The sequence below is a fragment of the Pseudophryne corroboree genome, chromosome 1 (assembly GCF_028390025.1).
Source record: "Pseudophryne corroboree isolate aPseCor3 chromosome 1, aPseCor3.hap2, whole genome shotgun sequence".
NCBI lineage: Eukaryota > Metazoa > Chordata > Amphibia > Anura > Myobatrachidae > Pseudophryne > Pseudophryne corroboree.
The window spans coordinates 429762485-429834573 of NC_086444.1; the positions used below are offsets into that span (position 1 = coordinate 429762485).

The following is a 72089-nucleotide window of genomic DNA, read 5'->3' on the forward strand; positions in this document are numbered from 1 at the left end:
TATTGGCACATCGCTTTGTGTGTATGGGCGATCAGCCGACCACCCGTACACATGCTGCGGCAGCCGGCGGAGATTGATAGCTGTACTGGGCATGTGTGTACATACCCGCCCAGTTCATGACATCAATCCCTGATGGGTCGGGCAGTGTGTATGCACAGCAGCACACTTCCCGATCGGTCCATAGATATATCTGTAGATCAATTGATCTGCAGATATATCAGTGTGTGTGTACCCACCTTTTCACAGATATTGCATCTGCTGTGCAACACAGATATATTGGTGCATCTTTCTGTGTGTATGAACAACCCCCATCTGCATACAGATGGGTCCACATTTATCTTAACCTTTAATAGGATTAACTGAGTCTGGCCAGTCGGACTTAATCCCCTCCTTTAATGACTTAATCCCCTGCTGTATTGTTCTCTGTATTGTATTGCAGTTGAGAACAATAGATGAAAAGTTTATGCTAATAAATCTTGTTGTGACTAGGCACAGAAAACTAGTTAGTTTGGACAACGGTGGACCCATCTGTATATAGCTGCAGATAGATTGAACAGCAGATACATGTTTAAGATATATTGGTGCATCCTTCTGTGTGTATGAACAACCACCATCAGCAGATATAGCTGCAGATCGATTAAACTGCATATATACTGTATCTGCCAGCGTGTACCCAGCTTAAGCTGGTGAATGAGCTCATTACACTCCATTCATAGCCTTGCCCCTTCCCATCCCCTACTACCTGTAAAGAAAGGTCATGTTTTCTTGATAAGAATCTGTACAACCCTTTTACTATTCTTTTAATTAGAATTTTTTTTACTGGTAACACCTTCCTGCTTGTAATAGCTGTAATACATCTTTGATTAGATACTGTTTTAAACACTCATTTCTGCTCTCTGTCCAATCTCACTTGCCTCAATGAATTGTTGTGTATACTATACTGTACATCCTACTATATGATGTCACACATTTTTTTTTTTTTTGTGGTTGGGAGATTAAGTTAAATATCAAATAATCACTTGATATATATTTACAATAATAACATTCATATTTTAATTATTAGCTTAACAATTAGTAGTTTACTATACTGTAAGTTTGCCAAAAAAAAAAGATCATTTTTATATACCCTTAAAGGTGTATGTACATGATATACTTTTATTCTGAATTTAGTAGTGGATTTCTCTTTCACGCCTTAGTAATATGTTTTATCATTAAGTATTGGATTAGATACTTACTTCAGATGAAGCAAAAGCAGAGACTGGAACACATTGTGTTGTGATTATTGTATACAGGTGCATGATCTTAAGATCGTAGTAGTACTTGCTATATTTATAGAATGTCATGTGCACATTATAATGCATCACATATTTAAATAATATACCCAAGAGCATAATGTGCACAGCTAGGTCTTAATTAATTACAATGATAGTTCTGTATGTACGCTAATTGCATCCCTAAAGTAATTAAACTTAGGGGGAAAAAACAAGAATACATGTTAGGGCTGATAGACATGTGCACACAGTAGTTTGCTGGCCATTGTATCATAAGCATAAGGGGCTGGATGTAATGCAGTGTGAGACGGCCGAAGCTCCGAGATTCGACAGAACTCATACTTTTTTTAAAGTAGCATATATTTATTACAAGGCAACATCATCTTGGTTTTGCCTTGGAAATGATTGCCTCTTTAAAAAAAAACATTTGGCTGAAATCTCAGAGCTCCGGCCGCCTCGTGCTGCATGACATCCGGCACAAAATATCACACAAAGGGGTTCCTGTCTATAGACATACAGTTAAAAGGTAGATAGTCATTAGTTAAACACTATATGGTCGACAGTCAAAAGTCAGACAGGGTCAAAAGTCAGACACAAAAAAATGTTTTTTGTTTTTCTGTGTTTTTTACAACTGTTGCCTCATTTACTATCCATGTCACAAACTATTACCTTATAATAAAGTTGTGTCGAGCGAAGCGAGACACCTAGCCCGAAGTGTGGCAAGCGTAGCGAGCTCGCGAGGGGCCAAATTTCACCAAATTTGGGTTAAAAATGTTTAAAAATACCACAAAAAAAAACCAATTGTTCTTTTTTTGTGTCTGAGTTATGACCCTGTCTGACTTTTGACCCTGTCGGACTTTTGACTGCCTGACATTTGACTGTCTGACATTTGACTGTCTGACTTTTGATCCTGTCTGACTGTTGACCCTGTCTGACTTTTGACTGTCGACCATATAGTGTCTAACTAATGACTGTCTATCTTTTAACTGTCTATGAGCTACACCAAACCAGCATCCAGAGTAGTACGCAAACCATCTTGCATATTACTCCGGAGGCACAGGCCCCTTTCTACCCATTTGCAGAATGAATCTTGCATTGTCGCTCGCAGTGCCACGAGCTGCACTATGTTCAGCATGTGGCAACAGGAATCATTCTCCAATATGGGGAGCGTGTTGCCCCCCATTTGCAGGCATGCTTTGGCCAGGGTATGCACCTTCTGACACAGATTTTCTGGACCTAGCAGAGTGAAAGTACCAGCTATCATGTGTAACCTAAGGGTTACTCAGATGGGTGGTGTTTTCAAGGAGTGATGCGATGGTGTAACCTTGGACACATCATCTGACAGAAGCTTGTAGGAGACGTCTATTAACACAAGACACCATCTGCAGTGTTAGCATATTTAAACACAGCAGCTGCATCCAAAGACATCACTGCTGTGAGTCCATCTCTGAATCAGACCATTGTCAAGTTAAAAGTCACTTCACTGTACTGATTTCTAAAATTACTATTTATTTACTGATCTTTTGTTCATTATACAGTAATATAGTATGGAGATTCACTAACCTGTGGTTGTTTGCTCAAGTCACAGGCTAGCAGGCACTTGTTTCACAAAAATGCATTGTTTTTACACTGCAAGATTTAAAACCACCATTCCAACTCTTACACATGGGAAGAATGAAAAACATTGCATGCTAAGAAGTGGTTGGCAACAGTCATATATTAGTTAAAAAAAATATATAAACAAACATGGTTCATTCAGTGAGATTGCTGTTTGAGCTATCTCACCTGTGAGACGGCTAAAAATAAAACAAAACTTGCAGAATATGAGTGTATTTTATATTTTTGCATTTTCTGTATTTATGTCAATACAGCTGACAATAACGTTACATACATAATGTATAACCTTTTCGATGACCCAGTTTTGGGTTGTGCTTAAATTTGTGTTGGTAGATATCCACCAAAGCATATGTGGTTATGCAAAGTAAGATGTCGGCAATGTGTAAAGGAGTGGAAGATTGCCCAGGCCAAGAGGAGTGTGAGGGAATGAAGTAATTTTCCCCAGTGCATCCACTTTTGCAGAGCAGTGAAAAAAACATGATTTCAGTTACTGGTTCAAGATTATTGAAATGAAACAAAGGAATTGGAAGAATGCATGTCTCTGTTGGCTTTGATTTACCACTAAAGTCAAGTGCCCTGCCAAAACTGCAGCCTGCCTCCAGAGACTAAACAAACTCAACCCTCAAACTAAACTGTAAAGCAAGCTAACAACTCTTTAAAAAAATGATAAAAACAGCTAAAATCATGTAATTTTGACATATTTTTAAAATTAACATTAATTTTCACTAATTTCTAGTCACTTTGACCACCTCACAACATTGCTTTCAACAATAATGGGCACAGGCTGGAGTTAGCTGTCTAGCTACACTAAGCCACAGAGCAAAAGCACAAACACAGTTTAACATTTGTTTAGCACATCTATGAAACATAGTGGAAAACCAGTGGCAAACAGGATGGCAGTTTAATAAACTCTACAATTCTATAGAATGTTTTCATTAATCAAGAACTAGATTAGAGGCCTGAGACTACCAATAGAATGTTTTCATAAATGAAGAACTAGATCAGAGGCCCGAGGTCAGTACTGGTAAATGAAGATAGAGTATTTATGTAGTGGAAGTGAGGTAAAGCATTGATTGTTTGATTGTTTGATTGATTGATTGATTGATTGATTGATTGATTACTAACAGTAATAATTATAAATATAAGTAAACTAGAGACAAGAAACAAACTATTAAAAAACAATCCTCTAAAATTACTATGAGATTTTTAAATGGAAACTGAATCCAAACAATACATCACATGCCTTGGGATAATGCAAGAGAATCAAGGCAGAGTCACAGCCTAGTTGAACTGAAACTTGATAGAGGTTAATTTAATAGCAAAATTATCCAATCAGTAAATCACAGGCCTCAGGACAGTACAATAGATTCAAGGCACAGTTGCAGCCTAGTCAAAAATAGTATGAAGATATGATAAAATGATAAAATAAGATGATTATATGATTTAAAAATGTTATGAATATTATATGATTTGATGATATGATTTGAAGTTTATATGCTTTGATGATACCACTCTATGAGGGTTATTCAGAGATGGATGCAGATCTTGCTTACTGCAGCAAGATCTGCATCCATCTACTCAAATGATGGTCTCTGCCCAGCACAGGGCAGGGCCATCCATCATGTGGGTGGTGCCACCCCACAATTTAATTGCAGATGCATTGATTAGAGGTTGACACTTGCCTGCACATCCTGGCTGTGCTGAGTTGCGTTCTGCTCCCATTTTTTTCTCAGAGCGGCCGCATGTTATGTCACGTAGCTGACACAGAAATGCTCCCAACACACCCCTGTTTTGCCTGCCATGCCCCACAACACCAAAATGTCGCCCCCTGATCACCCCTGTCGCTGTCAATAATCTTTCAGCCACATTCTTCCAGAATATGGCTGCAAGGAGAAGAGTTGCGCACAAGCACTGCACATGTGTAAACCCTCTGGATGCCGCTGCTGCATAGAGATGCATGGCTGCATCTGGGTCTATATAGGCCCCTATATCTGTGGAGAAGATGCAGGAAAAGGGGCCTATATGCCTGGATGGAATGCTTGTGATAGATGGCCTTGCAGATACAGAAGAACAACAAAGCCTGAGTAAAGTAATATACAAATATATCCTGCCTAACAAACATACACTATAAAGGATTATATGGAGTATGAGCTGCTGATGGATGATCTTGCAAGATACAGTAACCATTAACACCACAGTAAAGTACAGTAATAAATGCTGTCTGTCAAACGCACACAATAAAGCATGATAAGGAGAATGAGTTGGCAATGAATGTCCTTGCAAAATACAGAAGTACAGTATATCAATGCTCCATTAAAGTACAGTAATAAGTTATATATGCTGCCTGTCAAATGCACACAATCTTGGAAAAGCCAATAATGAAGTGTGGTGCATGATGGAATTGTTCTTGTTCATTCTCATCCAACCTTATGATGCATATTTAAAAGGACATGGACATTTTAACAAACCAATCATTTCAGTGACAGGGACTGTCATTTTGTGGCTGAAGTGCTTGGTTTGATTGGGCCCCCACAAAGAAAACATCTTGGTAATTTGTATAAATCAAGATACCAATGGACTTAAGGCAGCTTACAGTGTTTTCAGTCATCACATTGTTGTTAATATCTTCATCACGCAATATTAGTCATCCCCACTGGAATAAATTATTGTTGTTTCTGTTTGTTGTTGTAATTGGTGGCACCAGTCTTCCTCATATAATTTGTAGTTTATTTTAATGAACATCAGTTTTTCTTGGAGGTAGCCCCCTATGACATATTCTAACAAGGTCCCAGCTGTGCTAACCACTCTGAGTACACACAGGAGGGTGGGCACCTTAAGAACACCACACTGAGTTTGTACAAGGGGCTCAAAATATTTTTTTTTCCCCCTACTAATATCTAAAGTGACTGTGTGAGATGCTAATTTATACATAATCATGAAAGTAATCCTTCTCCATTCTATTTATGTTTACTGTATCAGATTGAGTTGTGGCAGAAGTGACAATATATATGGTCAATTCATGTAAGCCTGGCCAGATATCATAATATTTTTCTCTGGGTGTCTTGGTAGCAGCATTTTCAGGAGAAGCTAAAGCAGGAGACGTTGTCATGTCATGTGCCACCTGAGCTTACAACTTATTTGGGAGTAGCTCTTTGTGTCTCTTAAGTTCTGTGTCAGTTGGAAAGAAAGACGTCACATAGTACTTCTTCTGAGGAAGCCAAATCTTGTCTAAATATCCACTGGGTTTACAGTCTTCTGCCTCTGTCAACACCCTGTAAATCATCAGATACCTTTTATTAGCTGGGGACTCCACATACAGTATAGCTGTCCTTTGTAAGGCTATTCTCTCCTTGAAAGGCTTAGTATTCTTTTCCTGACATACATTATTCACACGGGCACTTAATAAGATAAATGACAAATACACTGGAACATGTGAGTGGATACTTAATTGAATATTTATATCCAGAATCTTAATTAAGAATACTTACTTGAATATTTATATCCAGAATCCAGTACCAGCGGACCTATGCTGGTGATACATATTTTTCTCTTTCCAGCATGTTACCATTATGATATTGTGGTACTACTCTTTTCCTATATTTTATTTGTGGATTTACAGTACAAGCAGAATTTTACTAGTTACTGTAGATTGGTATAGAGTTAATATCTATCTTTTGGGCTTCTGTCTATTTTATAATATTATGGATTCTGTATGCTTCTTTTGGCCATAGTGATGCTTTTTTAGGCTGTTATCTGTCCACTATGTATATTCACTGCTCATTAAGTATTTTCAGGTCACTCTATTCCTGTTTTGTGTATATGTAATACTAGGGACATTTATTCTTCTTGTAAACATTTGAATTGTTAATGCTTGCTCTATACTGTTTCTGTGGGTATTATTGTAGCCCACAGCAGCTGCCATGGGTACGGTTGCCATAGCCTTACGTGCAGGGCCGGTTCAAGCCCACTCTGCGCCCCGGGCAGGAAACGGGGTGTGGCCTAATACAGGGGGCGTGGTCAGTTACGCCCCCTGTACATTACTAGCGCCGCTTGACTGCTGAGCGGTGCGCGATGACGTCATTGCGCACCGCTCAGCAAAGGTACACTCCACGAAGGGAAACCAGACGCGTAGCGTCTAGTTCCCTTCACAGGAGGCGGGGACACAGCGGGCAGCGGGCAGCGGAGGCGGACGGGGGACACAGCGGGCAGCAGTGGCGGATTTTGCCACGGTGCGGCGCCCTCCGGATGGCGCCAGCACCCTCCGGAAGGCGGCGCCCCGGGCAAAAGTCCTGCTTGCCCGTGGCAAGATCCGCTACTGCTTACGTGCTTCCTTAACCAGATGTGATGCAGCTTCAGGAAGTGAACCAGATGTAATGCGGCTTCAGGAAGTGTTACGGCAGCTGCCTTCGGACCTGGTGTGTTGGGATGTTTTCTGTACTTGGGGAAGCACTAATTGGGTGAGTGTATTTGTTCATGTCTGTTTATATTCTTCCTGATGATGTAGTAAAATCCCAAATGTTGAAGCAGATGACCTGTGTGTTGTGTAGTCTCTAAGCCCACTGGAGTGCCGCTTTGTATGTTATATACAGTATATATATATATACAAAAACAGAAAGTTCAGCACTCACCAAAGCAAGCTCACTTATTTGTAAGTAGGTGGCCATGGGCTACATGCACCCCACCCTATGAGTGGTGAGTGCAGACACTGCACCCCGCTTCTGGAGTGGAGAGTGCTGTGGTTTTATATTTGTTGGTATATTGTAGGGTTAATCTTTGGTTAACTTATATTAACTGTGGCCACAAGCTTTGTTCATGCACCCCTATGCAAGCCCAATTATCTTAAACCTGAGTCAGCTGTTCTTTAGTAATTTATCAGCCAGTGTCAGGTGACTAGCGTACCTTTAAAAGCCATGGAGTATTTGGCAGATACACAGTAAACCAAGTGGACATATTTGCAGTTACATTATGTGATACAGTTGCTAGGTTTTAATTTTTGAGACTCTGTGATAGTGTAGGACCTGCATGAAGATGGGGTACCTTGGCGAGCGGTTTGCAGGCTTCCGTGCATTGGCCAATTCACTAACTAAACCCCCATCATTTGTTTATTGATGTTGTGAACATAAGTGAGCTTGCTTTGGTGAGTGCTGAACTTTCTGTTTTTATATTTGTAAGTAGGTGGCCATGGGCTACATGCAGCCCCACCCTATGAGTGGTGAGTGCAGACACTGCACCCCGCTTCTGGGGTGGTGAGTGCTGTGGTTTTATATTTGTTGGTATATTGTAGGGTTAATCTTTGGTTAACTCATATTAACTGTGGCCACAAGCTTTGTTCATGCACCCCTATGCAAGCCCAATTGTCTTAAACCTGAGTCAGCTGTTCTTTAGTAATTTATCAGCCAGTGTCAGGTGACTAGTGTACCTTTAAAAGCCATGGAGTATTTGGCAGATACACAGTAAACCAAGTGGACATATTTGCAGTTATATTATGTGATACAGTTGCTAGGTTTTAATTTTTGAGACTCTGTGATAGTGTATGACCTGCATGAAGATGGGGTACCTTGGCGAGCAGTTTGCAGGCTTCCGTGCATTGGCCAATTCACTAACTAAACCCCCATCATTTGTTTATTGATGTTGTGAAAATAAGTGAGCTTGCTTTGGTGAGTGCTGAACTTTCTGTTTGTATATTTGTAAGTAGGTGGCCATGGGCTACATGCACCCCACCCTATGAGTGGTGAGTGCAGACACTGCACCCTGCTTCTGGGGTGGTGAGTGCTGTGGTTTTATATTTGTTGGTATATATATATATATATATATATATATATATACATACTGTTTATAATACAATTTATTTATGAATTTTACAGGTTTTTACACCTGCTGCATAAATTGTTACATATGTAATATAGATTGTTTATATTTAAAATATTTTATAATAAATATTTAGTGCTGACAGCACTTCTACTGTATTGTCTTTCTTCTTTCTTCTTGATTGTTTTGGGGTTCATGTATAGTTGTGGGATGAAGATTTTCCCGATGTGTGAAGCTGCAGTCGCTCTGCATATTAAGTACACAATTAATTTCCATATTGATCTACATAGATGGTTAGCTCTAGAATTTTTGATTTTGTGTTATGTGTAGGAGAAGCTGAAACAGGAAACAAAGTTGTGTCATGCCACTTTAGCCGACAAAATGCTAACCAGGAGCTTTTTGCATCTCTTAAGATCTGTGTCAGTAGAAAAAAAAGATGTTACATGGGACTTAAACCTAGTATCAAGCATGGTTGGCAAAATGTACTGATCAAATAGCAAGATGTTACAAACCCTAGGGTCCCACCAAAGTAAAAAAATATCTTGATCCAGCATGCTTAAAGTAATCAGTTTCATCTTTTCCTTATCTGGTGGCATTTTCAGAAGTTTATTTAAGGGTATGAACTGTCTCAGGCTGCAGTGTCTGAACTCACTTAATTGGATACATTTTCAAATGATTGCCATAGGTTGCATAAAACAGAGAGTACAGTATTCTCAAGTGTACTAGAGTGAGGTAAGATGCACCACCCAATCACATGGCTTGATGTGTACAATTTAATGGCTTGTTGACATTACTCTAGTTACCGGGTGTAGTATGGTATGCCGGCGGCCGGGCTCCCAGTGACCAGCATACCGGCGCCGGGTGCCCAACCGCCGGCATACCGACAGCATGGCGAGTGAAAATGAGCCCCTTGCGGGCTCGCTGCAGGCATTGGCTATTTATTCTCCCTCCAGGGAGAAGAAGAGGGAGAAAAAGTGTCGGTATGCCGGCTGTCGGGATTCCGGCGCCGGTATACTGTGCGCCGGGATCCCGACAGCCAGCAAACTGAAGACCACCCCTAGTTACCACATCTTGCTTCAGTTGATGGCATGGTAATTGTTCTTACAACTCTTGCAATGTTTTACATGCTGTTGTTTAAGCTTGAAAATACCCACAAACTTTTACAGGCCACATTCAGCATCTCCTACATGGTCCTAGAATTTTTTAAGAAATTTTGCACCACCAAGTGTATTGTGTGTGCAAAATAAGGCACCTGTTGACATTTACCCATTTGTAATGCTTGCACAATGTTACTTACATTATAGGAAATCACAAATACTAAGGAGAGTTGTAGGTTATGCCATTTTGTAATCATATCCCTGAGTTTTCCCAATAAATTAAAACTTGTTTGCCCTTTAGTGAAGCTGTGATAGAGAGTAGCCCAGTAACCCAATAGGCTGTCAAAGTCATATAATATTTAGTTTGATCAGAACCTTTGTCCTGGTAGTTAAGCAATAGTTAAGTGGATAGTTGATAAAATGGCATTTTGTAGGCAAATAAAAATTATTATTATTATTATTATTACTACCAGTTATTTATATAGTGTACACATATTACTCAGCGCTTTATAGAGAATACTTTGGCCATTCACATCAGTCACTGTCCCAGTGAAGCTTACAATCTTTATTCCCTACCACATGTATACGTATATACATTCATGCTAGGGTTATTTTTTTTCTCCTTTGGAGCCAATTAAACTACCAATATAGTTTTGGATTGTGGGAGGAAACCGGAGTATCCGGAGGAAATTCATGCAAGCATGGGGAGAATATACAAACTCCACACAGTTAGGCAATGGTTGGAATTGAACCCATGACCGCAGTGCTGCCATAACTTTTTCTTTAACGTTCTGGTACAGGTGAGGAATTGCTGTTCTGGTAGAATGGAATCAAGATGGAATTTTTGCAGCATGGACACATGAACTCACCTAATCATCTAAAACTGGTTGCATTTATGGCAGATATTGGACGCAGAGCTAAAGCTATAACAGCCATCATGGTTTCTGTGATCCACAGCACAAAAAAATGGAGGTTGTCATACTTGGTTCCTCTAGCAAATGATAGTCTTCAAAACAATTATTGTGTGAAACTACAAATCCTCTTCTTGGTCCCCTTCTATGATTTAGATTAACCCTCAACAGCATCAGCCCTAGCTCACAAAGTTTTGGGGGAGATTTTTGGATAGGGGGTGAATCACTTTTCTTTTGAAAATTGGATCCAGGACTATCTCCATTTGCTAATGAGAAATTTGCTGATGAAGGTGTTTGCAGGGAAGAGTCCATGTGCTGGCATATATCCATGCTGCTGGTGTTGTTTTATATAACTTTCCAGATTTTGATAAATTATTTTAATGAACTTGCTGCCAATGACATAACAGAAAGTATGTGCCTAAATGCCTGAATGATTAATGTACCAACCTCTACTTACTACAAAGGGAACAAAGTCTTTACAAATGTCAGGATTTTTGGTAAAATTTTTTCACATGGAATAGGTGACATTTTTGGTCTGTTGCACATGCACGACAATGTTCTTATTCTAAACTCTGGCAAGACCTTTTGCCTTTGGTGGCTGACTTACAGTACTTCGACATAAACAACATCATCCTCCTGAAATTTATCAACTTTTTTGTCCAGCACATTCATTATCAACATCCCCATTAGCTTCAAATACATAATTATCCTCTGCATCCTATTACACTTCCAAAGTAGCATCCTCAATTTCTATGTCTAAATATATTTAAGAAAGGACTGGAGATTTTGTTGACACCAGAAAAACAATGTCTTTTTGGCATTTCTTATTTTTGGGGTGCAGATCAAGGGGACATGTCCTAGGATGTCACTAAGTCACTAAGTCACATGTCACTAAGGATAGTAATATACACTGGCTATATGAAACATAAACCCTTGAAAATCTGTTATTTAAATTATTTAAATCTCCAGTATGTTAGTTTCTCTCTGGACATATTTGCAGTTATATTATGTGATACAGTTGCTAGGTTTTAATTTTTGAGACTCTGTGATAGTGTAGGACCTGCATGAAGATGGGGTACCTTGGCGAGCAGTTTGCAGGCTTCCGTGCATTGGCCAATTCACTAACTAAACCCTCATCATTTGTTTATTGATGTTGTGTACATAAGTGAGCTTGCTTTGGTGAGTGCTGAACTTTCTGTTTGTATATTTGTTAGTAGGTGGCCATGGGCTACATGCAGCCCCACCCTATGAGTGGTGAGTGCAGACACTGCACCCCGCTTCTGGGGTGGTGAGTGCTGTGGTTTTATATTTGTTGGTATATTGTAGGGTTAATCTTTGGTTAACTCATATTAACTGTGGCCACAAGCTTTGTTCATGCACCCCTATGCAAGCCCAATTGTCTTAAACCTGAGTCAGCTGTTCTTTAGTAATTTATCAGCCAGTGTCAGGTGACTAGTGTACCTTTAAAAGCCATGGAGTATTTGGCAGATACACAGTAAACCAAGTGGACATATTTGCAGTTATATTATGTGATACAGTTGCTAGGTTTTAATTTTTGAGACTCTGTGATAGTGTAGGACCTGCATGAAGATGGGGTACCTTGGCGAGCAGTTTGCAGGCTTCCGTGCATTGGCCAATTCACTAACTAAACCCCCATCATTTGTTTATTGATGTTGTGAAAATAAGTGAGCTTGCTTTGGTGAGTGCTGAACTTTCTGTTTGTATATTTGTAAGTAGGCGGCCATGGGCTACATGCACCCCACCCTATGAGTGGTGAGTGCAGACACTGCACCCTGCTTCTGGGGTGGTGAGTGCTGTGGTTTTATATTTGTTGGTATATATATATATATATATATATATATATACTGTTTATAATACAATTTATTTATGAATTTTACAGGTTTTTACACCTGCTGCATAAATTGTTACATATGTAATATAGATTGTTTATATATAAAATATTTTATAATAAATATTTAGTGCTGACAGCACTTCTACTGTATTGTCTTTCTTCTTTCTTCTTGATTGTTTTGGGGTTCATGTATAGTTGTGGGATGAAGATTTTCCCGATGTGTGAAGCTGCAGTCGCTCTGTATATTAAGTACACAATTAATTTCCATATTGATCTACATAGATGGTTAGCTCTAGAATTTTTGATTTTGTGTTATGTGTAGGAGAAGCTGAAACAGGAAACAAAGTTGTGTCATGCCACTTTAGCCGACAAAATGCTAACCAGGAGCTCTTTGCATCTCTTAAGATCTGTGTCAGTAGAAAAAAAAGATGTTACATGGGACTTAAACCTAGTATCAAGCATGGTTGGGAAAATGTACTGATCCAATAGCAAGATGTTACAAACCCTAGGGTCCCACCAAAGTAAAAAAATATCTTGATCCAGCATGCTTAAAGTAATCAGTTTCATCTTTTCCTTATCTGGTGGCATTTTCAGAAGTTTATGTAAGGGTATGAACTGTCTCAGGCTGCAGTGTCTGAACTCACTTAATTGGATACATTTTCAAATGGTTGCCATAGGTTGCATTAAACAGAGAGTACAGTATTCTCAAGTGTACTAGAGTGAGGTAAGATGCACCACCCAATCACATGGCTTGATGTGTACAATTCAATGGCTTGTTGACATTACTCTAGTTACCGGGTGTAGTATGGTATGCCGGCGGCCGGGCTCCCAGTGACCAGCATACCGGCTCCGGGTGCCTAACCGCCGGCATACCGACAGCATGGCGAGTGAAAATGAGCCCCTTGCGGGCTCGCTGCGGGCATTGGCTATTTATTCTCCCTCCAGGGAGAAAAAGAGGGAGAAAAAGTGTCGGTATGCCGGCTGTCGGGATTCCGGCGCCGGTATACTGTGCGCCGGGATCCCGACAGCCAGCAAACTGAAGACCACCCCTAGTTACCACATCTTGCTTCAGTTGATGGCATGGTAATTGTTCTTACAACTCTTGCAATGTTCTACATGCTGTTGTTTAATCTTGAAAATACCCACAAACTTTTACAGGCCACATTCAGCATCTCCTACATGGTCCTAGAATTTTTTAAGAAATTTTGCACCACAAAGTGTATTGTGTGTGCAAAATAAGGCACCTGTTGACATTTACCCATTTGTAATGCTTGCACAATGTTACTTACATTATAGGAAATCACAAATACTAAGGAGAGTTGTAGGTTATGCCATTTTGTAATCATATCCCTGAGTTTTCCCAATAAATTAAAACTTGTTTGCCCTTTAGTGAAGCTGTGATAGAGAGTAGCCCAGTAACCCAATAGGCTGTCAAAGTCATATAATATTTAGTTTGATCAGAACCTTTGTCCTGGTAGTTAAGCAATAGTTAAGTGGATAGTTGATAAAATGGCATTTTGTAGGCAAATAAAAATTATTATTATTATTATTATTATTATTACTACCAGTTATTTATATAGTGTACACATATTACTCAGCGCTTTATAGAGAATACTTTGGCCATTCACATCAGTCACTGTCCCAGTGAAGCTTACAATCTTTATTCCCTACCACATGTACACGTATATACATTCATGCTAGGGTTATTTTTTTTTCCTTTGGAGCCAATTAAACTACCAATATAGTTTTGGATTGTGGGAAGAAACCGGAGTATCCGGAGGAAATTCATGCAAGCATGGGGAGAATATACAAACTCCACACAGTTAGGCAATGGTGGGAATTGAACCCATGACCGCAGTGCTGCCATAACTTTTTCTTTAACGTTCTGGTACAGGTGAGGAATTGCTGTTCAGGTAGAATGGAATCAAGATGGAATTTGGCAGCATGGACGCATGAACTCAGCTAATCATCTAAAACTGGTTGCATTTATGGCAGATATTGGATGCAGAGCTAAAGCTATAACAGCCATCATGGTTTCTGTGATCCACAGCACAAAAAAATGGAGGTTGTCATACTTGGTTCCTCTAGCAAATGATAGTCTCCCAAACAATTATTGTGTGAAACTACAAATCCTCTTCTTGGTCCCCTTCTATGATTAAGATTAACCCTCAACAGCATCAGCCCTAGCTCACAAAGTTTTGGGGGAGATTTTTGGATAGGGGGTGAATCACTTTTCTTTTGAAAATTGGATCCAGGACTATCTCCATTTGCTAATGAGAAATTTGCTGATGAAGGTGTTGGCAGGGAAGAGTCCATGTGCTGGCATATATCCATGCTGCTGGTGTTGTTTTATATAACTTTCCAGATTTTGATAAATTATTTTAATGAACTTGCTGCCAATGACATAACAGAAAGTATGTGCCTAAATGCCTGAATGATTAATGTACCAACCTCTACTTACTACAAAGGGAACAAAGTCTTTACAAATGTCAGGATTTTTGGTAAAATTTTTTCACATGGAATAGGTGACATTTTTGGTCTGTTGCACATGCACGACAATGTTCTTATTCTAAACTCTGGCAAGACTTTTTGCCTTTAGTGGCTGACTTACAGTACTTCGACATAAACAACATCATCCTCCTGAAATTTATCAACTTTTTTGTCCAGCACATTCATTATCAACATCCCCATTAGCTTCAAATACATAATTATCCTCTGCATCCTATTACACTTCCAAAGTAGCATCCTCAATTTCTATGTCTAAATATATTTAAGAAAGGACTGGAGATTTTGTTGACACCAGAAAAACAATGTCTTTTTGGCATTTCTTATTTTTGGGGTGCAGATCAAGGGGACATGTCCTAGGATGTCACTAAGTCATTAAGTCACATATCACTAAGGATAGTAATATACACTGGCTATATGAAACATAAACCCTTGAAAATCTGTTATTTAAATTATTTAAATCTCCAGTATGTTAGTTTCTCTCTGTGTACAAACAGCTGCATCAACATGTTACAGAGTGCACTCTTTACTCAAGAAATCTGTATATACTGTATGCTTTGTCTCAAAAAAAGGAACCATTGGTAAGAGGCCAAAGTATCACAAGAATAATTTTGTGGGGCACTCTTTTAGGTGATAAGGTTAATAACCTATTAAACCATAGCTTTTATTTTAATACATCGGGACATATAGACGATTCTTAACAATCCATGATTAGTTCACCTGATCAAATGTTTCTTTTAGAAAATATGTAAATATGATTAAACACAATATGTTAAGCACATAAGTAACTGAAATGGTCCTGTGGCGAAAATGTATTAGCATCTATAAATCCAAATGACAACAGCAGAGGGAATATAATTTAAACCATATAGCCCCTATACTGTAGGTGCATCAGGTTCCGTGCAGCTTAAACATCCTGTTGACTTTATATATGTGTCTTATTCACACTGCTAAAACAACCAGGGTCAGCAAAATTACATTGCTACACTGACCACAGGTGATTGTGGTACTTGCAGATCTACAGTATGTGCAACTGAGTATCAAATCTGTGTAAAAATGGTTTATAACTGTATATGAGCGGCTGCTCCTACTCCTCCTGTTATGTTCCGTTAAGCTTCATCTGCAACTTTGTGTTATACCACTTACTGGGTAACAAAAGTAGCATCCTAGCATCTCTGGCTCACTATGAGCGGCATTGTCTGTGGCTGCTATGTGACTAGGATACAATATCTGAAAACAGATTTGCTACGTGTATTGGAGCAGCTCAATCATGCTGGGCATTTTTTGTCATATGGTGCAGAGACACTTACTATAAGAGTACACATCTGTGTGAAAGAAAATTAAAATCACAATAGAGAAGTATAGGACCAGTGGAGTACCTGTCACAGAAATAGTTAATTCATATACTGTGAGACTCCATAATAGTTGGACAGCCAATAAGGTACCATCTCTCATCTATGAACCCTCATGTCAACTGTGAGGCATGACTCCTTATTGGCAGCAAATTGCTTGTTCCTATTTTTATACAGTAGCTGCCACAAAAAACTTTCTGTACTCCCTCTGTGCCGACCTCCTGCAGTTTCCCTTCCTAGTTCAGGAGCCAGCAGCATCACTATATCCTCTATATCCCTCCCTTTCATTAAAAAAAAATCTCACCTCAGTAGTAAAAGCAACCTTGATAAATTCATTTGCATCTCTCCCACAAATTCATATTTCCTATCCTGTGACCTCTGGAATGTAAGATTTTTTTTAATACAAACTGGTCCCCATCCATGACCTTTTTTCATCTCCAACTCCCTGCATCTCCTATCCATTACTGAAACCTGGATTACCCCCCTGATACCACCTCTCCTGATGCTCTCTCAGCTATGGGCCTCACATTCTCACACACTCTGACCCAGGGGTTGCCATAGAGGTGGTGTTGGGGTCCTTTTACCCACTAGCTACTCCTACCAACTCCTTCTCAGAGAACCATCCCTTACATTCTTACATTTGAGGTCCATGCTAGATGTCTCATCCAGCCTGTTTATCTTTGAGTAGCTGCCATTTACTGTTCCCCTGGTATTCCCTCTATATTCCTTGACAACTTGCTTCCTGGCTTCCTCACTTTCTCTTTTCCCTCAATTATCTTAGGCGATTTCAACATCCCAATCGATATCCCCACAAAATCACCTGCCTCTAAACTCCTTAACCTTACATCTTCACGTGGTCTCTCCCAGTGGACCTCCCCACACCCCTCCCTCCCATGTGAATTGGAGCTCACATGATCTGGTTTTCACTCACCATTGTGATATTTCTGATTTCTCCAACTCCCCTTTTACCCTCTCTGACCACCACCTGATCTTTTAACTTATTAATCTCTGTTTCTCCATTTCTACCTCCTAAGGCGACCATCATTAAGCGTAACATTGAGGCTATTGTCAACACTTGTCTATCCTACCTGTTCGACTCACTTCTATCTCTTATTCTCTCTCTCATGTCCTGAACAAGCCACTTTACTATATAATGCATCCCTTACTTCTGTTCTTGACTCTGTCACTCCATCGACCACTATTCCCCTCGCAGATCAACACCTCAACCCTGGCCCACCAAATGCACCAGATATCTGCAAAAATTCTTATGTACTACAGAGGGACAGTGGAAGAAATCACACAAAATAAGGCAGACTTCCTCCATTTCAAACATATGCTCTCATGCTTCAGTACTGACCTTTCCCTCGAAAATGTCACGATATTGCCATTTTGGTTCATGGTTGCAATACCTCTGTGCTGCTAGAGGTGCTGCTGTTCTCTCCTCTCATGCAGTACCTCTGGGCTTCCAGAAGGGCTGCTGTCATAGAGAAATGGTTTTGTTAGTGTTCCAGCTGTGGCTAATTAGCTTGAACACACTCTACTGCTTTTTATGTGCAGCACCTCACAGTGCCGTAACTACACATTTTAGCGCTGTGTGCAAGAAACAGCATTTGCGCCCCCCCCAAAAAAAAATGTAAAACAGGGCCGGTGCATGCTGTAGGCACAAACCAAAAGTATAGGGGCGTGGTTTATGGGGAAAGAGCGTGTCTACAAAATAAATCCAATTCATATTACGCTGCACAGTAGTCTCCATTATTCAAATTATGCCGCACAGTAGCACCATTTACACACATTACACCAGGTAGAGCCCCTTTTACATATTATGCCAGGTAGATCCCCTGTCAAACATTTAACCAGGTAGAGCCCTCTTTAACACATTACACCAGGTAGAGTCCCCTTTTTTACATTACATCAGGTAGAGTTCCTTTTTACACATTACGGCAAGTAGAGCTTCCTTTTACACAGTATGGCAGGCAGAGCTCCCTTTTACAAATTACGGCAGGCAGAGTCCCCTTTTACACATTACGGCACGTAGAGTCCCCTTTAACACATTACGCCAGGCAGAGTCCCCTTTAACACATAACGCCAGGCAGAGTCCCCTTTTACACATTACGGCAGGTAGAGCCCCTTTTACACATTATGTCAGGCAGAGCTCCCTATTACACATTATGGCAGGTAGAGTCCCCTTTAACAAATTACAGCAGGCACAGCTGCCTTTTACACATTATGGCAGGTAGAGTTCCTTTTTACACATTACGGCAAGTAGAGCTTCCTTTTACACAGTATGGCAGGCAGAGCTCCCTTTTACAAATTACGGCAGGCAGAGTCCCCTTTTACACATTACGGCACGTAGAGTCCCCTTTAACACATTACGCCAGGCAGAGTCCCCTTTAACACATAACGCCAGGCAGAGTCCCCTTTTACACATTACGGCAGGTAGGGTCCCCTTTTACAAATTACGGCATGTAGAGCCCCTTTTACACATTATGTCAGGCAGAGCTCCCTATTACACATTATGGCAGGTAGAGTCCCCTTTAACAAATTACGGCAGGCACAGCTACCTTTTACACATTACATCAGGTAGAGTTCCTTTTTACACATTACGGCAAGTAGAGCTTCCTTTTACACAGTATGGCAGGCAGAGCTCCCTTTTACAAATTACGGCAGGCAGAGTCCCCTTTTACACATTACGGCACGTAGAGTCTCCTTTAACACATTACGCCAGGCAGAATCCCCTTTAACACATAACGCCAGGCAGAGTACCCTTTTACACATTACGGCAGGTAGGGTCCCCTTTTACAAATTACGGCACGTAGAGCCCCCTTCACACATTATGTCAGGCAGAGCTCCCTATTACACATTATGGCAGGTAGAGTCCCCTTTTACAAATTACGGCAGGCACAGCTACCTTTTACACATTATGGCAGGTAGAGTCCCCTATTACACATTACAGCAGGTAGAGTCCCCTTTTACACATTGCGGTAGGCAGAGCTCCCTTTTACACATTACAGCAGGTAGAGTCCCCTTTTATACATTACGGCATGTAGAATCTCCTTTTACACATTATGGCAGCTAGAGTCCCCTTTTACACATTAAGGCAGGTAGAGTCCCTGTCACACATTACTCCAGGTAGAGTCCCCTTTTACACATTACACCAGATAGAGTCCCCTTTTATACATTACAGCAGGTAGAGCCCCTTTTGCACAGTATGGCAGGCAGCACTCCCTTTTACACATTACAGCAGGTAGAGTCCCCTTTTACACATTATGGCAGGCAGAGCTCCCTTTTACACATTACAGCAGGTAGAGTCCCCTTTTACACATTATGTGAGGTAGAGTCCCCTTTTACACATTCCAGCTGGTTTAGTCCCCTTTTACACATAACGGCAGATAGAGTCCCCTTTTACACATCACGGCAGGCAGAGCTCCTTTTTACATATTACGGCAGGTAGAGCCCCCTTCTACACATTACGGAAGGCAGAGTCCTCTTTTACACTTTATAGCACAAAGAGTCTCCTTTTAATTAATATGGCAGGTAGAGTCCCCTTTTACACATTATAGCAGGTAGAGTCACCTTCTATACATTACCCCAGGTAGATTCCCTTTTTACACATTATGGCAGATGGAGTCTCTTTTTAGACATTATGGCATGTAGAGTCCCCATTTACACATTACGGCAGGTAGAGTCCCCTTTTGCACAGTAAGGCAGGAAGAGTCCCCTTTTACGCATTACAGCAGGAAGAGTCCCCTTTTACTCATTACAGCAGGAAGAGTCCCCTTTTACACATTGCGGCAGGTAGGGTCCCCTTTTACACATTACGGCAGGAAGAGTCCAAGTAGAGTTATAAGAGAGAGAGAGAATGGAGGGACAGAGAGATAGCAGATTCTCTTCCTCTGTTTTTTAATCCCCAGTCCCCACTGTAATCACTATCTACCCTTACCTTACTCTTTCTTTCTTTTTTTTTCTTTCTGTCATTTTCATTTTATCTGATTTCTTTCTCTTTTTATTCTGTTGTGCAGAGAGGCAGAAGAGATCTGGCAGGATTGACCCTGCGGACCGGGGGTATTGGGCAGTATGCAGTTCAGTCAGAAAGCTGTCTGAAGGATCTGTAAGTGATCTTTCACTTGCAGCAGCAGATATGTGACTCTGGAGGGGAGGAGCCACATGGCTATGAGGAACTGCTGTTTTACCTAAGTACAGCCCAGGCTCATAATCTGCAGAGGTCATATGGCATAGTTTTGGACCGCACCATGTATCACTGATCACGTCTCCGAGGTCTCAGAGGACAGTCATTTAACTGCTGAAACACGCCATGCAAGCGCGCCGCAGCCTGACAGCGATGGCATTTCAAATATGGTGCCTGAATTTGTGGTCTGGGAGCCAATCAGGAGTAGCCACTGTGGTTGCCCCTGATTGGCTGCCGGTTCGTAAGCTCCAATTGGCTTGCGGCCAGTGCCACATTTCAGATGCTGCCAGTGCGGTCTCAGTCTCCATGGCGGCCCACCAGCTAAGTGCTGCCCTCCTCACAGGTGGTGGTGCTGTCGGCAGGTCCAAGCAGGCAGCCAGTGGGTCCAAAAGGCTGTCAGTATGGGTGGCAGGAGGTGGGTGTGGGCATTCCAGGACAGTAACGAGGCTTGCGCTGTGCTGCACAGTGTGACCTCTAACACCATGTCACACTGCGCATTGCACACATCTGCACAGCTGGGGGCAGGGGGAGCAGGGCTGCGTCTGAGCCATATGCTGAACCGGCTCAGATGCTGCACGGCATTAAAAAAAAGCATTGGCCCGATTACCAGGATTAAAAGCTCAAATCCCGGGATTCAATCCCGGATAATTGTAGGCTAAAATCCCAGAATCCCGCCGATCCCGATCCCATATAAGCAGCCTATACTCTATTGCCAGTACAACACACACCACACAAAATGCTCCTCTATAAAATAGAGATGTATATAATATGTGTGACATGCTGTTCCAAATGGGTGTAGTACGGCTGACCGGCGGTCAGGAGACCGCCGGTCATCTTACCGACACCGGGATCCCGGCAGCATACCGACGCCAGGATCCCGGCGGGGAGGGGCGAGTGCAGCAAGCCCCTTGCGGGCTCGGTGGTGACCTGCGGTCGCCACGGGTTCTATTCCCACTCTATGGGTGTCGTGGACACCCACGAGTGGAAATAGTCCCTGTTGGTCGGCATGCCGACCATCGGGATAGCGAGCCGTCGGGATGGTGGAGGAGGTCATGTGACTGTCGGTCAGCTGACCGGTGGTCACATGAATACCACCCATTCCAAATTTCACTATACACTAATTAATAACAGGTGTTACACCATACCACACACTAAACAAACATAATCCATTGTGTACATTTTACTATGGTAATCAGTGAATTTGGTGGACGAGCTTATTATACTAATCAATTTGCTATGAGAAATGTTCATCATACAACTTGCACATTACAAGAGTTAATCCACAATATGTGAGAGATGAACAAATTGTAACTTATTTGCATGAGGGGTTTTGATTTTATTTGCTAAAATATTCTGCAAGGTCACATCTTAAATCTCTCAACTAATTGAATTCCTTCCTTAATGTATTTTATGTTCCTTTGCATTTATCAAGTTGTGTGAAAGATGTCTCTGTCAGTCAACAACAGTTAGAGAACATCCTATCACACCGGTATTGTACACCGTACCAAAAATGTATAAAAATCCAATGCATCCACCAGAAAACCTATCATTGCAGCCCGTGGCTCCCTTATCTACAAAATCTCTCAACTTCCTGATTATTATTATCTTCAGCCTTTGGTGCAGGCATATGTTACACCTTAACCAGTGTTCATTTTGACAAGGATTTTCAATGTAGTTTTAGTCTTAGATGCTTACGTAAAACTTTTTAGTTATTTTCAAGTCACATTTTAGTCTTTTCTTTTGCTTCTTATTAGTCAAGATTTAGTCAGTGGATCTCAGTTTTCATTTTAGTCTAATTTTAGTCAATCTTTTAGTCATAACTACTGTATTGCAAACAGTTTAATGATACTGAAATGGATTTTGCTAAAGAACATTTCTTTAAAATTCCCTTGAGAAGTTTAATTACCTTTAACTATCTGTTCAGTAATCTAGGCTCAGTAGGCTGAGAATGTGTTACATACTGAGTCTGACTTACCGGAGCACTCCCATACAGCATATTCAAACTAATGCCTTAAGTTTGTTAGAAAAAAACTAGTGCAATGCACAATACAACTTTATTTCCTTCACAGCAGGTCATATATATTTTCTGCAAATATCTAGAACTAATTGTTCTTTAAAACTGTAAAATCCTACTCCCAGTGTTAATTTTGATAAGGATTCTGAATTTAGTTTTAGTCTCTTTTAGTAGTTGATGAATACTTTTAGTCAAAATATTTCCGTTGACAAAATTAACACTGCCACCAGTCTTATTTTGAAATTGCTAGTGCTACCTATGTTACCTGAATCTTGATGGCTTTACAATATAGATGTAGCTACAGTAGCTTGAATACGAGTATCCCCCACCAGAGGTGTTTGGAATCTATCAAAAGGCATTTGTGTGACAGCTCTAAGTATTCTAGTCCTGACATTGACTTTTATTTAACCCTTTAGGAGTTAACTCTTACACGTAATTATTTTCTGTTTGATGGTCATTTTTATTTACAGATACAAGGATGCACTATGGGATTATGTGATGCTCCATCATAGGCAAAATCTTTGGGTGTCAATCATGGGTTTGACCTGGAAAAGGGTGAAAGTGTCTAGGTTGACCCCAAAAAGGTAGACATGAACATGGTCAACATGGCAAAAAGGTTGACATGGAAAAGGTAGACACAGAGAAAGGTTGACATGAGTTTTTTATGTTTTTTGGTGTTATTTTCACAATCACAGCACAAGGAACTCCATTTAGTGTGATATGTCCGCCCGCATGGCTCGCTTTGCTCGCCTTACTTTGAGTAAGGAGACTCACTGTAGTCAGCACAGGTTACTATTCCCAATCATAGTCCACATGGATGGTAAAGTATGAAAAAGGTGGAATTTTTTTACCCCAAAATTAAAAAACTCATGTCGACCATATGCTTTGTTGACCATTGGAATGTTAACCTTTTGACCATGTCGACCTAATGCCTGTCTGTTGACCTTATTACTGACGACCTAACTTCTGGATACCAAATTCTTTTATGTTTTTTATTGAGAGGGATTATTTTTTTCACAACCTTGGCTATCCACCAACCTTCTATCATTCTCCAGATACAAAGATGATATCCTCATTATTTGGTCATGTTATATATATACACTTGGGCAGGCTCTGGAGTATATTGTTGTTTCTGATGCAAACATTATATTACCTTTGATATTAGTGACTCTGAAAGCCACTTCTTGGATGTCTTGATTACAAAAAAAGACCAGGGCTTGCAAACAAAACTGATGCTCAGCAGGGGTGTATCTAGGGGCCCAAGCGCCCTGGCAAAGTGGCTGTCCCCCCCCCCCCCCCCCCACACACACACACACACACACACACATACACACATTTGAAATAAGGGAGGTGTGTCAAAAAAGTAATGTGGCCTTGTGGGGAAGGGGCATGGCCACACAATAGTACTTCCAATTCAAATTATGCCACACAGTATCACATTACACCGCACAGTAGTGTCCATTACTCACATTACAATGCACAGTAGTGTCTCTTATTCACGTTACGCCACACAGTCATACCCCTATAGAAAACACAGTCTATAAAGAGCATATGGGGAATGCAAATAGAAAATGGAAATGTGGACCAGTGCTAATAAATATATTCAGAATTTTATATGGGGAATGCGGTCAAACCACATTTGCCATTTGTATATCTGATACTGCCCATAGGCACACACATATACACTTACATACATAGTCACGCACAAAACACATACATATGATATACAGTACAGTCACACATGCAGTATATACAAATACAGTCACATACATACTGTACATAGTTACACACTTATTCACATACATAGTCACACACTAAAACACACATAAATACAGTAGATACATATACACACAAACATACATTCATACATAGTCACACACATACATAAATTCAGTCACAGACACACATACAGACAGACTATATAGTATCCCGCCCACCCCCCACATTACAGACAGGGTACGCTGACTGCATGTACTTTAGTAGCTCGTTGTCCTCTCTCCCTCTCCTCCATGCTGCTGGGTTGCCTGGCAGTGAGTGTCGGGTAGCCCCACCCCCGTGCTTCTACTCCGTCCACTGCTCTAGCCCAATGCAGGGCAGTGCAGTCCTGTGCCTTGACCCCCCCCTCCCAATAATCCGGCTCTGACTGTACCTGGTGACTGTCTGTTACTGCCGGCACCAATGTCCAGCGGCACAGCTCAGCACTAGTGATCAATCAGACTCAAAGTAAACTGCAGCTCCTAGCAGCCCTTGCTTCCGGGAGCTCCCAGCAACAAAGGCTGTTGGGAGCTGTAGTTTATGATGAGTCTGATTACAAGCGAGGTACGGTGCACTGCTGCCGGACACTGGCGCCGGCACTAACAGACAGTCACCAAGTCTAACAGTACCACTTGGTTTTACCCCCTGGCCATGGATGGCATAGCCGAACGGCGCCCCCTCCTTGCCTGGCGCCCCTGGCGAGTGCCATCCTGACCAATAGGTAGATACACCCCTGATGCTCAGAAATACCTTGTAATTAAACAGCCATTCAGACCTGATCACTGCTGTGCATTTTTCGCACAGCGTGCGATTATCGATTGACTGTGCATGCTTATGCACTGCAATGCGCATGCGCATCGCCAAACAACAACAGTGAAAGGCTGGTGCGAAAATTAAAATCGCACAGCCATTCGCAAGCTGATTGACATTAAGAGGCCATTTTTGGGTAATAACTGACTGTTTTCTGGGAGTTTCATGGAAAATGCAGGCATTCCCAAGTGTTTAAATGGAGGGTGTGTGATATCAGCTCCGGACTCGATCAGCCTGTTCTCATCGCACTGTAGGAGTAAGTCCTGGGCTGCGCACAGACTGCACACAGTAGAAATATGATTAGATGGTGAGTGAGGTGTGAAGGGATTTGCTGAAGTCCGCTGACTGAGGGACATTTGATGCACAGCGATTGCACACTTGCACAGGCAAATTTACACTCCCCTTGGCCAGCAACTATCTGATCATATGACAGCAAAATTAGCAGCCCAGCGATCAGGTCTGAATTAGGCCCTTCATCCACTGCATTTGAAAAAGGGTTTCCCCCTTTCTTAATTTGTTCATATCAGGAGAATATCCAGTGATGAGAATGACACTTCAGCAAAGATGGATCTCATGAGGTCAAGATTTCTTGCACAAGGCTACCATCCTAAACTGGGAACTAAGGCTAAAATTAAATCCTTACCTATTTCTAGATAGGCATCACTATACAAAAAGCAGCTTTGCCACAAGGGTACCAACAAATTGGTGTATGAGAATATGTTTACGTCTTCCAGTAGGTGCATGATTGTAGCCAAACATTATTGGCCTGTCATAAGATTGACCCTGAATTAAAGATGCTGAAAGACACAACCATCATGCCTTGCTATCGATGGGGAAGGAATATCCAGGACTCTGACGTTCATGCTGATATAACAGGATATCAATATTAAGTCACTAAAAAGCTAATAGCTATTTAGTGACTTAAAAATGGGAAATTATCGCTGCACGGGCTGTGTTACCTGCAGCTACCTGGAACTGGGGGAGAATACAGAAAGTAGAGTGCGCTGTCAGAGAGCTGCTGGTGTAGGGGGTGGTAATTCCCCAAATGAATATAGAGGCAATAGAATTAATAGTCACCAGCGCTTGAATGATATTAATAATAAAAATAATAATTAATTAATAATAATAATAATAATATTCTAATTAAAAGTGTATGGATAAATGAATATAAATTCAGGACGGTAGGTTGAAGTTTAAAAATATATATAATAAATGTAATAAAAAAATAACAAATAACATAAAATCACAGGTGCTTAAAGAGCATGATTAAGAATTAAAATGATCATATGAAAGAACACATCCACATATTTCCTCAACAAAGTCTACTTCATACCCCGGCTAGGACTTCCTCTGGAATGATATCCATAAATTTGTTTGTTGGAGAATAATTATAGCAATGGAGTATAGAATAGTCCCTTTTTAAGCATACCAATGCAGGCGTTTCAGGCGGATAGGGAAACCTCCAATTTTCTCCACAGATGAGGATGTCCAGGGAAATGCAGTCCAATTTGTGCCGTATGGGTGGTGATAATGATGAAGTCCAGTGATGTTTGAGGATAGTTTTAGGATGTGTCCTACGGTCTCTAACTCAACGCGTTTCGCTGGTGTTGACACCCAGCTTCTTCAGGAGGACAGCACTCTAACATTCACTCCTGAAGAAGCTGGGTGTCAACACCAGCGAAACGCGTTGAGTTAGAGACCGTAGGACACATCCTAAAACTATCCTCAAACATCACTGGACTTCATCATTATCACCACCCATACGGCACAAATTGGACTGCATTTCCCTGGACATCCTCATCTGTGGAGAAAATTGGAGGTTTCCCTATCCGCCTGAAACGCCTGCATTGGTATGCTTAAAAAGGGACTATTCTATACTCCATTGCTATAATTATTCTCCAACAAACAAATTTATGGATATCATTCCAGAGGAAGTCCTAGCCGGGGTATGAAGTAGACTTTGTTGAGGAAATATGTGGATGTGTTCTTTCATATGATCATTTTAATTCTTAATCATGCTCTTTAAGCACCTGTGATTTTATGTTATTTGTTATTTTTTTATTACATTTATTATATATATTTTTAAACTTCAACCTACCGTCCTGAATTTATATTCATTTATCCATACACTTTTAATTAGAATATTATTATTATTATTATTAATTAATTATTATTTTTATTATTAATATCATTCAAGCGCTGGTGACTATTAATTCTATTGGAACTGGGGGAGAGATTCTTTCATGCACATTCTGGAAAAATATTCCACATTAGACCTTCTCCTTACTTGCTCTAGCAAATTTGTTGTGTACATCATCTGTTGACCCTTTTGGATTTTGTATGTTGGCAAAACATTCATACAGTTTAAAAAAATTATGGCCCTCCATCTTTCGGCCATCAGGTGGTGACACGTAATTTTAGGGAATCCAAACACAATTTTGCAACCATGCACTACAAGTTGATTGACCACGTATCAGTGCCTCTTCGTGGAGGGGACAGAGACATACTGTAATGCTTCTGCACTTAGAAGCTAAATTGATTCACAAACTTAATACAGTACATCCATTTTCCTGAATGATTATCAGTCTTATAATTGCTTTCTTTACATTTTCTTAGATGATGTTTAATGTTTATATTAATGTTTTCTATTTATGCATAGTACTTTTCATCTTATGTATAATAATTTCCTACTCATGCAAATTTTATATATTTTTGAAATGTCAGTTGGATATATGTATATAGTTACAATCTGTCCTTTTATTCCTTTATTCATACTCTCAATGCCCTTTCTCTCTGTAGTGGCACATTTTTATTTCTATTTATACTGTTTTCTAGGTAACCCAGTCCGATTGATAGCAGGATGTGGGTGTGTCGCTGACATGCATCACCTCTGTGTGCGCAGTTCGAAGCTCTGCACGTCTGGTGGATCTGCTTTATAGGTAAGTGGTTACTGTATTATCTCTGTATTTGTCCATAAAGAAGGTTATTAAAACTGAAATATCAGACATGCATACTGTATGCTGCAACAGCATGGTGAATGCTTTCAAGTACTTTGAGTGTCGCCCACTCTCTCTGCATATTTTTATATATACTGTGCTAAAGTTTTAGGCAGGTGTGGAAAAAAATGCTGCAAAGTAAGAAAGCTTTAAAAAATAAAAGTGTTAATAGTTTTTTTTTATCAATTAACAAAATGCACAGTGAATGAACAGAAGAGAAATCTAAATCAAATCAATATTAGGTGTGACCACCCTTTGATGTCTGATTAGCCAATCATACCAAACAGGTGATAATGATCATCATTTTCATATGTAGGTTGAAACTAGGGGTGTACATCTGGCCATTCTTGGGGTTTGTCTTTTGGTTTTGGAACTGTATCTCCTTCGTGTTTTAGATCTGTATTGGTTTTGCCAAAAGTGGCCTTGTGGGTTTGGTTTTGGATCTGTATTTAACCACTTGCCTGGCATGGTCGCATCAGATGCGACCATGCCTGCAAATGCTCTATCTGACCTGGTCGCACAGGATGCAACCAGTCAAATAAACTGTGTTGGCAGTGGCAGGGAAGGAAAACTTCCCTCGGCTGCTGCTGTCAGAGGGACCGGAAGTTCCCTCTGCCTCCCTGCACCCTCCCACTGTGTCTGCCGTGCTGCCGATCATTGCTGATCAGTCAGCATAGCAGGATCCCCCCTCCAGCAGCTGCAGACAATAGCAGCTGCTGATAAGTGTAAAACAACACCCCCAAGACACCCTCAGACCCCCCCGTGCACCTGGCAGCTGTTCGGGATCTAAAAACTAAAGTCACGATGTTGCCAATGTTCCGATAGTCACGATGTTGCCGATCAATGTTTGGGGGGGAAATAAAAAATATATATATTTTTTTAAACTAAAATCAATTTGGATAGGGTTAAATTCATGTTCTTCACCTAATTCACTCATAAAAAAAAACAACAATTTCAGAGCGGTTATTTGGGGAAGAAATAGTCAGTTAAATGGTTAAAAAAAATCATAAAAACAGTTAAAATAACAGAAATTGGGGGAGTTTTTGTTTCTACAGTATTACTAAGCTCAATAACATTCATTTCCACTCATTTTACGACTATTCTGAACACCTCACAGCTCACAATATTGTTTGCATCCAGTTGAGGACAAAAGGTTGCCACAATGTAGCTGGACGGAGAGGCAGCAGCCCTTGGATGTATATACTGCAAGAACAAAATATAAAAAACAAAGAATGTATTTTGAAAAAATGACACATTAGGCAAGGCTCAAGATTTCAGTTCACAAAAAAATGATTAAGGCAAAGAAGAATAAAAAAACAATATTGTAAATTTAATTTATTTAATTTAATTTATTTTAATTTCAATTTATTTTAATTTAATTAATTTAATTTATTTAGGATCAAATTCTTCATGTCCTAAAAGATATGCAAAAAGTTATGTATATAAGTGTGGAGAGATTATTTCTATTCACTTAATCTAAATGTAGCTAATTTATAATTATTATTAAACATATTCATTTGAATTAATTACAATGTATTAAAATAGGATAATAAGATATAATATAAGAATATGAGCTATGGACACCACACCCTGAAATGGACGGAGCATGCCTGGATGTATTCTGAGAGGATACAGCACAAAATATATAAAAAAGTTTTACTTTGGGTGGACTGACAGAAAACCCCTAGATGGACAGAGCAGCTGCAGTCCCTGGATGTATACTGGAATAACACACAACGAAATATTAATATAAATCAAAATATATATTATTTTTATATCACACTGCGATTACAAATGAGTCAAAAATGTGTAGAAGTATTTTTTATCACACACTAGCGGTTACAGTGTCACACAAATGAATCAGAAATATATATAATAATTACACACTGTGGTTGACTACACTGACAGCGTTGCACAATGCATTTATGAGTAGAAAATAATATACTGCAGTCTGACCGGCAGTGTCACAGTACTTAAGTAAAATAAAAAATAAAAATTGTATAGTACACTGGGGTACAGCACAAAAAAATATATGTTTTATGCTTATAATTTTAGGCTTTTTGTTTTTATCTTTTATTATTTTAATTTTACACTGGGGCAGAACCCCTAGATGACCGGACAGAGCACCCCTTGATAGACAGATGCAGCAGCAGCCTCTTGATGTATACTGGGGTGCAGCACAAAATAGAATTAAATATATATTTTTCTTTATTTTGTTAATACTGGAAAGAGCCCCTGGATGGATGGCCAGATCACCTCTTAATGGATGGAGCAGCCCCTTGATGGACCAATAACAGCAGCCTCTGTATGTATACTGGGGTACAGCACAAAATATAAATGTATATATATATTTTAACACTAGGGCAGGGCCCCTGGACGGACGGACACAGCAGCCTGTTGATAGATTGATGCAGCAGCAGCCTCTGGATGTATACTGGGGTACAGCACAAAATAGAATTAAAGATATATTTTTATACATTTTTTTAACACTTGGGCAGAGCCCCTGGATGGATGGACAGAGCAACTCTTAATGAACAGAGCAGCCCCTTGATGGACAGACACAGCAGCAACATCTGGATATATACTGGGGTACAGCACAAAATATAAATGTATATTTTTTTAACACTGGAGCAAAGCCCCTGGATGGACTGACAGATAGCACTTCCTTGACAGATCACCCCCTTGACAGAAAGAGCAGCTCCTGGAGGACACAGGAGCCCTTGTATGAGGACACAACAGCCGATTAGATGACACAGCAGCCCCTAAATGTGAGCCCAGATTAGCCCTTTAGATATCACACCAGCCCCTTAGATGTCACTCCAGCCCCTAAATGTGAGCCCACAGCAGCAGACAGCATGGACACGTCCATGCTGTACACCATCCAAAGCCGGAGTGAAGATAGCGCCGATCACCGGGACTTATATAGAATCGAAAACCTGTGAGAATACGACAGCGGGATGATGAAGTTTTGCCTCATTTTGAGATCCAAGGAAGGCGTGAAGTCCTGAGCTGGACTCGGATCCCAGCTCGGATTGCAAACCTTGGGGGGTTTGGTTCATCGGAACCGAACTCGCTTATCTCTAATTGAAACACAGTCATTAAGTGAAACAGAAACAACTGTGTAGGAGGCTAAAAATTGGGTAAGGAACAGCCAAGCTCTACAACAAAGGTGAGGTTGTGGGATACAGTTTCATGTTACAGGTCATACACCATGGTAAGACTGAGCACAGCAACAAGACACAAGGTACTTAAATTACATCAGTAAAAGTCTCTCCTAGGAAAAGATTTCAAAGCAGACTGGGTTTTCAAGATGTGCTGTTCAAGCTCTTTGTAAAGTAACGGACAATGTTGAGTAATGTAGATGCAGTGGTCGGAAACTTAATGCATCAGATGAAAGACACATCATGCATACTTCCCTTCGAAATTGCAAGATGTCCAGCAGTTCCCTCAGTTCAGAATTGGCAGAAACCACTGGGACCCAGGTACACCCATCTACTGTTCAGAGAAGTTTGTCCAGAAGTGGTCTTCATGTAAGAATTGCAGCAAAAAAGCCATACCTTCAATGTGAAAAGAAGGCCATGCGACTAAACTATGCACAAAATCATAGGAACTGAGGTGCAGAAAAATGGCAGCAGGTCCTCTGGACTAATGAGTCAAAAGGTGAAATATTTGGCTGTAACAAAAGGCAGTTTGTTTGTCAAAGGGTTGGAGAGTGGTACAATAATGAGTGTCTGCAGGCAACAGTGTAGCATCATGGAGGTTCCTTGACAGTGAGCCAAAATGCTAAGAAATTCAGTGTAGCATCGTGGAGGTTCCTTGACAGTGAGCCAAAATGCTAAGAAATTAAGGAAGGTATTTATCCATCATGCAGTACCATCAGGGAGGTATCTGATTGGATCCAAATTTATTCTGCAGCTGGACCATGACCCCAAACATACAGCCAATGTCATTAAGAACTATTTTCAGCATAAAGAAGTACAAGGAGTCCAGGAAGTGATGGTATGGCCCCCACATAGACCTGATTGAGTCTGTCTAGAATTACACGAAGAGACAGAAGGATTTGAGCAAGCCTACATCCACAGAAGATCAGTGATTAGTTCTCCAAGATGTTTGGAACATCTTCCCTGCCAAGTTCCTTCAAAAACTGTGTGCAAGTGTACCTAGAAGAATTAATGCTGTTTTGAATGCAAAGGGTGTGGGCACACCAAACATTAATTTTATTTAGAATTCTCTTCTGTTCATCTACTTTGCATTTTGTTAATTGATAAAAAATTATTAACACTTCTATTTTTGAAAGCATTCTTACTTACTGCAGCATTTTTCCACACCTGTCTAAAATGTTTGCACAGTACTGTCTCTCTCACTTGCTGCAGCATTTTTTCCACACCTGCCTAGAATTTTTGCACAGTACTCTCTCTCTCTCTCTCTCTCTCTCTATCTCTCTCTCTCTCACTCTCTCTTTATATATATATATATATAGTTTCTTTCATGTGTCACTTAAATTGGAAAATTGTGTTGACACTAGTAAATGACAAAAATGACTTCCAAAGTCAAACTTCAGCATCAGGTGTCAGTGTTTATCACTGTTCTTAAAACTGAGGTGAATCTAATGTTTGACTGTGACATTTAGATATGTCCTGCAATTGCTATCATTGAGGCAGAACATTTAATTTTGTGGATAAACAAATAAATGTGATTTAAAAAAACAAACATTCAATTGTTCCATACATATGAGTGAAGGCTGTTGTCTCTTAGGCCAGGTACACATTAGAACGATAACGGCATGATTTGCCATATCGGAACAACAAATCATGCATATCACCCAATGTGTATGCCCAATTGCCTGCTCCTGAAGGTCGCATGCATCATCTTCTGGTTGGCTGGGCAGTACTCTGCAATCTGCTATGGTCTGGGGCAAATATAAATCGTTCAGACCATCTGCACAATTGCAGGTCATGAATATGTGTGTACCCAGCCTAAATGTTTACGGTTTCAGTGTTTCATATTGTATATTCTTTTTCCTTTCAGAAACAAACAAGCAAAACATGGAAAACAACAAAACATGGCTAACTGGGTTTACACTTCTAGGATTGACTGACATTTCTCAGAGTAAGCCATACCTATTTGTTTTTTTCTTAGTGGTTTGTGTATTAACAGTTCTAGGAAACTGGTCATCACTATCACTCTGTCTCCAGTTCTTCACTCCCCGATGTATTTCTTCATATGTAATCTCGCCATTGTAGATATGTGCTGTACAACTTCCACAGTTCCTAAACTCTTACTGGACTTTTTAACTGATGTAAAACGTATCTACTTCTTTGATTGTATGGCACAATTATATTCCTTTATATCTTTTGGAGGTGTTGAATGTGTTCTGCTTGTTGCTATGACAGGTGATCGCTATGTGGCTATTTGCATGCCACTACACTACACAAAAGTAATGAGCTGGAAGATATGCAAAGTAGTGGCAATAACATGCTGGACTGCTGGCCTATTGAACTCTCTCGCTCACACCGTCTTCACATTCCATTTACCCATCTACATCTCTTAACCACTTCTTCTGTGACGTCCCACCCCTGCTTGCACTGTCCTGTGCTGACACTACCATTAATGAAATTGTGGTATATACTGCTGGATGGTCTGTGATCATAGGGACTTTTTTGTTAACTATTATGTCCTATGTTTTCATTGCTAAAGCTATTTTGAAAATTACAACTGCTTCTGGAAGACAGAAAGCCTTTTCCACTTGTGCCTCTCTTTTGACAGTTGTTATACTTTACTTTGGAACTGCTGTTTTTACATACATACGCCCTACTTCTACTTGAACAGGACTGAGTTGTTCCTGTTCTTTATAAAATTATTACCCTTACGTTAAACCCAATCATTTATAGTTTTAGAAATAAATAAGTTCAAGGAGCACTAATAAAATTAATTGTGATACATTTTCCTGTTATTATTAACTAAAGACACAAAAATACTTACTAATATTTTTAAATAACACAAATACTTTACTTGAATTGCACATAATATTTAACAATGGAAACTGTGGTATGTTTGTTTAATGTCTGAGCTTACTCTTATGCATCATCACTGCGACATCACCTCACAACCCCAGGTTTCACATTCCCTGTTTCTATATAAGCAGAGGCTTAAGATGATGCAGTGCATAATGCCATTGCAACCATGGAAACCACTTTATAACTAGAGATGAGCAGTTCGGATTTTAGGAAATCCACTCTAAACTTCCAGGATTCGAGGCAATCCAAGCCGGAGCTTGGATCTGCCTGGCAGCCTCAGATCCCAAACCAAGGCAAAACCCAACCTCCCACTGTTGAATTCCAAAGTCCCTTTGAAATCAATAGGCTGACCGCCTACCCACAGTTTCTCATGGCTCTCAGCCAATCAGCACTGTAGCACATCATAAAGCACAACAAGATGTCGGCACCCCTTAGTCTGAAGACACTGCCAGCATCCGCACAGTGCCGACACCAATAGCACACCTGTACTGCCAACACCCACACTTTATCTGACTTGCATTATAATCTGCACTGTATTCGACCTGAATTGTATCCAACTTGCCTTTTATTTGACCCACACTGTATCTGACTTGTGCTGTATCCGACCCGCACTGTATCCAACCCGTGCTTTATTTGACCAGCGCTGTATCTGACTTGTGCTGTAGCCAACACATGCTGTATACAACTCACACTGTATCCAACCTGAACTGTAGTCCTTATTGTTTAGCAAACCAAAAAAGCACACTAATGGGCTAAACCATGTTGCACTGCAGGTGGGGCACATTTAACATGTGCCGAGAGAGTTATATTTGGATGGGGTGTGTTCAAACTGAAATCTAAATTGCAGTGTAAAAATAAAGCAGACAGTATTTACCATGCACAGAAACAATATAACCCACACAAATCAAAATCTCTTTGCACATGTTACAGCTGCCCTACCTGCAGTCTAACATGGTTTTTCCCATTAGTGTGCTTTTTTGGTTTGCTAACAAACCTGAATAACCCCTGTATCCAAACCATACTGTATCCAACCCACACTGTAACCTGCACTGTATCGGATCCGCAGATTGGACACTGAAAATAGGCATGTGCTGGGGGCAAGTACACTTGTGTAAGGGGCAGCCATGTATACTATTGCTATTTTATACATGGTTTAGTGTTTTTTCATTGCTACTTATTAACTACTACTACTTTAGAGCAGTGATATTCAGCACACGGTTCTTAGAAAATGTCTGTGTGGTTTTGTTTCCTATTGACAGTACTTGGGTGTTTGTTCGATTGGTTATTGCTAATACATTACTACTGTGCAAAACATTTTTAAACAGAAATAACTGCCGTGTGTTTGTGACGCAGTTCTGTTAATTAGTTTAGCCAGCCAGCCTTTGACCTACAGTACGGTATGTTGGTGAAGAATATTGTGAGCTGTCAGGTAATAAAATTGAGATGAAATGACTGGAAATTAATGTTACTGAGATTAATAATACTCTAGGGAAAAAAAGGACAAATTATGTGATTTTAGCTTTTTGTAAATTGTGGGGGAAAATACAAAACCAAAACCAATCACTGGCGAAATCCAAAGACAAAAGCGGATGATGAATTGGAACTAAAATGAAAACCTGCAAAAATGGCTCAATGCTAGGGATGTGCGCCGGGCCATTTTTGCTGGATTTGGTTCTGATTCATCAGCTGGATTTGGATTTGTCAAACTGTCGTGACTGGTTTTGGACTTGGATTTTTTTCTAATTTTTTTTAAAGTTAAAATCACTGAATTTGGTCACACTAGAGTACAGCGCATCAAATAATGCAAACAATAGAACTTTACAATATATATATATTTTTTATACCTTGCAGCTCCTTTTAAACTGTGTGAATCACAGGGTTAGATGCACGTGAAGAGAGCACACTAAGGAACAGCACACCAAATAGTACAAACAATAGAACTCTACTATATTTTTATTTTTCTGGGTCTTTTTTACTTTCAGTACACAGATTGCTGTGTGGAATCAGAGGGCTTATAGATATGCATGAACACAATGCAATAGGATAAAGTGCTGCAGTGCAAACAGTACATACAGTATAAATAAATGATAGAAATTAACTGTGTATATATATATATATATAGTGTGTATATGATAAGGGGTCATGGTAAGGGGTATACCTTTTCCTTCTCTATTCCCCTCCTTTTCTCTGTCTGATTCTATTGCTTGTATTATATTACTATATTTCATATCTTTGAAGCAAATGTATAATTTTAACCCTTTAGTGATTCATAATAGTTCATCACTAATTGTGTACCTTTTATAAGCAAACCCGCAGAGGTTGCATCTAGACATATATATCTTTAAATCATTAGGAATATTCTATTCATATAAGAATGCACGCCAGTCATATAGAATGTAAATCATAAGAATGTATTTCAACAAACAATTGCTACTCATAGAATTCACTTTTATCATTAAACAGTATTGGTCAAATACAATGCAAGTCACCATATAATAGTTTCACAGATTCAAACTATATAAGAAACAAATAGGATGAAAGAAGTGTGGGAGATGTATGTACTGTACTGTATGTGTGTATTTATTACTGGGAAGATATCACTCAAAGCACTCGGCTAAATCCTAGATTTATTGATATATATTGGACAATATATATATCTTAGAGAAATACCTTAGGGGATTGGTTTTGGTTTATGTATGTGTGTGTTTGTGTGTGTGTGGGGGAGGGGCAGCATGTGGCTGCATTGTCCACAGACCGCATGGGACAGAAGCTAGACTCCATTTTGGGAAAACTCCCATGATTCCAAAGTCTGTAACATATGGTTCAAAAGGGAATGCCAGCAGCCATTTTAGATTTGCAAGTCAAAACACATGGCATTCTTTGCTACATCATAATCACATAGCAGATGCCATAAGACTCCACTATATTCCAAAATGTATAAGCTTCAATATAATGCATATGTGCTGATATTACAATTCCAAGCCAACACAGTATCTCAATAACCAGAGCATATTGTATGCTGGCTATGCTATATGAACAATCACAAGACCAGATCACCAGGTAACCACAAGTATCAGCCTGCCATTGCTACAAGCACATGCTATATTTCAGCAAGATGCACTATATAAAACCACTACAATCTGTTATAAATCACCATCCACAAATGTATACCAGGAATGCTATGCTACAGATTGTCTACTGTTCCAATTCATTACAGATTTCATAGAGTATTATCACCAACACATAACAATCACATAATTGCACAAGTATCATTAACCTTAAGCCATTTGTATCTCCAAATTAACTATTCTATGTCAATCGTTTCACAACTACTTTACCACAAACACATATTTAACTATTCTATGCCATTAAGCCATGTGTATACAATACTTAGCCTTAGTAAGGAGATCGGTCCTGGTGATGAGCAATTCATGCTTCTGGAGGCTTTGTAGCTGTGTGCAGCTACTGTACATCTGCCTCAGTGGTTTTGGGAGAGTGCCCTCTGATTTCAAGTGCTCAGGTATACCTGCAACCTGTGGGTGTGTCTTTCACAGCATGTGGGCTAGCTGTATCAGTGGGCTGAGCTGGCCGTGTGCTGGGATTGTCTACTCAGCCAAGGCTACAGTGTAAAGATATATTGATTAGGCCTGGCAAAAGCAAGCACAATATTATCAATTCATTCCTTGTATGATAATATATGTCCCTAAAATGTATATAATGGAGTTACTCTGTAACAGTATATATAATAAATATATATATATATATATGTATATATAAATTTGTATTTTTAACTTGCAGTTCACAGAGCACTGAGTGGAATCACAGGGCTTATAGATGCAGCACACCAAACAGTACAATTTACAGTAGAGTATAGAACAGCACTGTGACTACAAAGCACAGCTCCTTGTGAGTCTGGACACTGCAGTTAAATAAAGCAGCATATAACACAGTGTTAAAGGTGGGTTAAATTCGAGGAGACCCAGATGGGTGGAATCCCAGAAAAGTACTTCAACAAATAACTTAAATATATAATTATGAATTTACTGTATACTTAGTTAAGGTTATTGCTCAATTCAGCAGATGTTCAATACTGCAATCACATCAGCAAACTCAGGAGCCCCTGCATCTAGTGGCTGAGATATATTCAGATCATCCTGGCACTTCTGCAGTCCGTGTTTCATCCAGGCTATCTAGGCTGATTTAACATTGACAATGTCTTGCTTATATAGGCTAGAAAACTCCTGAATAAGCAATTTCATGGGTACAAGGGTCAGATTAGGAAATATACATAAATGCTAAGAAACAGTAGGGGCACTCTCGCCTCAATTTTGAGTGTTAGAAATAATATATATATATATAGATTAACACACAAGGTGAAACCCATTGTCTCAATATGAAGACACAAAAATTCAGATGCTGACATATGCCAAACGCCAAACATTTGTCTTGTTTTGGTCTCATATAACCAGACAATGGACATTGCCCTTGCTTGTAAAATATACCCCTGTCAGGAATACCGACACACACACAGAACATATCAGTTTGTAATAAACATATATATATATATATATATATATTTCTCTTGTATTAACACTATATATATATATATTTCCCCCTTCTTGTCCTATTAAGAGCACCATATTATATTTATAATAAACACCAACCACCTTTTAAAGATATGAAATAAAACACTGACATAATAATCAAATTAAGTTAAAAACATTAAATAAACTAAATTGTGTATAGTCAGTATATTTACTAATTCATTTCTTTGTATTATGTGCTAAACTTCCTGAAAGCATGAGATTTATTAGTGAAACTTATGTTTTTGTATCACTTCTGACACTCAGCAAACAGTACTGTGCCCCCTATACACACACTGGCTATTCAGCACAGACTCTGGACACAGCACAGTTATAATATAATAATACACAGCAGCATGCAGTTTACCCCTTACAGTTAAACACACTATTATTAATGGTGCCTCCACACTGCTAATACAGCCCATCGTGAGACTCTGGATACAGCACAGTATGCTGTGTCCAGAGTCTCCCACATACATTTATCCCATATACATTTATTTACAGTGTTCTCCTTGTTCCCCTATATAGTATTCTTTTTAAATAATGTTCCCCTAGTAATTTTTTTTATTTAATGTTCCCCCTATATAGTATTTTTTTTTTAAGCAGAGTTCGTGCAGCACACACCACTGTGAGTCACTGCACCTTTTATAGAATCCAAGTCCCACGAGAATCTGATGCAGGGACAATGACGTTTGGCCTCGCGCTGGGATCCGAGTCTGGCAGGAACACCTGAGGATCTGGTGCGCTCAGATCCCAGAATTCTGAGTGGTTTGAATTCCGTAAAATCCGAACTGCTTATTCCTTTCTAGTGCACATCTCTATTTATAACATTGATGAAGGTTCCTTCATCAATGAGAGGATAACATTAAAGCTTGCCATACACCAGATCAACTTTTCTATAAACATCCAAATGATCAACTTGTCTTTCCAACTAAAACGACGTTCCACACAGCTAACCAACTTTGTCATCAGACCAGCCAATTTCTCTCCAACTTCTGATGCCACAAAAGTAGGCCGACAGTATCTGATTACTTTTGCATGATGATCCCATTTCCCTTTCCACATTATTGCTAGTCATTCATTATTACCTATGAAGGTTTTTATTCACCATGTGTTATATACTGTCATGTTTATAGGGGACCTATTTTGAGATTGTGCTGATGAATATACTGTAATATATACTGTATGTATATAGATAGATAGATAGATAGATAGATAGATAGATAGATAGATTTTAATACATTCCTGGGATTGTTATTGTTTGATTGTATTGTGTGTATCTATATGTGCTTTTTAAAAATAAATTTAAATATATAATTTTGCTATTTTAAGGGTATTTTGGCTGATATGTGCATCAACCACCCACTACCTTTTTGTCTGTATATTTTTTATGAGTGAAGTGGCAATTCTATCAGCAGGTGTGCAGCTGCTGCTTTCAACCAGCAGAATGGGAAATTCATTACAGTTTGGTGTCTGGATTATTTTTTTCATTTTATGTTTTGAACATAGAAATATTTTAATGTGTCAACCTTTTTCCCATGTTGACCATGTCAATTTCAATGGATAGGGGTTGACCTATTGACTGTCGACCTAATTCATGTCGACCTACCATCCAGATACCAGTAAATATACCCTCTGGTGTCTGTGATACTGCACTATTGGCTGTTGCAGATATTTCCTCTTTTGTTGTTGTTGTGCTGCATGCAACAACAACAGCATTGCATTGCGTTAATGCTATGTCATCAGAATCAGAATCAGCTTTATTGACCAGGTGTACTCATGTACACTAGGAAGTTTTTGTGGTACAATGCATTGCCAAGCAGCAACATGAAGGAGGAATACATAGCATAAGAAGGGGGGAAAACGTAGCATACATTATAAACATTACACGTAGGAGTTCATACTGCACATTGCAACTGTACGATAGACTCAACATATTAGACATATTATACATGGAAGACTAAAAATGAAGGCAGCTTGGCAGAGCAGCAATGAGGCAGCCATCCACGGCGCCAACTAGAACTCAAACAAAGCACGTAGGGGGTCATTCTGACCCGATCACTCGCTGTAGTTTATCGCAGCACAGCGTTCGGGTCGGAACTGCACATGCACTGGCAACGCAGTGCACCAGCGCATGCCGGATGGCCGAAGGCCGTCATTCCCTATCGATCACCTCTGCGGCGGTTCCTGGGTGGGAGGGGTTTGGCCACCATTTTGGGGGCGCGGTCCGGCCAATGCAGGCGTGGCCGGACCGTGCGGGGTGTGGGCCGCAGCGGCTGCGTGATGTCACATGCAGACGCTGCGATCAGGGGCAGCGACGAGCAACACCCGGCCAGCTGCAGAAGCTGCACTGGCCGGGAGTTACTTAACAAGTACAAAAGTTTCGCCACTGTGCGATGCTTTTGTACTTGTGCGGGGGGGGGGACTGACATGCGGGGTGGGCTAGCCCTGTGCTGGGTGTCTCCCCACATGTCTGGGTACATGATTGTAGCTGTGCTAAATTTAGTACAGCTACGATCATCTCGGAATGACACCCATAATACAGAAGATTTAAGTAATACATCAAAAGATAAACCACACAGACAATAAAAAAAAAACCTTGAGCACACAGAAAGAATGATGCATGATTGGTATTTTGGGTAATAACCTCCAGGGGATGTGTATTCCACCCTCACAAGGTACCAGGTGCGGCAGCCATCTTAGGCGCTCTGCATAGGATTACCCAGGGTGTAATGTCCACCCCTAGAAGAGAACACAAATTGTGGAGATTGCAGAGACCTAAAGTTCAGAGTAGGGTTCCAACAAAACCATCAGGTCCATGTATTTTTCATCCCATCCACAAGCGCACCAGATAAGGCAGCCATGTTGGGCGCACTACGAAGGTTACACAGTTGGAGATGAACCATACAAGGGCCAAATGCATGTATGGAAAAACTGACACATGTGTAGGAGTATGCTATACCCTGCATGGAAAGATCCAAATGAAGCACACCCGGCCCACGGAGGAGCCGTCCGAGGCAGCCATGTGGGGCGTACTGTGTAGGTTACTGCTGGCAGGGTGTGCAACCAATGGAGGTAAACATTACAGGAATAGCACACAGTGGGGTGGAAGCAGAGGCATCACTAGGGTTGGTGTCACTCAGTGGGGTAACTAATTTTGTCACCCCCAATGGACCTCCTCGCGTATCACACCACACCACACCACACCACACCGAATCCACAGTAATGTTTTACAAAAAATAATTGCTGATCATTATTTGAAAAAATATTCGGGTGATTCCCCAGAAAGTAAATATAAAGTCCTGTGCATCACACGCTTTTAAAAATGTTTTCCTTTCAAACTGGTCCGTTAAGAAATTGATGTTATGTGAAAACTTAATTGCTTAGTGGGGGGGGAGGGCAATGCTGGAGGGATCTGGGTGATCTGTACCCGTCCCTGTCTAAGGGAGATATATTAAACATTCTAAAGAGGACAGGTAGAAAAAGTTGCCTATAGCAACAAATAAGCTTCTGGATTTCATTTTATAGAATGCACTTGATCAATGATAGCTACAATCTGCTTGGTTACTATAGGCATTATCACCTGTTTTAGAAAAAAGTTATACAGGGAAACCATCCCTCATCTCAATGCTACATGTTACCACATCAGAACAAATTCATTAAAATACTGCTATAGGGCAGTAAGTCTAGGGAGCAGCTGAATAGTAAAACCAGAAAGCAGCCTGTCAGTGCACGCATCACGCATAACTATACCAGTCAATGCCATGGTCAGGAGGGTGGTCATATCTCCCATCTACTCTAATTGCACATGTAATCTACAGTGACACACCTGAAACCTGTCATGCTAAAAATTTGCACATGATGAGCATAAACAAAGGAACCTTCTGTAACACCACAAGACACCTTTATTTTACAGCAGCCAAACCCTATTTTAACCACTCACATAATCTCTGTTATTATTTTACACATGATGTGTCTCATTTACATTCTATGACATTCTCTAGCTAAACTCCATCTCTATAACTTACGGGGGTGTTCTGTTTCTGGGTACAGGATGCGGGACTTCCTGGGTGATCAGACTTCACTCTTCAGGGCCGTGGGTTCAGGCAGTCAGGCTGTAGCCAGGCTCCACCCTGTGTACTTATGGGCTGCTGCACTGAGCTCCTCTGTCTTCTCTCCCCCGCAGCTGCTTCCAGAATGCCATGCACGATGAAGTCACGCCCTGGAAAGGTGAGAAGGAGCAGCGGCAGCACTGTCTAGATAGCGCGACTGCGGTGCAGCAGATGGTGTCAGCGGGGGTATGGGCGTAAGTGATTATCAGTACAGGGGGTGCGGGTGGGAGTGTGGTTATTTTTGGTGTCACCTCCTTGGAGGTGACACCTGGGTGCGGGCTGCAACCCCCGCACCCACCTTGCGACGCCACTGGGTGGAAGTACGCTGTAAGAAGAAAGAGAAGAGAAAAACACATTTGCAGGAAAACTGTAGTAACATTATTTTGCGAAAATTATAAATGTCCTGGCCTCATGAGAGCAGTGTGGGTGGGTGGGAGAATGTGGGGTGCACACTAATGTCCAATGGAAATTACCCTATGCAAAGGGAATGCATAGCAGGTGCAAACGTATGCATGCTACCGCTATCCCACAAGACAGTACGCATTGCATCAACAACAGAAGAGGACACAACTGTATGTGCTGATCTTTTGCCATTTACTAAAGCATCTGTATTGTCCTCCAACCAGTAACAAGCGAACCTGTAGTGTGGCATTTTACTCAGCTGCTCATAGTTTAAGGGCTGGTTAATAGTTCTGTCCCTGGTCCTTGTCTTCCGGCATTGGTATGGTGAGCTCCGGGATCCCGACAGCCGGCATATCAAATGCCTCCCGTTCTGATTGGGGCAAAACATGTATATTTACAAATTGTGAATTCTATTAATTTAATGTCAGGTTGGTTATGTATATGGAAACTTAATGATTAAACATGGTGGATATTGATAATATTTTAACTCTAGGGATGGTCAGGTCCTTCTATTTCTAATGTTTTGCAGCAGAGTGAATGACTTACCATATGCCTTTGTAATGAATTCAGATGTCAAGACTGCAGGTAAGCTGCAGGATGGAGCTGCAGTCAGACAAATGAAATAGTATCTGGACTAAATTTGTTTAGATGAAAATTGTCTACTGTCCTAACAACTAAAGCAGACAACTAAACCAAATTTGCATTGTAAGCGTCAGCTTGAAGTTGTCACAGCAGATGGCACCTATATTTTGTCCAAATTAGGACTCAACATTCCAGGATCCAGAGAAGCAGGAATGTTTAATTGATAGTGGTGCCACGCCATTTTCCCAGTAATTACAGTAGTGGTGCTGCTGCACCTTGGGACTCCAGAGGGTGAATATTGAAAATAATGGGTTCAGGGTTTGCGGTGTGGGCCCATGTGCACCGCACACACTGGACCTATTATAAATGTATAAATATGAATGTAGCGGGCAAGCGGAAAATGAAGATACAGCCCACCTCTGAGAGAAGGATTTGTACTTCCCTCCCCTTAGACAGAGCTGCAATGTCCAAGTGTAGCAAGCATAGCTGAAGTATAAGCTGCAATCTCTGCTGCAGAGCGGCCTGATCCTTCAGAGAAGGAACATGGTTTATGGAGCCACTCACTCTCTGTCAGAGACTGAGGAGACGACGGCTTCCACCACTGCTAACTGCCAAAAATACATGCTGCAGAGCGGCACCTGTCAGCCAGAGATCCTTGTCAGTGGCAGTAGCAGCATATTGGGGGCAGGCTGTGGCACTTCCATCACTGCCTCTGTCAGTGGCATCGGCTGAGATCACACATGGGAAGTGAGCTTGTCAGTGGCCAGGCGAGCAGAGGAGCTCAGGACCAGGAGCAGATGAGGGGCAGCTGGGATCAGAGATGGGGAGTGAGCTCATTACCCCATGTGTCCTCACCGTACTGCCTGTCACCACTTGCCCGGTGTAATGCTTGACAAACTCTGCCTGACACTGTCCATATAGTACCTGATTCCTCTGCCCTGTCTCCACCTGCACCCACATAGTACATGACACCCTCTTCCGTGTCACCATGTGGGGACCCTGCCTATTTAGTCAGTCATGGGTCCCACAATTTCTGATGTCAGCCCTGGTGGTGGTGATTTAAAATTTACAAATATGCCTTTCCTAATGATGCTTGTACTGTAGGTTACAAATGAAATTATTAAGTGCTGTACCATTTGAGAGACAGGAATAAGCATATTGTACAGTAGTGTATCATTCACTAATGTCAATACTACATCGGGTCTTAGTCAGTTATAGTATGTACAGACTATTCTAAGATCTCTTTCACTACTGGACAAATATACTAAGATACTGTAGGTCACTATGCATTGAAAGAACACTGCTCAACACTCCAACTGCTCAACCCCTCAAGTGGAAATTCTGTGGAATGTGTTGATGATCAGGTACTGTATATGGATAAAGATAGTAGGTATGTTCCCACACAGGAGAAGAATAAAGATACAATGATACAGACCAACAATCAAAGAGTATATTGAGAATAAATTTTCTCTATATTCCTGTTGGTGGTGCACCAAAAAGGTCCAGTAATATTTTACTAGGATATACAGTATTCAGAGAAGAGGGAGAAAGAAAACCTTTTTTTTCTGGTGCACTCTTAGAAAGACATGTGTGTAAACACGTCTTTCTAAGAGTACGCCAGAAAAAAAGTTTTCTTTCTCTCTCTTCTCTGACTGTATATAGATAAATAATATGCATCACATAATCTAAAAAGAATATTCTCCTGATTCTGATCAACAAATATTATATATAAAATATATCAGAAAATTTCAATTTTACCTACATTTTACACAGATACAAGAAACACAAGTCAAATATCCTCAGTCTGTTATATGCTGTTACACACAGTATTTTTACATATTTGAGATATTTTATATAAGCAGAGGTTAAAATTATGAAGATTATTATGTAGATTATGTATACATTATGTGTATTTCTTTCAACAAAATCTGATGAACAGGGGCCATAATAAGAATGTAATTCATGCAAAATATGTACAGAAATATAGAACGATCTCTAGTGAAATATTTAGCTAATTATGTACCTGTAGATAATGATGACTTCAGCTCGTCAGATAAAATGTTTTTCTATCCGACAGACATTTTATCTGACAGTGTATGCCCAGCATAACATAAAGTCAGATAATATATCATCAGTCAGTCTGTCTCAGACATTGTTATTAAAATAAAACAGATCTGCAATAGACAGAGATTACACCATAAGGGTGGATGGGATCTGTATGAGATCCCGCCGCCCAGGATGCCGAATGTCAGAATCACTACATCGGCATCCCGAGTGGTAGAATGCCAGCAGAGGGACAAGCGCAACGAAGCCCCTTGCGGGCTCGGTAGCGAGCTATCCTTGCCACAGGTAATATTCTCCCTCTATGGGTGTCGTGGACACCCAAAGATGGGGAATTACCTGTCTCACCGGTATACCAGCGGCTGTGTGATGGTCCTGTCAGGATCCCGGCATCGGTATTGTGACAGCTGGGATCCCGACTAGTGGTATGTTGACAGAATACTGGGTGGATTAAGTCAACTGTGATTTTTCAGTTTACAACGTTCCCACTTTTTCAGATGCATGTAAAAGCTATTCAATCACTATCTCAGTGGTAAAAATGGCAGATTAAAAAATTCCCCTGTTTTTTCTCTGAGGCTCTGAGGAAAATGAAAACTTTTTAAAAGTATTTATTTTAATCAACAAATATCTGAATATAGTGCAGGACATTATGTAAACTTATAAAGGTCACTAAAATGAGCTTTTCCCAGTCACCTCCTTTTAAATAGACACTTAGGAGTAAATTTACTAAGATGGGAGTTCTATTTAAGATGGGATGTTGCTCATAGCAACCAATCAAATTCCAGGTATTATCTTCTAGATGGTGCTAGATAAATGAGAAGTAGAATCTGATTGGTTGCTGTGGGCAACATCCCATTAACTATAACTCCCATCTTAGTAAATTTACCCCAAAGTTTACAGTGAGAAATATACTTCATACAACTTACACATTACAAATGTTAGTCCACAATATGTGAGTGATGACCTTTGTAACTTATTTGCATGAGGGGTTATGATTTTATTTGCTAAAATATTGTGAGGTCACAACTCACAACACAAATCTTGCAGCTAATTGAATTCCCTCCTTAATGTATTGTATGTTTCTTTACTCTGAACAAGTTGTGTGCAAGATTTGTGCTACTTCTGCTGCAAGAATGAACCATATTGCAATTTTAAGAGAAGCTATTAATAATAACAATAAAAATAATCTTGCTAAATAAAATTTTGTAATCACTTATAACCATTAGTAATTTGTAATCCACTGCATTTATAGCATAACTCTACACATACGCTAAAATTCTTTTTTTTAAAGCAGCTAATTGTAATTTTTAAATGCATACTGTACATCAGATAAAAAGACTAAGCTAGTATGCATACTGTACATCAGATAAAAAGACTAAGCTAGTGAATGCAATAAACAAGATGCTTAATAATATTTTCTTATAATGAGCTGCAGGTCAGTCCCTTTCTCTTCTCTTTGCAGACATTTTCTAACAACTGACAAATGAAAAAAATGAAACAATAACAGCAATAGTCCTGAAGTGTCTTGGTGCAGGAATGCAGTTTGTTGAAAAGTTTTCAAATATTGCAACACGTCCCGTTTTGTATTTATAGCATGATCTCAGAGTGAGTTTTATCTGTTTGCACAGTATAGCTCACTGTTTACTTTTGTAAGTGATATTAGAGTTTAGCTTAAATTATTATTCATTGTTTGTGTGTGTCTGTATGTGAATATATATATATGTATATATACACTGCTAAAAAAAAATAAAGGGAACACTAAAATAACACATCCTAGATCTGAATGAATGAAATATTCTTATTAAATACTTTGTTCTTTACATAGTTGAATGTGCTGACAACAAAATCACACAAAAATTATCAATGGAAATCAAATTTATTAACCCATGGAGGTCAGGATTTGGAGTCACACTCAAAATTAAAGTGGAAAAACACACTACAGGCTGATCCAACTTTGATGTAATGTCCTTAAAACAAGTCAAAATGAGGCTCAGTAGTGTGTGTGGCCTCCACGTGCCTGTATGACCTCCCTACAACACCTGGGCATGCTCCTGAGGAGGTGGCGGATGGTCTCCTGAGGGATCTCCTCCCAGACCTGGACTAAAGCATCCGCCAACTCCTGGACAGTCTGTGGTGCAACGTTACGTTAGTGGATGGAGCGAGACATGATGTCCCAGATGTGCTCAATTGGATTCAGGTCTGGGGAACGAGCGGGCCAGTCCATAGCATCAATGCCTTCGTCTTGCAGGAACTGCTGACACACTCCAGCTACATGAGGTCTAGCATTGTCTTGCATTAGGAGGAACCCAGGGCCAACCGCACCAGCATATGGTCTTACAAGGGGTCTGAGGATCTCATCTCGGTACCCAATGGCAGCCAGGCTACCTCGGGCGAGCACATGGATGGCTGTGCGGCCCCCCAAAGAAATGCCACCCCACACCATTACTGACCCACTGCCAAACCGGTCATGCTGGAGGATGTTGCAGGCAGCAGAATGTTCTCCTTGGCGTCTCCAGACTCTGTCACGTCTGTCACATGTGCTCAGTGAGAACCTGCTTTCATCTGTAAAGAGCACAGAGCGCCAGTGGCGAATTTGCCAATCTTGGTGTTCTCTGGCAAATGCCAAACGTCCTGCACGGTGTTGGGATGTAAGCACAACCCCCACCTGTGGACGTCGGGCCCTCATACCACCCTCATGGAGTCTGTTTCTGATCGTTTGAGTAGACACATGCACATTTGTGGCTTGCTGGAGGTCATTTTGCAGGGCTCTGGCAGTGCTCCTCCTGTTCCTCCTTGCACAAAGGTGGAGGTAGCAGTCCTGCTGCTGGGTTGTTGCCTTCCTACGGCCTCCTCCACGTCTCCTGATGTACTGGCCTGTCTCCTGGTAGCGCCTCCATGCTCTGGACACTACGCTGACAGACACAGCAAACCTTCTTGCCACAGCTCGCATTGATGTGCCATCCTGGATGAGCTGCACTACCTGAGCCACTTGTGTGGGTTTTAGGGAGGTCATACAGGCACGCGGAGGCCACACACACTACTGAGCCTCATTTTGACTTGTTTTAAGGACATTACATCAAAGTTGGATCAGCCTGTAGTGTGTTTTTCCACTTTCATTTTGAGGGTGATTCCAAATCCAGACCTCCATGGGTTAATAAATTTGATTTCCATTGATAATTTTTGTGTGATTTTGTTGTCAGCACATTCAACTATGTAAAGAACAAAGAATTTAATAAGAATATTTCATTCATTCAGATCTAGGATGTGTTATTTTAGTGTTCCCTTTATTTTTTTGAGCAGTGTATATATACAGGTTGAGTATCCCTTATCCAAAATGCTTGGGACCAGAAGAATTTTGGATATTGGATTTTTCCGTATTTTGGAATAATTGCATACCATAATGAGATATTATGGTGATGGGGCCTAAATCTAAGCACAGAATGCATTTATGTTTCATATACACCTTATACACACAGCCTGAAGGTCATTATAGACAATATTTTTTATAACTTTGTGCATTAAATAAAGTGTGTGTACATTCACACAAATCATTTATGTTTCATATACACCTTATACACACAGCCTGAAGGTAATTTAATACAATATTTTTAATAACTTTGTGTAAACAAAGTTTGTATACATTGAGCCATCAGAAAACAAAGGTTTCACTATCTCAGTCTCACTCAAAAAAGTCAGTATTTCGGAATATTCCGTATTTCGGAATATTTGGATATGGGATACTCAACCTGTATATATATATATATATATATATATATATATAGTCCAAAGGTGCAGCACTCAAGCTTCATATCCAAATGACAGACAGACAAAAGTCCTGCTTTTCAAAGTTTCAATTTATCTTATTAAATTGTCATCAGGAAAGAATATATACACATAAACATACTTTTACACAAGTGCACATTGAAGAAAAGGATGGTGCCTGGCGGGAGAGGAGTCCACGGACCGTGATTGTTGCTGACTTCATCTGTGCCCCGCCAAGCTGGGTCAGATGACTACAGCTGAAAGCCGTTACCATGGATACAATAACAATAAAAGAGCTGAATAAAATAATGATCATTAGCCAGCAGAAAAACATCAACTGTATAGTAACTATAATATATAATACACAACATTGTAAGAGCACAATAAGTGTCAAAATGTCAAATACTTCCATAATTTTTTAAGGCATAATTTGCAACATACCAAAATAAAATTGCTTTCAATATAATATATTTAATTTGTTTCCAAAGCGATGCATCGTAAAAACAATGTTACTGCAATCGCTATCTAAATATATGGACATGGCTATAATGGGGTATAATGATTGTAAATCAATGTAAATTAGCATAAGAAATAGTTTCATTTAACTCTTTGTGGGAGATCACATTCAAATGATGGATCCATACCAAATGTATTTTGGTATGTTGCAAATTACGCCTTAAAATTATGGAAGTATTTGCTATAAATAATATACAGTATATAGTAATGTAGGGTAATCCGCACTCACATCCACCACAAGTCATGAGAGGGGTGCACCGCTAAGGTAACAAAAGTTCACTGTTTGATATAATATCCAACGTTTTGCCCAATTAGACCAAATGAGGGCACTCACCATACTTTGCTGTTTATTTATACATATTTTAGTTTTGTCTGGGGCTAGTGGTACATTACAGCACAATGTGCATATTATCCTATCACAGTATATATTCTACATATATATATATATATATATATATATATATAAATTTTTATTTATGTATGTTTATTAATTTATATATCCTTGCAAAGTAATGGTTGTTAAGTGACCCATGAATGTGGTTGTAGGCAGCCCCTGCTAATCATTCAATTAATCTTTTAACTCACTACTATATAAGAGAGCCCTGGAGGCATAGTCAGTATACCTGCTGCCTGCATGCTGTACTGATGCCCTCCAGTGATGTTGATGTCTTAACAAACCTTCTGTTCTACTATTCGAATTGGTAAGTGCCCTCATTTGGTCTACTTGACCAAAACTTTGGATATACAGTAAATCCATAATTTATATACTGTGTATATACAATACCTCCGTATGTGGCACTCCAAGCTTTGGAAATAAAGACTCTGCAGCCGTTTTTTTAGTCAGTCAACGTTTCAATGCTTTAGACTTGCATTTTCATCAGGACATAATTTATATACTGGGTGTGTGTGTATATATTATATATATAGATTAACTCTGCAATATACATACTTCTGGGGTGGCGAGTGCTGAGGTTTTATATTTGTGTGTATATCGTGGTGTTAATCTATGGTTAACTCTTATTAACTGTGACCACTAGCTTTCTCATGCACCCCTATGTAGACTCTATTATCCTTAACCTGTGTCAGCTGTTACTTAGTAATTTATCAGCCAGTGTCAGGTGACTAGTGCACCTTTAAAAGCCATAAGGCATTTGGCAGGTGCACATTAACTAAGTAGGCACATTTGCAGTTATATTATGTGTGAAACAGTTGCCAGGTTTTAAGACTCTGTGATAGTGTAGGACCTGCATGAAGGTGGCGATCGGTTTGCAGGCTTCTGTGCATTGACCAATTCACTAACTAAACCCCCATAATTTATTGACGTGTTGAGGATAAGTGAGCTTGCTATGGTGAGTGCTGGGTTTTCTGTTTGTTACAATGATGCTTTAAGTCTAGTGTCACTATAAGTTGTCATCATCCTGTGTCATTTGTATTGTGCTAACACTAACAAATGACAAAAATACCAGTTTGACTGTGACATTTACACATGTCCTATAATTGAGATCATTATGAAGAGCATTTAATAATTCATTTCATAAAGTGGTTAAAAAATGTACCATATGTATGAGTGGAAGGCTGTGGTCTTTAAATACTGTATACTGTTCTAATGTTTCACATTGTATACTTTTTTCCTTTCAGGAGCTAATACACAGAAACATGGAGAACAACAAAACATGGCTAACTGGATTCACACTTCAAGGATTGACTGACAATGCTCAGAGTCAGCCATACCTATTTGTGTTCTTCTTAGTGGTTTATGTAATTACAGTTTTTGGAAACTCTTTGATGGTCTTCACTATCACTCTGTCTCCAGTTCTTCACTCCCCGATGTATTTCTTCATATGTAATCTCGCAATTGTAGATATGTGCTGTACAACTTCCACAGTTCCTAAACTCTTACTGGACTTTCTGTCTGTTGTAAAAGGCATCTCCTTCTTTGGATGTATGGCACAATTATATTCCTTTATATCTTTTGGGGGTGTTGAATGTGTTCTGCTTGCTGCTATGGCAGGTGATCGCTATGTGGCTATATGCATGCCACTACACTACACAAAAGTAATGAGCTGGAAGATATGTACAGTAGTGGCAATAACATGCTGGACTGCTGGCCTATTGAACTCTCTCGCTCACACCGTTTTACCATTCCGTTTACCCTTCTGCAAATCTACATCTCTTAACCACTTCTTCTGTGACGTCCCACCCCTGCTTGCACTGTCCTGTGCTGACACTACCATTAATGAAATTGTGGTATATACTGCTGGAGGGTCTGTGATCATAGGGACTTTTTTGTTAACTATTATGTCCTATGTTTTCATTGCTAAAGCTATTTTGAAAATTACAACTGCTTCTGGAAGACAGAAAGCCTTTTCCACTTGTGCCTCTCATTTGACAGTTGTTATACTTTACTTTGGTACTGTTGTTTTTACATACATACGCCCTACTTCTACTTACTCCCTTAACCAGGACCGGGTTGTTCCTGTTCTTTATACAAGTATTACCCCTATGTTAAATCCAGTAATTTACAGTTTTAGAAATAAAGAAGTTCAGGGAGCACTATTAAAATTAATTGTGATACATTTTCCAGCTAAAATTAACTAAAGACACAAAAAAGCTTTCTAGTAATTTGAGATAACACAACTAATTTATATTGAATTATGAAAACATGATATTTTTGTTTGTCTGAACTTAGACTTCTGCATCATTACTGCAAGACCACCTCAAGTCCCCAGGTTCCGCATTCCCTGTTCCTACATAAACCAGGCATTAATCCAAACCTCCATCCTCAAGACACACTAACAGTCTAGGGTTTAGTAATATCGATGTTTGAGCTCAGGTGAATTAATTAGTACCTCATTTATTTGATTTAACCATCTGTGCTGAAACCTGGATATCACTAAATCCTGCATTGTTAGTGTGCCTTGAGGACCAAGGTTGGGAATGCCTGACATAAGCAGAGGTTGAATATGAGGAGGTGAAAAATGCTACTGTGACCATGAATACCACTTTATAGCTATCCTTACTTTCACTGGAAGAGTAGGTTCCCCGATCAAAGAAAAAATAACTTTAGGCTGTAAGAGCATGTGGGGGCATTATCGACGTAGTTATAGCCAGTGGCGGATTGTACTTATGAGCTGCAGGACTGCACCCCCCCCCCCAGTAAAATCCGCCACCTAAGCTCAGTGAGCCAGATGCAGTCCATGATACCTGGCGCCTTTCAGCTCTATTGTACAGGTGCGGGGACACGGGAGTTGGACTGTCCTCACCTGGCATAGCGGCAGCCCCACCACCACCACCATTGCTGGTTATAGCTATTATATAGTACGTACTGATACTTGTTTTTTGATACTATCCTAGTAATAATTATATATTAGAGATGTGCACTGACCCCCATATTTTGGTTTTGGATCTGTATTAGCTTTGTGTTTTGCTTTTGGTTTTGCCAAAACCACCCTCACGTTTTGGTTTTGGATATCTATTTTTTTACAAATATTTACAAAAACATCTAAAATCAAATAATTTTGGGCTTTTTTTTCCTCAAGCATTATTAACTTCAATAACGTTAATTTCCAATCATTCCCAGTCAATTTTAACTACCTCACAGATCACAATATTGTTTTCATGTAGTTCAGGCCAAAAGGTTGCATCAAGCTAGCTGTCTGAGTAAGCTAAAGGACAGGAGTGGGCGGCACATGTTTGCAAACACATGTTTAAGCTGCTGAGCCACTTTCAAGGCTTCTCCGATGTGGCAGTCCCAACACTACATGATAGCAGTGCCCACATAGGCACTAACTTACCCAGGAGCCACCCCCAGGATCTCCCATTGACATTACAAGAAACATCATGTGTTTGCAAACATGTGTAAACTAATTCTCTGAATTTCTATTACCAGATAGGTTCAGGTAGGGTTACAGGTAATTTTTAGTGTGCAGAAGGAAAATGTAGGGGTGGGATTTGCAACCCCCCTCTCTGTTTGTCTGTGACCCCTCCCCCTTTCCAGCACCTGATACATAATTATTTCCAGGAATGACCAAGCAACTACCAATGTTTGTCTGCTTCTGTGTGAGAGGCATTGAATGGGAGCAGTATTTGGAAGGCATGCTGTTTCTTGTAGTGCCAATGAGAGATCCTGGGGGTGGCTCCTGGGTAAGTTAACTCTCTGTCTGGATGTGTTTTAGTAATAGCCTTTATCATATGGCCTACTGTGACAAATTACATGGCCCTATGTGGGCACTGCTATCATGTAGTGTTAGGACTGCTGACATCAGAGAAGCTTTGAAAGTGGCTCAGCAGCTTAAACATGTGTTTGCAAACATGTGTAAACTAATTCTCTGAATTTCTATTACCAGACAGGTTCAGGTATGGTTACAGGTAATTTTTAGTGTGCTGAAGGGAAATGTAGGGGTGGGATTTGCAACACCCCCCCTCTGTTTGTTTGTTTTGTTCAAAGTTGTCAGTGGTATGCCTCTTAGTGAAGCCGGTGATACAGAGAGTAGCCTGCATCTGAATGATCTGGAGTTTGTTAGATGCTGCTGCTGAAGGTAATTCATCCACCCAGTTTACTGTAAGAGTCATGTAATCTTTACCCAGTTGAACTTGTCTTCATATCTGCAGTGGTGTCGAGAGAGGGGGAGGAGTACAAATTACACGTGCCCAGGTCTGATGGAGGAGCTCAGTGGGGGCCCCAGGCCACCCCCCCTCCCCCTTAACTGGCAGCAGCTGCATCTCTTCGCATCAGCCCAGCACACGCTGCTGTGTGTTGGGCTGCAGTGTGGCCATAGAGGCGCTTAAAATACAATTTTTTCAGTATTTTTTTCTACGGGTGCATGGCCACGCCTCCTGTGATTAGGCCATATGCCCAAAAAAGAACCTGGGCCCAGCCAGGCTCTCTACTGCCCTGCATATATGTAATTAGGTTAACAAAGGGCACGTGGTATTTTGTAGGCCAATAATAAGGTTTTGTTTTATGTCCTGGTACAGCCGAAGAATTGCTTGTCGTGTAAAATGGAACTGAGGTGGAATTTTGTAGCAGGGATACAGATGGCAGCAGCTACAGCAGTAACATTTGGTTGCTGCACCTGCTCTTCTCTCTACTGATCATTATCCATAGTGATAAACTCAACACACACAAGTTGTACAATAGAGCAATTCTTTTTTTGAAAATGACAACTGACAGTACAGAACCACACTGCTTATATTTATTATGTCAACAAAGCCACAGTGGCATACAGCGCACACAGCTTGTATAAAAAAAGAGTAATTATTTTTAATTTTTTTGAAAATTACAACACTAAGCCGTGAGTCAAACCACTTATATTATTACGTTAACAAAGGTGCTTATATACTGTACATTATGGGCCTTATTCCCTAAGGATTGCTATTGCAAACTTTAGCAATACAAATGCATGAGGAGGTGCATACCACCTTCTCCCTGAATTTGCAATGCGACTGCATCTGAGATGACCATCGTGACCATCTGTGACAGCAGGCTGATTGAGCTTAACCTGTCTCAGTCTTGCCATCACAGGGCGGCTTGTAAGGCCAAGGAAACTGCATCTCGCGAAGCAGTCATTGGCCTCACCACTCTTGGAAAACAAGGGCAACACAGCCCGGTTTTCCTGAATGCCGGCACCTCCCGCCCCTACCTGAGAATGCCTCTCCCTGTCAATCAGGCAGGGGCATTCGCATTCCTGTATTGAGATCATGGAACCCTTTCTGAGCAGGCACAGAAAGGGGCTTCTGCGTGCGCAGGACCTGACCATTGGGTGAAATGCAGTAAGGATCACATCAGCGATCCTTACTGAATCACCCCCTACTGTATGTCAACAAAGGTGCTTATATTTATTATGACAACAAAGGTGCAATGGAGTACAGTGCACACAGATTATATAAAAAAGAGCAATTATTTATTTTTTGAAAATGACAACACAAAGTGGCAAGTCAAAGCGCTTATATTTATTATGTCAACAAAGGAGCAGTGGGGTACAGCCTGTAGAGTCACAGTATAGCACCAATGTGACACAATTCAATAATAGAGGTAACTAAATTTCTGCACTATAAAAAATAATTAATAATGACTTGCTAACTGCCTGTACTGAGTCGGCCAATATTAACACTAAGCAGCACTGGAGTGCGTGGACACTGTGGACACAAATAGGTCAGCTCAGCTACTGGAGTGAATTTATTATTTATTAACAGTTTCTTATATAGTGCAGCAAATTCCATTGCGCTTTACAACTGGACACAATTAGAAGACAAAACTGGGTAAAAACAAACAGTCACAGTGGTAGGAAGGCCCTGCTCGCAAGCTAACAATCTATGGGGAAAATAGGCATTGGTACACAAAGATAGGTGCTATCTATTGCATAGTTGTCCACCAGATTGCAAAGGTTATTGGTGGGCTGCATGATATCATATCACAGCAGTGATTAACCAGTGTCAGGAGGAAGGGAGAGTGATTAATTAAATATGTGGGGGACATGTGTGGACTGTACTGTAGGGATATAATTGGATAGGAAAGCTATGAAGGTTATGTGAGTGGTTCTGGAATCTGATAAGCTTGCCTGAATAGGTGAGTTTTCAGGGAACGTTTGAAGGTGTGAAGACTAGAGTAGAGTCTTAATGTATGTGGTAGGGCATTCCACAGAGTGGGTGCAGCTAGAAGAAAGTACTGTAATCGTGATATTTTGAGATAAGCGAAGAGATGTATGTTGGTATAGTATGGTTAATAGCTTTGTGTGTAAGTTACAGTATTTTATATTGAATACGGTAGAATACAGGTAGCCAATGGAGGGACTGACATAGTGGATCTGCAGACGATGAACGTCTAGCAAGGAATATTAGCCTCTCAGCTGGATTACAGTTTTAGCAGTGTCTTGTGTAACGTATGATCGTATTTTGGATTTGTTTCTTAGATGGATGTAACATGACTTTGAGACAGATTGAATATGGGGAGCAAAGTACAGTTCTGAGACAAGTATGACACCTAGGCAGCGAGCTTGTGGTATAGGGTTGATTGTAATGTTCTCAACAGTGATAGAAATATCAGGTTGGTAACTGCTATTGGCCAGTGGAAATATATTTAACTGTGTTTTAGAAACATAAAGTTTGAGTTGGCGAGATGGGATGCGGTCAATTTACCTACAATTAAAATCCAGATGGTCAAAATATCGAAAACCATTGACCGATGATCAAAATGCCAACAAGGACAAAACACCGACATGGTCAAAATAAAGACATTAAAAATGTCAACACGGTCAAAATACTGACATTTAAAATGTCGACATGTCAAAAAATCGACATGAGTTTTTGAGGATTTTTTCATTGAAACCAACTTGTTCATACTTTACCATCACAGTGGACATGGAGGGGTAATATAATAGTGTGGCGAGGACAATGAGCATGTCAAAGCAGCGAGACATGCGAGGGTACATGGTACACTTATATAGTGTCCATGTCGACCTATGTTGACATACACACCCAAAAATGTGGAAAACTCATGTTGACTTTTTGACCTTTCAACATTTTTAAATGTCGGTATTTGACCATGTCAGTATTTTGACCTTGTTGGCATTTTGACCATCGGTTAATTGTTAGCGGTATTTTTTCGTAATTTTGATTGTAGGTAAATTATACTGATCCAGGCGAGATGACATCCAAGATGAAACAGCAGAAAGGCATTCAGTGACCTGGCCCAATACACATAGAGACAAATCAGGGGAGGATAGGTAGATCTGAGTATCATCTGCATACAGATGTTACTGAAATCCAAAAGAGCTGATTAGTTTCCCAAGAGATGAGGTATAGATTGAGAAAAGCAGAGGATCTAAGACTGAGCCCTGCGGTACTCCAACTGAAAGAGGTAGCAAAGAGGAGGTGGATTAGATAGGTGAATGGACACTGTGGAGTGGCCACAGATAGGTCAGGTCAGCCACTAGAGTGAATGGACACAGAGATAGGTCAGCTCAGCCACTGTAATGAATGCGCACAGTGGACACAAAGATAGGTCAGCTCAGCAGCATGGTGTAAGCACAGACCTGCAGACAACACAGCTCTCTATGTAGACTGCTGTAAAATGGTGCTGAATCACCGCCGCAGGTACTTATGTTGAATTGCAAACCTGCGAGAATACAATACCGGGATGATGATATTATACCTCAATATGGAATCTGAGCAAGGCAGGAAAAATATAGCCCCCACTCAGATTCACTCTTATTCTGGAAGTTTGGTTGGGCTCTGTTTTCAGAAAACCACGCCCGCTCATCTTAATTCTAAATATAAATTTAACACATTATTGGTGAACTAAAGTGTTTGGTCCATTACATATATTACATTTGCTCTACAGAAAAGTAACTGGCACTGGTTTAACACATTAAGTTCAGTACTGTAGGTGATAGGGGTCTAAGTACTAAGACTTGGAGAGAGATAAAGTGGGCGGAAATAAAGTACCAACCATCCAGCTTCTGTCATTTTTCAGACAATGTACCTGAGCTTTATAGCAGAATTTACTACTGCTGAAGACTGCATGCTCGGTGCTGTCCAGCACAGGGCAATGCCGCTCAGCATGCAAAGTCCCACCCAGCATTGCAATAGTAATCTAATTGCGATCGCATCGCTGAACTGAAAATTGTGGATGCCCCCTGGAAACACAGCATGGCGCGTATGATTTAAAACGGTCAGAAGACCGGTTACTATTTGGCCGGAAGGTGCTTTGGTTAACTTACAGGATAAAATAGAATTTACTAATTGGGATATGTTTATTAATGAAAGTGTGGTATACAATGATATTGATTTGCTAGCATCATTGGTCCTAGGTTACGTAAATTCTTGCACGGAAAGTGTTATTACTAGGAAAAATATTTGAGTCTTCGCAAACGAGAAGCAGTGGCTGAACGCAGAAGTCTGCTCCTTGATTGATAGAGCATTTAAATATTGGAATCCGGTGAGCTTAGGAGTCCTAGGGCTGATTTGCGTAGAGATATTAGAAGGGCTTTAATATTCTGCTAAAATTGAGGACAAAAGTAGTCATAATAAGATCCCAGAAATTTATGGCAGATGATTTAGGAAATCGCTGGATGTAAAACAAAGAAAGCTGATACAAGTGAGGCTAGTAGAGAGCTGGTTGAGGACTTACATTTATTTTATTCTAGGTTTGATAACGATAATAGTGTGCCCATCAAGTATCACATCCCTCGGGATGGTGAATTTCCTTTCTGGTTGAACAGAAAGCCATGATAAATTGCTTACAGCATGTTGATCCTAGTAAATTTGCTGGCCCTGATGGTGTACCTGGTAACGTCCACAGAGAATGTACAGTATGGGCGATACTTACTTTTATTTTTAATGCTTCTCTTTTTAATTGTGTGGTCCCCAAGTGTTTTAAGGCTATAAATATTGTTCCGGTACCTAAGAAAGGTTTTGCCAAGTGCAAAATTTGAGCAAATGGGAGAAACAAGCTATTAAAAAACTAACAAAAGATACTTCAATTGTCATCAAAGAAGCTTAGGGGGGTGGGCTCGTAATACAGGACAGAGAGGATTACATCCAGGAAGCGTTATGGCAACTAGGTGATGTGAACTTCTATGAGGTCCTTGCACGGGATCTCACCCCCCTATATCAAAAAGAATTATATGCTATCCTACAAGGAGCCTTTCAGGATGGAGTGATATCTAAAAAAGAACTCAAGTTTCTTTTCCCTCTACATCCAACCACTCCAGTTTATTACCACCTCCCCAAGATTCACAAGTCCCTCACTTCACCCCCGGGACGTCCTATTATTTCAGGTGTCAATTCCCTCACTTCCTTTTTATCTGCCTACGTTGACAATTTTCTCCAGCCGCGTGTCTCTCGATTAAGGTCCCACATTAAGGATACTATGCATTTCTTAGAACTAATCCAGGGGGTTACCTGGAAATCCTCATATGCATTTGCTACTTTGGATGTATCCAGTCTTTATACTAATATACCTCACCAGTTAGGTGTACAGGTTATTAATCAAATATTATCAACAGATGGAGACCTTCCAGAGAGACACCGCGAGTTCATTGTCAACTCTATTTCCTTTATTCTTTCCCACAATTATTTTCTTTTTTCGGACATGTTTTATCGTCAAACGATGGGAACCGCCATGGGGACGAGATTTGCACCGAGTTACGCCAACCTTTATGTAGGTCACTTGGAAGAAAACCTCATTTGGGGAGGCGGACTCGGCGATCGTCTCGTCCAATACGGACAGTACATTGATGACCTTTTCTTCATTTGGGATGGGGATCACAGCACTTTTTCTGATTTAGTTAATTCTCTCAACACTAACACATATAATTTAACCTTCACATCTAACTTCAGTTCTTCAAAAATTATTTTTTTTAGATATCTCTCTAGAAATAGTGGATAATTGTATCCACACGTCTAATTACACCAAGGATGTTGATCATAATTCCTAATTAAACTACAAGAGTGCACATCTTCAGTCTTGGAAGAGTAATATCCCCAAAGGTCAATTGTTACGTATCAAAAGAAACTGCTCCACCACTAAAGCTTTTGATGCTCAAGCAAAAAGACTAATGGAATCCTTTTATGATAGGGATTACCCACAACATCTACTAGACAAAGCACTCCTAGAAGTAAATCAGGTAGATAGACACACACTCTTTTATCCAAAATCCAAAGTTTACGTTGACAACAAGAAAGAATTGGCCTTTATATCCAGATTTAATAATCGATCTAATCAGATTAAAAACACGATCAAACAAAATAACCATATGCTCTTAAATGATCCAATTTTGAGTGGTATTCTTCCAGCTAAGCCAGAGTTTATTTTCAAGAAAAACAAATCCCTAAAGAATATACTGGCACCCAGCCAATTAAAGAACCCTATAAGAAATAATTTATCAGACATAAAAACAAAATCGGAAGGGGGGTGGTTATCTACGAAACCTAAGGGTTTCTACAAATGTGGTGCCAATAAATGTACAACATGTTTACATGCTTGTAATAAAATCAAAAAGATCGATATGGTTTTGGAGGAGAAATTTATAAATATCTCCACTTTCATTAATTGCAATACGTGATGGGTTATATATCTATTGAAATGCGGATGCAATTTAAAATATGTCGGCAGAACGACTAGAGCGCTGAAACTAAGATTCATGGAACATCGCAGAAATGTCATAAATGGGCTAATGAAACACAGCCTATCGAGACATTTCGCATATCATCACAATAAAGATCCTAGTTCCTTGAAAGTTATTGGACTGGAATATATTTCACCGACATGTCGAGGAGGGGATAGATATACCCGACTTTGTCGACAAGAGATATATTGGACACTACAGTTGAATTCCCTATATCCCTGTGGCCTAAGTGAAGCTTTGGAACTTAATGCAGTACTTTAAAGTCCGGGTCCTATTAATTAAAACATTTCAAAACCACGATAGCAACATCTTGGTCGTGGTTTATATTATAGGGAATGCTATCTACTTTAGGTATGGTATTTAGAATGGCTATTTATTATGAGAACGCCATTTCTTAACAATTCCACAAGATGGCACTATAGAGCTGAGATATTGGAAGACTGCTAATTTTCCAACATGGATAAACATATAGGCCCTCATTCCGAGTCGTTCGCTCTGTATTTTTCTTCGCATCGCAGCGTTTTTCTGCTTAGTACGCATGCGCAATGTTCGCACTGCGACTGCGCCAAGTAATTTTGCTATGAAGATAGTATTTTTACTCACGGCTTTTTCTTCGCTCCGGCGATCGTAGTGTGATAGACAGGAAATGGGTGTTACTGGGCGGAAACACGGCGTTTTATGGGCGTGTGGATAAAAACGCTACCGTTTCCGGAAAAAACGCGGGAGTGGCTGGAGAAACGGAGGAGTGTCTGGGCGAAAGCTGGGTGTGTTTGTGACGTCAAACCAGGAACGACAAGCACTGAACTGATCGCAGATGCCGAGTAAGGTTGAAGCTACTCAGAAGCTGCTAAGTAGTTTGTAATCGCAATATTGCGAATACATCGTTCGCAATTTTAAGAAGCTAAGATTCACTCCCAGTAGGCGGCGGCTTAGCGTGTGTAACTCTGCTAAAATCGCCTTGCGAGCGAACAACTCGGAATGAGGGCCATAATTGAGATTATACAGATTTATATCAAATTATGTCTATGCTGATATTTACAGATAATTATTATTACAATCTGCTATAGGATTGTTGAATATGTTATGCAGATATAACATGTGCAGAGAGAGTTAGATTTGGGTGGGTTATTTTGTTTCTGTGCAGGGTAAATACTGGCTGCTTTATTTTTACACTGCAATTTAAATTGCAGATTGAACACACCACACCCAAATCTAACTCTCTCTGCACATGTTATATCTTCCTCCCCTGCAGTGCACATGTTTTTGCCCAACTGCTAACAAAATTCCTGCTGCGATCAACTCAGAATTACCCCCCCTTGTCTTCTGACTCTGTTAAGGTAAGTAAATTTGATGATGACATAGCGGTCATGGGATTTATTTCTGAAGATGATGAGACCCATCCTCTTTCTGAAGATATGAGATCGGCGAGTTAGTTGCCTCGAGTAGGGCTAATCATCTGATTTTTTTTATATATATTCTTTCTGCTGCGGGGTACACTGGGCTCCACAGGGAATGACATTGGGGGTGTAGAGTAGGATCTTGATCCGAGGCACCAACAGGCTCAAAGCTTTGACTGTTCCCAGAATGCAAAGCGCTGCCTCCTCTATAACCCCGGCTCCGTGCACAGGAGCTCAGTTTTGTAGTTGGAGCCATGCAGTAAGCAGGCATACAATAGGGGGGCTGCTCCAACAGCCATGAGAAGAAGCTTTTAAAAGAAAAATGAAGACTTCAAGGGCTGCAGCAAAGGCACTGCCTGTGTTAGATGTCAGTCAGACATCTCCTGCTGCAGCTCCATCACCTCCCACAGTGGCGCTGTATACTCCCGCGCCCTGGTTGCCAGGTACTTACAGTTGAGGCTCCAGTTTTCTTCGTGTTAGTCACACACACGACCGCTGTTCTCCTGGATTGCATGGCTGAACTCAGGGAGGAGGTAAATGGGTCCCCCCGGTGGGACCTGCTGTAAATCGCTAGAGATGAGCGCCTGAAATTTTTCGGGTTTTGTGTTTTGGTTTTGGGTTCGGTTCCGCGGCCGTGTTTTGGGTTCGAACGCGTTTTGGCAAAACCTCACCGAATTTTTTTTGTCGGATTCGGGTGTGTTTTGGATTCGGGTGTTTTTTTCCAAAAACACTAAAAAACAGCTTAAATCATAGAATTTGGGGGTCATTTTGATCCCAAAGTATTATTAACCTCAAAAACCATAATTTACACTCATTTTCAGTCTATTCTGAATACCTCACACCTCACAATATTATTTTTAGTCCTAAAATTTGCACCGAGGTCGCTGTGTGAGTAAGATAAGCGACCCTAGTGGCCGACACAAACACCGGGCCCATCTAGGAGTGGCACTGCAGTGTCACGCAGGATGTCCCTTCCAAAAAACCCTCCCCAAACAGCACATGACGCAAAGAAAAAAAGAGGCGCAATGAGGTAGCTGACTGTGTGAGTAAGATAAGCGACCCTAGTGGCCGACACAAACACCGGGCCCATCTAGGAGTGGCACTGCAGTGTCACGCAGGATGGCCCTTCCAAAAAACCCTCCCCAAACAGCACATGACGCAAAGAAAAAAAGAGGCGCAATGAGGTAGCTGTGTGAGTAAGATTAGCGACCCTAGTGGCCGACACAAACACCGGGCCCATCTAGGAGTGGCACTGCAGTGTCACGCAGGATGTCCCTTCCAAAAAACCCTCCCCAAACAGCACATGACGCAAAGAAAAAAAGAGGCGCAATGAGGTAGCTGACTGTGTGAGTAAGATTAGCGACCCTAGTGGCCGACACAAACACCGGGCCCATCTAGGAGTGGCACTGCAGTGTCACGCAGGATGTCCCTTCCAAAAAACCCTCCCCAAACAGCACATGACGCAAAGAAAAAAAGAGGCGCAATGAGGTAGCTGACTGTGTGAGTAAGATTAGCGACCCTAGTGGCCGACACAAACACCGGGCCCATCTAGGAGTGGCACTGCAGTGTCACGCAGGATGTCCCTTCCAAAAAACCCTCCCCAAACAGCACATGACGCAAAGAAAAAAAGAGGCGCAATGAGGTAGCTGACTGTGTGAGTAAGATTAGCGACCCTAGTGGCCGACACAAACACCGGGCCCATCTAGGAGTGGCACTGCAGTGTCACGCAGGATGTCCCTTCCAAAAAACCCTCCCCAATCAGCACATGATGCAAAGAAAAAGAAAAGAAAAAAGAGGTGCAAGATGGAATTGTCCTTGGGCCCTCCCACCCACCCTTATGTTGTATAAACAAAACAGGACATGCACACTTTAACCAACCCATCATTTCAGTGACAGGGTCTGCCACATGACTGTGACTGATATGACGGGTTGGTTTGGACCCCCCCCCAAAAAAGAAGCAATTAATCTCTCCTTGCACAAACTGGCTCTACAGAGGCAAGATGTCCACCTCATCTTCACCCTCCGATATATCACCGTGTACATCCCCCTCCTCACATATTATCAATTCGTCCCCACTGGAATCCACCATCTCAGCTCCCTGTGTACTTTGTGGAGGCAATTGCTGCTGGTCAATGTCTCCGCGGAGGAATTGATTATAATTCATTTTAATGAACATCATCTTCTCCACATTTTCTGGATGTAACCTCGTACGCCGATTGCTGACAAGGTGAGCGGCGGCACTAAACACTCTTTCGGAGTACACACTTGTGGGAGGGCAACTTAGGTAGAATAAAGCCAGTTTGTGCAAGGGCCTCCAAATTGCCTCTTTTTCCTGCCAGTATAAGTACGGACTGTGTGACGTGCCTACTTGGATGCGGTCACTCATATAATCCTCCACCATTCTATCAATGTTGAGAGAATCATATGCAGTGACAGTAGACGACATGTCCGTAATCGTTGTCAGGTCCTTCAGTCCGGACCAGATGTCAGCATCAGCAGTCGCTCCAGACTGCCCTGCATCACCGCCAGCGGGTGGGCTCGGAATTCTGAGCCTTTTCCTCGCACCCCCAGTTGCGGGAGAATGTGAAGGAGGAGATGTTGACAGGTCGCGTTCCGCTTGACTTGACAATTTTGTCACCAGCAGGTCTTTCAACCCCAGCAGACCTGTGTCTGCCGGAAAGAGAGATCCAAGGTAGGCTTTAAATCTAGGATCGAGCACGGTGGCCAAAATGTAGTGCTCTGATTTCAACAGATTGACCACCCGTGAATCCTTGTTAAGCGAATTAAGGGCTGCATCCACAAGTCCCACATGCCTAGCGGAATCGCTCCCTTTTAGCTCCTTCTTCAATGCCTCCAGCTTCTTCTGCAAAAGCCTGATGAGGGGAATGACCTGACTCAGGCTGGCAGTGTCTGAACTGACTTCACGTGTGGCAAGTTCAAAGGGCATCAGAACCTTGCACAACGTTGAAATCATTCTCCACTGCACTTGAGACAGGTGCATTCCACCTACTATATCGTGCTCAATTGTATAGGCTTGAATGGCCTTTTGCTGCTCCTCCAACCTCTGAAGCATATAGAGGGTTGAATTCCACCTCGTTACCACTTCTTGCTTCAGATGATGGCAGGGCAGGTTCAGTAGTTTTTGGTGGTGCTCCAGTCTTCTGTACGTGGTGCCTGTACGCCGAAAGTGTCCCGCAATTTTTCTGGCCACCGACAGCATCTCTTGCACGCCCCTGTCGTTTTTTAAAAAATTCTGCACCACCAAATTCAAGGTATGTGCAAAACATGGGACGTGCTGGAATTTGCCCATATTTAATGCACACACAATATTGCTGGCGTTGTCCGATGCCACAAATCCACAGGAGAGTCCAATTGGGGTAAGCCATTCCGCGATGATCTTCCTCAGTTGCCGTAAGAGGTTTTCAGCTGTGTGCGTATTCTGGAAAGCGGTGATACAAAGCGTAGCCTGCCTAGGAAAGAGTTGGCGTTTGCGAGATGCTGCTACTGGTGCCGCCGCTGCTGTTCTTGCGGCGGGAGTCCATACATCTACTCAGTGGGCTGTCACAGTCATATAGTCCTGACCCTGCCCTGCTCCACTTGTCCACATGTCCGTGGTTAAGTGGACATTGGGTACAACTGCATTTTTTAGGACACTGGTGAGTCTTTTTCTGACGTCCGTGTACATTCTCGGTATCGCCTGCCTAGAGAAGTGGAACCTAGATGGTATTTAGTAACGGGGGCACACTGCCTCAATAAATTGTCTAGTTCCCTGTGAACTAACGGCGGATACCGGACGCACGTCTAACACCAACATAGTTGTCAAGGACTCAGTTATCCGCTTTGCAGTAGGATGACTGCTGTGATATTTCATCTTCCTCGCAAAGGACTGTTGAACAGTCAATTGCTTACTGGAAGTAGTACAAGTGGGCTTACGACTTCCCCTCTGGGATGACCATCGACTCCCAGCGGCAACAACAGCAGCGCCAGCAGCAGTAGGCGTTACACGCAAGGATGCATCGGAGGAATCCCAGGCAGGAGAGGACTCGTCAGAATTGCCAGTGACATGGCCTGCAGGACTATTGGCATTCCTGGGGAAGGAGGAAATTGACACTGAGGGAGTTGGTGGGGTGGTTTGCGTGAGCTTGGTTACAAGAGGAAGGGATTTACTGGTCAGTGGACTGCTTCCGCTGTCACCCAAAGTTTTTGAACTTGTCACTGACTTATTATGAATGCGCTGCAGGTGACGTATAAGGGAGGATGTTCCGAGGTGGTTAACGTCCTTACCCCTACTTATTACAGCTTGACAAAGGGAACACACGGCTTGACACCTGTTGTCCGCATTTCTGGTGAAATACCTCCACACCGAAGAGCTGATTTTTTTGGTATTTTCACCTGGCATGTCAACGGCCATATTCCTCCCACGGACAACAGGTGTCTCCCCGGGTGCCTGACTTAAACAAACCACCTCACCATCAGAATCCTCCTGGTCAATTTCCTCCCCAGCGCCAGCAACACCCATATCCTCCTCATCCTGGTGTACTTCAACACTGACATCTTCAATCTGACTATCAGGAACTGGACTGCGGGTGCTCCTTCTAGCACTTGCAGGGGGCGTGCAAATGGTGGAAGGCGCATGCTCTTCACGTCCAGTGTTGGGAAGGTCAGGCATCGCAACCGACACAATTGGACTCTCCTTGTGGATTTGGGATTTCAAAGAACGCACAGTTCTTTGCGGTGCTTTTGCCAGCTTGAGTCTTTTCAGTTTTCTAGCGAGAGGCTGAGTGCTTCCATCCTCATGTGAAGCTGAACCACTAGCCATGAACATAGGCCAGGGCCTCAGCCGTTCCTTGCCACTCCGTGTGGTAAATGGCATATTGGCAAGTTTACGCTTCTCCTCCGACAATTTTATTTTAGGTTTTGGAGTCCTTTTTTTACTGATATTTGGTGTTTTGGTTTTGACATGCTCTGTACTATGCCATTGGGCATCGGCCTTGGCAGACGACGTTGCTGGCATTTCATCGTCTCGGCCATGACTAGTGGCAGCAGCTTCAGCACGAGGTGGAAGTGGATCTTGATCTTTCCCTAATTTTGGAACCTCAACATTTTTGTTCTCCATATTTTAATAGGCACAACTAAAAGGCACCTCAGGTAAACAATGGAGATGGATGGATTGGATACTAGTATACAATTATGGACGGGCTGCCGAGTGCCGACACAGAGGTAGCCACAGCCGTGAACAACCGCACTGTACTGTGTCTGCTGCTAATATATAGACTGGTTGATAAAGAGATAGTATACTCGTAACTAGTATGTATGTATAAAGAAAGAAAAAAAAACCACGGTTAGGTGGTATATACAATTATGGACGGGCTGCCGAGTGCCGACACAGAGGTAGCCACAGCCGTGAACTACCGCACTGTACTGTGTCTGCTGCTAATATATAGACTGGTTGATAAAGAGATAGTATACTCGTAACTAGTATGTATGTATAAAGAAAGAAAAAAAAACCACGGTTAGGTGGTATATACAATTATGGACAGGCTGCCGAGTGCCGACACAGAGGTAGCCACAGCCGTGAACTACCGCACTGTACTGTGTCTGCTGCTAATATATAGACTGGTTGATAAAGAGATAGTATACTCGTAACTAGTATGTATGTATAAAGAAAGAAAAAAAAACCACGGTTAGGTGGTATATACAATTATGGACGGGCTGCCGAGTGCCGACACAGAGGTAGCCACAGCCGTGAACTACCGCACTGTACTGTGTCTGCTGCTAATATATAGACTGGTTGATAAAGAGATAGTATACTCGTAACTAGTATGTATGTATAAAGAAAGAAAAAAAAACCACGGTTAGGTGGTATATACAATTATGGACGGGCTGCCGAGTGCCGACACAGAGGTAGCCACAGCCGTGAACTACCGCACTGTACTGTGTCTGCTGCTAATATATAGACTGGTTGATAAAGAGATAGTATACTCGTAACTAGTATGTATGTATAAAGAAAGAAAAAAAAACCACGGTTAGGTGGTATATACAATTATGGACGGGCTGCCGAGTGCCGACACAGAGGTAGCCACAGCCGTGAACTACCGCACTGTACTGTGTCTGCTGCTAATATATAGACTGGTTGATAAAGAGATAGTATACTCGTAACTAGTATGTATGTATAAAGAAAGAAAAAAAAACCACGGTTAGGTGGTATATACAATTATGGACGGGCTGCCGAGTGCCGACACAGAGGTAGCCACAGCCGTGAACTACCGCACTGTACTGTGTCTGCTGCTAATATATAGACTGGTTGATAAAGAGATAGTATACTCGTAACTAGTATGTATGTATAAAGAAAGAAAAAAAAACCACGGTTAGGTGGTATATACAATTATGGACGGGCTGCCGAGTGCCGACACAGAGGTAGCCACAGCCGTGAACTACCGCACTGTACTGTGTCTGCTGCTAATATATAGACTGGTTGATAAAGAGATAGTATACTCGTAACTAGTATGTATGTATAAAGAAAGAAAAAAAAACCACGGTTAGGTAGTATATACAATTATGGACGGGCTGCCGAGTGCCGACACAGAGGTAGCCACAGCCGTGAACTACCGCACTGTACTGTGTCTGCTGCTAATATATAGACTGGTTGATAAAGAGATAGTATACTCGTAACTAGTATGTATGTATAAAGAAAGAAAAAAAAACCACGGTTAGGTCACTGGTATATACAATTATGGACGGGCTGCCGAGTGCCGACACAGAGGTAGCCACAGCCGTGAACTACCGCACTGTACTGTGTCTGCTGCTAATATAGACTGGTTGATAAAGAGATAGTATACTACTAATATTATATACTGGTGGTCAGGTCACTGGTCACTAGTCACACTGGCAGTGGCACTCCTGCAGCAAAAGTGTGCACTGTTTAATTTTAATATAATATTATGTACTCCTGGCTCCTGCTATAACCTATAACTGGCACTGCAGTAGTGCTCCCCAGTCTCCCCCACAATTATAAGCTGTGTGAGCTGAGCAGTCAGACAGATATATAATATATATAGATGATGCAGCACACTGGCCTGAGCCTGAGCAGTGCACACAGATATGGTATGTGACTGACTGAGTCACTGTGTGTATCGCTTTTTTCAGGCAGAGAACGGATATATTAAATAAACTGCACTGTGTGTCTGGTGGTCACTCACTATATAATATATTATGTACTCCTGGCTCCTGCTATAACCTATAACTGGCACTGCAGTAGTGCTCCCCAGTCTCCCCCACAATTATAAGCTGTGTGAGCTGAGCAGTCAGACAGATATATATAATATTATATATATAGATAATAGATGATGCAGCACACTGGCCTGAGCCTGAGCAGTGCACACAGATATGGTATGTGACTGAGTCACTGTGTGCTGTGTATCGCTTTTTTCAGGCAGAGAACGGATTATAAATAAAAGTGGTGGTCACTGGTCACTATCAGCAAAACTCTGCACTGTACACTACTGAGTACTCCTAATGCTCCCCAAAATTAGTAAATCAAGTGTCTCTCTAATCTATTCTAATTCTAAACGGAGAGGACGCCAGCCACGTCCTCTCCCTATCAATCTCAATGCACGTGTGAAAATGGCGGCGACGCGCGGCTCCTTATATAGAATCCGAGTCTCGCGATAGAATCCGAGCCTCGCGAGAATCCGACAGCGTCATGATGACGTTCGGGCGCGCTCGGGTTAACCGAGCAAGGCGGGAAGATCCGAGTCGCTCGGACCAGTGAAAAAAAACATGAAGTGCTGGCGGGTTCGGATTCAGAGAAACCGAACCCGCTCATCTCTATTTAAAATCGCGATCCCGCACAGTCGGTGGGAGGCGGGCTGCGCGCTGGCGTGAACACTGTGGTAGTACAGGGACCCCACTAGACCACCAGGGCAAGGGCACAGGTCGGTTTTCTCTCATAAACCATTTATATAAGCCCACAGTACCCATTGGTGAAGTCCAGCAGGGGGATAAGGCTTTTGACCTGTAGCCCCTCCCCCAGCCCCAGGGTGCCAATGAGTAAATGTTCCCGCCCTGGTGCTGCATATCTCTCTCTCCCTCACTTCCTGTCAGCGTTTGGGCGCCATTAGGACAAGCTGATCTGATCCTGGGACTGTTTGGGCAAATCCTCCTCTGTAAAGCTGCCTGCATGTCAGCGCTGGCCATTTTAGAGGACACTTAAGTATTCTACATGTCTACTGACAGTGTTAGTTAAGAAAGAGTGCAGTCAGGGTTATATAGTACAAGTACCCTGTGATATGGGTGGTCTTCTGTTTGCCGGCGGTCGGGCTCCCGGCGCTCAGTATACCGGCGCCGGGAGCCCGACAGCCGGCATACCGACACTTATTTTCCCTCGTGGGGGTCCACGACCCCCATAGAGGGAGAATAAATTAGTGTGGCGCGCGTAGCGCGCCACCGTGCCCGTAGCGTGGCGAGCGCAGCGAGCCCGCAAGGGGCTCATTTGCGCTCGCCAAGCTGTCGGTAAGCCGGCGGTCGGGCTCCCGGCGCCGGGATGTTGGTCGCCGGGAGCCCGACCGCCGGCCAGCCGTAGTGAACCCCTGTGATATACATCCAGTCTTTACTGTGCATTGTTATATCTATTGAGTGTATAGCTATACTTAGTACTACTCTGAATGGCTAGTCCAGTGCAGTTTTATTGCATGTCATAATTTCTGCATTGTACAATGGGGGTCATTCCGAGTTGTTCGCTCGCAAGCTGCTTTTAGCAGCTTTGCACACGCTAAGCCGCCGCCTACTGGGAGTGAATCTTAGCTTATCAAAATTGCGAACGAAAGATTCGCAATATTGTGATAAGACATCTCTGTGCAGTTTCTGAGTAACTCGAGACTTACTCGGCATCTGCGATCAGTTCAGTGCTTGTCGTTCCTGGTTTGACGTCACAAACACACCCAGTGTTCGCCCAGACACTCCTCCGTTTCTCCAGCCACTCCCGCGATTTTCCCAGAAACGGTAGCGTTTTTTCGCACACTCCCATAAAACAGCCAGTTTCCGCCCAGAAACACCCACTTCCTGTCAATCACATTACGATCACCAGAACGAGGAAAAATCCGTGAGTAAAATTCCTAACTGCATAGAAAATTTACTTGGCGCAGTCGCAGTGCGGACATTGCGCATGCACACTAAGCGGAAAATCGCTGCGATGCGAAGAAATTTACCGAGCGAACAACTCGGAATGACCCCCTATGTGACTATGTTTGTGTGCATATAGCTGCTGTGTGACCTCCATTTCGTGTATCTCACTCAGATTGCTATCCCTATATTCTATAACCTGAGGGTGCTAAGTGCGTCAGGTTTATCATTTAA

General features: G+C 41.3%; 1 protein-coding gene across 1 annotated transcript; it reads left to right on the plus strand.

Moving 5' to 3' along the window:
- The first annotated feature begins 31765 nt into the window (after window positions 1–31765).
- LOC134965868 (olfactory receptor 5AR1-like) lies at window positions 31766–52807 on the plus strand. Its single transcript, XM_063942288.1, has 5 exons — window positions 31766–31889; window positions 33203–33283; window positions 33418–33567; window positions 39584–39783; window positions 51848–52807. The coding sequence occupies exons 1-5, from the start codon at window positions 31766–31768 to the stop codon at window positions 52805–52807; spliced, it is 1515 nt and encodes a 504-aa protein (XP_063798358.1).
- The last annotated feature ends 19282 nt before the right edge of the window (window positions 52808–72089 follow it).

Coding starts and splice junctions, on each gene's coding strand:
- LOC134965868 (XM_063942288.1), top strand. CDS start 31,766: ATGCACAAAATCATAGGAACTGAGGTGCAGAAAAATGGCAGCAGGTCC. Junction 33,284..33,417: donor ATTGACTGACATTTCTCAGA/GTAAGCCATACC, acceptor TCGCCATTGTAG/ATATGTGCTGTACAACTTCC. Junction 39,784..51,847: donor CAACTTCTGATGCCACAAAA/GTAGGCCGACAG, acceptor TTTTCCTTTCAG/GAGCTAATACACAGAAACAT.